This window comes from Bos taurus, chromosome 6 (genome assembly GCF_002263795.3).
Source record: "Bos taurus isolate L1 Dominette 01449 registration number 42190680 breed Hereford chromosome 6, ARS-UCD2.0, whole genome shotgun sequence".
In the NCBI taxonomy this organism is placed as follows: Eukaryota; Metazoa; Chordata; class Mammalia; order Artiodactyla; family Bovidae; genus Bos; species Bos taurus.
The window spans coordinates 102,549,376-102,621,169 of record NC_037333.1 but is presented as its reverse complement, the minus strand read 5'-3'; the positions used below and the strand labels follow the sequence as shown (position 1 = coordinate 102,621,169).

The 71,794-nt window shown below is 48.9% G+C and overlaps 1 protein-coding gene and 1 pseudogene across 1 annotated transcript; one reads left to right on the top strand and one right to left on the bottom strand.

The window, feature by feature from the left end:
• Positions 1-14,018: 14,018 nt before the first annotated feature.
• LOC781835 (epididymis-specific alpha-mannosidase) lies at positions 14,019-57,576 on the top strand. Its single transcript, XM_024993476.2, is given in 23 exon segments — positions 14,019-14,094; positions 14,406-14,596; positions 19,685-19,828; positions 19,945-20,091; positions 22,256-22,361; positions 25,928-26,100; positions 27,777-27,865; positions 31,204-31,363; positions 36,481-36,601; positions 36,604-36,683; positions 37,292-37,304; positions 40,395-40,599; positions 41,689-41,795; positions 43,172-43,305; positions 45,132-45,406; positions 48,170-48,361; positions 48,692-48,944; positions 50,070-50,180; positions 50,265-50,457; positions 51,979-52,116; positions 53,930-54,042; positions 55,795-55,915; positions 57,320-57,576. Coding segments are annotated over 23 exon segments (3,240 nt in total). The 3' UTR covers positions 57,418-57,576.
• A 6,828-nt stretch (positions 57,577-64,404) lies between these two features.
• LOC781752 (sugar phosphate exchanger 3-like) lies at positions 64,405-67,778 on the bottom strand (annotated as a pseudogene).
• Between the last annotated feature and the right edge of the window lie 4,016 nt (positions 67,779-71,794).

Below are 71,794 nucleotides of genomic sequence, written 5' to 3'. Positions count from 1 at the left end.
GTTTGTCACTCAGTCATGTCCGACTCTTTGCAACCCTATGGACAGTAGCCTGCCAGGCTCCTCTGTTCATGGAATTCTCCAAGAGTGGGTTGCCATTCCCTTCTCCAAATTACCTGTCTTACAGGGACATGATTCTTATAAGAGCAGGGTCCACCTGAATAATCTCATTCAGAATTTATTATCTTGCTAAGGACCCTCTTTCCAAACAAGGTTACATTCTGAGGATGAGGGGTTGTCACGTCAACTTAGGGAATCGGGGGAACATAGTTCAACCCATAATGCTCATCCTCATAATTACTCCCAGAAGGCTTTTGCTCCCCATCTTCTGAGCTCAGTGCACCTGCCTGATTTGGCACCAGAACTCTGGGTTGTAATCTGAAGAGGTAGGAGAGCTGGTGATGTAACTCAGTCCAAGACCAAAGGTCTAGGAATTGGTGGGTGATGGTGTAAGTTCTTATCTGAGTCCAAAAGCCCAAAAAGCAGGAACAAGGGTGTCTGAGGGCAGGAAAGTTTGGAGAGCTCCAGGGGACAGAGATTTCACCCTCCCCCACATTTGTTCTGAGCTTCCCTGATAGCTCAGTTGGTAAAGAATCCACCTGCAATGCAGAAAACCTCAGTTAAATTCCTGGGTCGGGAAATCTGTTGGAGAAGGGATAGGCTACCCACTCCAGTATTCTTGGGCTTCCCTTGTGGCTCAGCTGGTAAAGAATCTGCCAGCAGTGTGGGAGATCTGGGTTCGATCTCTGGGTTAGGAAGATCCCCTGGAGAAGGGAAAGGCTACCGACTCCAGTATTCTGGCCTGGAGAATTCCATGAACTGTATAGTCCATGGGGTTGCAAAGAGTCGGACACGACTGAATGACTTGACTTCATTTCATTTCATACTTGTTCTATTAGGCCCTCAACAGATTGCATGAAGCCCACCCATACTGGGAGGGCATCTACTGCACTGATGTCTCTGACTCTGATGATAATCTCATCGGAAACTCCAACCAGGAACGGGTGGATACACATAAATGTACAGGATCCCAGCAGAGGAAATTAGACCTTGAACTCTACAGCTGATTCCAAGGAATTGCTGCTTTGTCAAGTGTGATAACAGAACTGTATGTGTAAGAAACACACATGATGTAGTGAAGGGGTGATTCCACTGAAAACCCTCCAGGCAAGGAATATGAGCAATAGAAAGAAGGGACAGATGAAACTAGTGAAGCAAAATCTTGATAATTTTTAAATGTGAGTGATGCCGTGGTTGAGTATGAGCCAGTGTTTTCATAATGCACGTTCTGGGTCCCCCGTCCAGATTCTCAGATGGAGCGAGTCCTCGGGAACATTTGGAGTGACCACTTTCCTGTGGTGATGGCCGTTGTCATTCCCTCCTGCCATCTCTTCCTTTCCTCCTTTCTATGCCAACCCACTCTTTTCTAGGAGGGGCTGACCAACTTGAAAGCCCGTCTCATGGCCTGCTGGTTTTTATAATGGCCACCAGAGGGCTCAGTGGCCTAAGCCAGCTGCTGGAGTTAGCCTGAAATTTATAACAGGTGGAACTGCTTAAGTGTCCATGAGTCTTGGGGGCAGAAGCCATGTCAGCTGTTCCTTTGAAAGACATGTATTTAGGTCCAGTCAACAAAGCAGTTTTGGCTTCTCTGGTGGCTCAATGGCTAAGAATATGCCTGCAATGCAGGAGATGTGGGTTGAATCCTTGGGTCTGGAAGATCCCTGGGAGAACAAAATGGCAACCCGCTCCAGATTTCCCGCCTGGGAAATCTCATGGACAGAGGAGCCTTGTGGGCTACAGTTGGTGGGGTTGCAAAGAGTCAGACATGACTTAGTGGCTAAATGACATTAAAAAAAACCCCTAATCATAGGAATTTAGCTTCCTATCCTTTGGTCTTTGACCTTTGCGTCTTTGAGGCTGGGAAAGGAAGGACAGTGTAAATCCACAGTGATTACCATGGCTGCCTCCACAGCTGGTCACCTACTGTGACCCCACCTCCCACCCCGCCATCCCTGGTCCCTTACCTCACTGGATTCTGAGTCAGTGTCTGAGGCAGGCACACAGGAGAGGCAGAGCCTAGGTCAGGTGCCTGCACCATAGCAGCACTGGGAAAAAGGATGTCCAGCATCCTTCTGCTTCATTAGTATGGCAGTAAGACAGCTTGGATACATAAGGTGGAGAATTTCCCAAAGAAAGACAGTTAACTTATAGGAGGCAGAGGAGAATAGATAACTCGAAGAGGCATAGATAGTGCCCTGGGGTGGGGCAGCAAAAGGAACTTTCTCAATTGCTGACTCTGGATAGTGCTGGTCATTCCCTGGCTCCATGGAATCCTTGCAGCAATCCAGGCAGCAATGCAGGCAGGCGGGAATTATCTTCATTTCACAGATCAGGAAACTGAGGCGATGCATCTGCACAGTCTGAGCTGCAGGTTGGGGCACAGGCCAGGATGCACAGCAGATATTTTCTCCCTAGCATCAGAGTCAATCACAGTTCTCACCAGGTAACTTCAAAAGTCTTGCAGTGCTTATCTTTAAAGCCCCTGACTCTCTCTTTCCTGGACACTCTTTGGGGGTTACCTGTATCTGTGTCTCCTGAATTGGTTTCTGAAGACCAAAAATAAACGCTTTTCTTATTTGTAACCACCTGCATTAACTTTTTTAGTTGATATTAGAAGGGGAGAGGAAGGAGTAAAAGGAAGATGGAGATAGCAGGAGAGGGGAGACAGGCAGGAAGGACCCCATATTTTAGACCCAGGACTAGCTGTTGAGCAGTGTGAGACCCACTCCGGGACTGATGCTGTCAGACTGAAGTGGGCCTGCTATGTCTGGACACGGAGACCACCAGCCTGATCCCTGAGAATGGTGGGGCTGGGTGTTTAAAGAGTACACAGCTTCTGTTTGAAAGTGAAAATCGCTCAAGTCGTGTCTGACTCTTTGCGACTGCATGGACTATACAGTCCACGGAATTCTCCAGGCCAGTTCTGGAGTGGGTTGCCATGCCCTCCTGCAGAGGATCTTCCCAACCCAGGGATCAAACCCAGATCTTCTGCATTGGAAGCAGATTCTTTACCAACTGAGCCACCAGGGAAGCCCAAGAATTCTGGAGTAGGTAGCCTATCCCTTCTCCAGTGGATCTTCCTGACCCAGGAATTGAACTGGGGTCTCCTGAATTTCAGGTGGATTCTTTACCATATGAGCTACCAGGGAGCTTCTGTTTGAGAAGATAAAATTTCCAGAAATGGGTATAGGGGATGGTTATACAGCGTTTTGAACACACTAAATTCCATTGAACTTAAAAAAGTTAAAATGATGTTTCACGTCATATATATTTTACCCCAGTTGAAAAAAGACATCTCCGCATGCGTTATTCAGTTGAATCCTTCCAGGGGCCCAGGAGTGGGCAGCCATGACCACACTTTACACAGAGAACGCTAAAGCAGACACAGGTGAATTAGGTTGTCCTGAGTTCCACGGCAGGGACATCAAATTTAGGGATCCATCCTGGATATTCCTGCTACCGAACGGAGGGTGACCATCAGTCAGAGGCATACGCCAGTCACCTACCCTGATTGTCAAACTTGCTTTAATTGTTGCTAGAAAAGACTTGCACATCCTCCAAGTGTTTCTTAGACTAAACAGTAAGATGCTTGCCCAAGATGCTTTTCAGGAGCTCGGAGTCCGTTGTGTCTAATGCATACTCCAGCCAATTAAGACTTGTTAGGACCGTCAACCCCCTACCTGTGCTTGTCAAAGTGCCCGTTCAGTGATATTTTGACAACAGAAGGTCTCAAACTGTACCTTCAGAGTTTGCCAACCTTGCCAGTTTCTGAATATGAAGAACTCGTAACCTAGCTGCACCTGTGTAGAATGGTGAGTTCCCTCATTTTCTTTTTCTTTTTGTGGGGGGTGATCTTAGCTCCCCAACCAGGGACTGAGCCTACTCCCTCTGCAGTTAAAACACAGAGTCCTAACCACCGGACCACCAAGGAACTCCCACCATCATTTTCTTATTTCTGATCACCATTCTCTGTGCTCCCCACTCATCAGGCGAGATTAATCACCAGGTAAATAAATGAGATTTATTTATCTCATAAACACCTTAAGCCCCTGACTTCAGGAAGGTGGATTAGAGATGAACTTTCTTTTTCCCCCGGCTTCCTCATGAATACACCCTCTTTCTGCTCCAAACCTCAGTGTCTCAAAATTGGCTTCTCTGTGTTGGGCAAACTAACCTATTTCTGTAACGCTCCCAATCCTCTCCCTTCATCCTGGCCCTCCAGGGGCAGAGATATCAGCACTGAGCAGTCCTGTTACCACTCTGAAGCTGAGAGAAGCCAATCAACTGACAGCAGGTAGGAAAAAAGTGCTCAGTGCAGGACGCCAGGCAAGGAAAAGAGGCAACGAGTGCCCAGAAGACCCTCAGCCCCCGATGGCTTTCAGGGAAGAGATTCGAAGGTAACATTCGGGGGAGGATTGAAGCCTGCGTGATCAGCTTGTATATAATCCTCTGATTCAGCTGATGTTATTGGAATCTCAATCATCAGCCTTCTGGGGTCTACAGGCTAGAGGTCAGCAGTTTTCACCCAGTGGAGGGTGTCTAGTTTCCGTATAAACAACTCAAAGTACAAATCAAGTAATTACCTCCAGCCCTTGAGGGGGAACTAAAAGTCTGACATTGTTCTATGGCTGAACTGTTATTATTTCCTCTTCCTTTACTACTTCTCCTTGTTTCTGCATTTTGCCACTTCTCTGATTAAATTTATCCTTTGAAACTCAGAGAAGGCCTAGGAGGCCAACACTCTTCAAGAGGCAGGAGGCCGGGGACTCGGGGGGTGGGGTGTTAGCCCACGGGAAGACTCAGTAGTTTCAAGCCCACTTTCAAGCCCCCTATTTCTTGGACACGCCTTAGCCCTGAGAGGAACAGGGGTGACGGCCCCTCTGAATATGCCCTGCAAAAGGTGGGTGAAGTCAACTGTTCAAGATTAAAAGTGAGAAAGCCATTGACTATCACATTAAAGAATTCTGGAGCCCCAGTGTGAATAGTCTGTGTTATGAAAACTTTATCTCACTTAGATAGCTTTTCCTGGGGCCTGGAAAAGCATTTAAAAATTAGTAGACATATTATAAGAAGGATACTGATAAAATGCATCCCTGTACTCCTCCTTAAAAGAGTCCTTTTATACCAGATGTAGTCAGAAGAGTGAGTTTTTGAATGGGTCCTCTTTAGGTACATTCTTTAACCAAGCAGCCTTTTAAAATTACACTATTTACTTCAATTTCAACTTCTGTATTGATCTATTAGGATCAGCTCCGGTTTATATAACTGGAGCTCTGGGCTTCCCAGTTGGTTCAGTGGTAAAGAATCTGCCGGCCAATGCAGGAAACCCAAGAGATGCTGGTTCGATCCATGGGTTGGGAAGATCCCCTGGACCATGAGACCCTTCAGCTGAGTCTGAGATGAGCTATTCCAATGGAAACAATAGGAAACCTTGTGACTGAAGGCACGGGAAGGCCCTATGGTGGGAACAGGTCAAGGACAGCAGGAAGTAGAAGAGGATGAGGCCAGGAGGTGAGGCCTGTGGCTGCATTAAGGAGACTCAGAAGTTTGTATGAAGGTAACTACAAGATGGCCACCACATTCCCACTTCCTTGCTATGGCTTCATATTGAAAGGCCTCGCTCAAATTTTAACAGGAGAAATGAAAAATTTTCAGATGTTTGGAGTCAGGGAACCAGGTTCAATAATGGTGCTGCAGACCTGCCTGGTGGGAGAGGCTCACTCTCTCAGCTTCAGCACCTTCACGGGCACAGGGGGTGACAGCCCTCCTCCTAGGCGTGAGCATGCATGAGGGCACAGGAGCAGGTCCTGGCACGCAGGAGGACTCTGTGGCAGGCATCGTGATCAAATATAAAGAGAGTAGCATGCAAATATACACTATCGTATGTAAAATAGATAGCTAGTGGGAATTTGCTATAAGAAAAGGAGGCTCAAGAGGCAGGAGATGTATGTATGCCTATGGCTGATTCATGTTGATGTATGGCAGAAACCAACACAATATTGCAAAGCAATTGTCCTTCAATTAGATATAAATAATTTTTTAAAAAAAGAAAGAGATGTGAGGGTCTAATAAAAAAGGGTTCTGTCAGCAGCACCACCTTCTGAATGGAAGCGGTCAGAACTGAATCAGGTCTAGGAATCAGGACAGTAGTAACAGGAAATTAAATCAGGACAGTAGAAACTCAGATGAGGCAGGGACGCCAGATTAATAAGACCTAATTAATCTCAAAAACTTTTGCCCAACAAAATAAACCATAAGCAAAATGAAAAGACAGCCCACAGAATAAGAGAAAAATACTTACAAATTATGTGGCCAACAAGGAATTACCTCCAAAATGTACAAACAGCTCATGCAACTCAATATCAAAAAACAAAAATCAAAACAAAAACTGGGCAGAAGATCTAAATAGACATTTCTCCAAAGAAGACATACAAATGGCAGAGAGGGCTCATGAAAAGAAGTTCGGTGTCGCTAATATTAGAGAAATGCAAATCAAAACTACAATGAGCAGTCACTTTACAGTGGCCAAAATCATCATCAAAATATCTACACACAGTAAATGCTGGAGAGAGTGTAGAGAAACGGGTATCCTCCTCCACTGCTGATGGACTGCATTGTTGACGTATGTATTTGTCCAACTGACTCACTTTGCTGCACAGTAGAAACTAACAACATTGTAAATCAACTACACGCCAATAAAATCTTTTTAAAAGATCCACAAGAATCAATTACAGGACACTAAATGAACTAGCAATACCTACCACTTTGATGACTTTTTTGCTGGTTCTCTAATGCTTTCTTTTCTGATGGAAGTAAACTTTTCCTATTAAGCTAACTGTGACTTAAAGCAATTTGATAAGGGGGCAGCTTTGTAGGCAGAATTGAAAGATTCATCTTATTTTCCCTACTTCATTCCTCCAGAATTTGGAAACTCTTAGTAAATATTCTTATTTTCATTGCAATATAGGTATTTGCATAAGTTCAATAAAATCCTGTTCTCTTTATAACAGAACACAATTTGAAACACTGGTTGTTGTTCCAAGACTTGGGCTGGAATACCAAATTTGAGAGTTTATAGACTCAGATATGACCAGATAGCTTTAAGGAAGGAAGACTGACATTATGGTGTTATAAATCCCCTTGAAAAAAACAGACTGGTACTTTGGGAAAGTTCATTTCCTGGTGTATTCAGGAACCTCGGGACATTTAGGTGAGCTGAAGCAGAGAGGAATTAACACAAATCTATAGTTATTGCAGGTGAGTCTGATGATAAACTTTAACTTGGCCACTGGGCCTCAAGAGGCTTTTAAAAGTTCAATCTGAGACTCCTTATGAAAGAGTTTCAGCAAAGTGGATTTAAAAGAGCCTCTGTGATCTTTCACTATTCTTAGTGCACTTACATAAATAATAAGGACAAGTTTGTTGAATCTAGACTTATTTTGCCAACAAATTGGTCTTAATTTGGCTATCTTTGGTTAAAAGGGAATGATTTTAGAGAGAAAAATTGTATTTCAGTAATCAGTCTTTGTGGATATTATGTTCTAGTGTTGTCCATGGGTCTTTTAAGGTTTTGTTTTCCACCCCTAAATTCAACTGGATCCTGAATTCTAGTTAACCTCCATATTTGGTTACAACTCTCCAAACTAATATTTTGAATTTTTCTCCCACTTTCTGCCTTGGAATTATTGAGAAGTAAATCTTCCTGTTTGCAAAAGCTATGCAAGCTGAAGTTGGACAAACTGATGTAAACTTCATAGAAATCACCACAGCAGTTTGTGTGTGAACAGTCTTGTACCTGTTGCCACATGGCCAATCAGAAAGATCATCAGAGACATTCGAACTACAAATAAGGAAAACCTATTAAAAGGTTGCTGCCATGAGTGGTGAGCTATGCCAGGATTTGTGACCTCCAGAGGAAAGGATTTCGATCTGGGGCCAGAGAAGAGGCTTGATCACTCAGAGTTTTTGTGTAGCAAAGTTTTATTAAAGAATAAAAGACATAGTGAAAGCTTCTGACTTAGAGTTCACAAGGGAGCAGAATGATGTCTCCTTGCTAGTTTTTAGCAAGGAGTTATACATCTGTTTGCTAATCAGATAAAGAATCACCTCAAAACTGAGAGAGTTGCACCAGGCCCCTCTAACATAGCATGCATTTTGAGACGGCACTGGCACAAGGTGAGTTATCCCCAGCCATAAAACAATTGGCGTGAATCTTGAAGAAAGGCAGATTTCCAAGCAAATACGTAGTTTCATTAACATAGCTTAAGAGAAACACTTCCATAAGAAAAACTCATTGGTTAGCTCAAGGTTTGAGAAATGTTAAGTTCAGGCCAGGCGGAACCAGGTGTTGTCATGAGAACACAGAATGTAAAAGAAGCCTCCTTTAGTTTTGTATAGGGAAGAAAAAAAAAAAAAAAGCCTGCCAGTTGCAGTTTATTTCCTCCTGCCACTTGAGGACCCCTAGCCTTCCTACCTGTTACCCTCTCACTATCACTATGTCACTGCCTGCCTCATTCCATCTGAAGATGCTTTGAACTGGACATCTAGAAATCTTCTCTACTGACTGCCTTCAGAACTCAGAGAGTGAGACTACAAGTTGCTCCAATCATTAGTGTTTTCCACGGAAATACCTCTTATTAAATACCTGATTGCTTGCACTATGGTCCTAATTTGGGGAACCCGCCTGCATCACCACCTCTTGAAATGAGACACACCTGTTTGACTAAACTGAGCTATTCTCAAGGCTAAGAGACTCACTCAATGAGATGGAGAGATCTCCCTCAGCTTCTGGGCTGTGGACTTGGAGAATTTTCAAAGACAGAACTGAAGGTGTTCGGAACAAGCCTCCTCAAGGTGTGCCACTTTGGCCTGTGGATTATTTTGAGCCAAAGGCAATCAAGACTCTGCAGACTAGACACAGAGACTCTGCACACTAGACTGATGTACATGGTGTGCAAAACGGAGAGGGTGGGGCGAATGGAGAGAGCAGCGTGGAAACATACACACTGCCATATGTAAAATAGATATCCAGTGGGAATGTACTGTGTGACTCAGGGAACTCAAACCAGGGCTCTGTCAATATCTAGAGGAGTGGGATGGGGTGGGAGGGAGATTCAAGAGGGAGGGGACGTATGTATACCTATGGCTGATTCATGTTGATGTATGGCAAAAACCAACACAATATTTAAAGCAATTATCCTTCAATTAAAAATAAATAAATTTAAAAACAGAAAAGAAAACTACCCAGCAGACTCAAGAGATATTTCTGCCCCTCCCTTAACTACCTAGAAGAACCAAAATTTGGGAGTCTTTCTCAGAGTGAGAATCACTACCAGAGTGAACTTTTATCTAAGCGACCCATCTGTAGGGCATGCAACTCATCAAACTACCAAACACTTGCTCTTCTTCCAATTGTCCTGAAAACTTCCCTCCTCCCCTTTGAAGTCCCAGGCCTCTTTCCAATCTCCTAGCTCAGGATGGCATATATGCCTTACTTTATCTATTGCCATTGAACTTCTTATGTATGTGGGTTCCTGTGTGCTTAAAATTATTTTTCTCCTGTTAATCTGTTTTATGTCTTTGCTGTTCAGTTCAGTTCTGTCGCTCAGTCATGTTCGACTCTTTTCGACCCCATGAATCACAGCACGCCAGGCCTCCCTGTCCATCACCAACTCCTGGAGTTCACTCAAACTCATATCCATTGAGTCAGTGATGCCATCCAGCCATCTCATCCTCTGTCATCTCCTTCTCCTCCTGCCCCCAATCACTCCCAGCATCAGGGTCTTTTCCAATGGGTCAACTCTTCGCATGAGGTGGCCAAAGTACTGGAGTTTCAGCTCCAGCATCAGTCCTTCCAATGAACACCCAGGACTGATCTCCTTGGGAATGGATCTCCTTGCAGTGCAAGGGACTCTCAAGAGTCTTGTCCAACACCACAGTTCAAAAGCATCAATTCTTCGGTGCTCAGCTTTCTTCACAGTCCAACTCTCACATCCATACATGACCACTGGAAAAACCATAGCCTTGACTAGACAGACTTTTGTTGGCAAAGTAATGTCTCTGCTTTTGAATATGCTATCTAGGTTGGTCATATCTTTCCTTCCAAGGAGTAAGCGTCTTTTAATTTCATGGCTGCAGTCACCATCTGCAGTGATTTTGGAGCCCCAAAAAATAGTCTGACACTTTTTCCACTGTTTCCCCGTCTATTTGCCATGAAGTGATGGGACCAGATGCCATGATCTTCGTTTTTTGAATGTTGGGCTTTAAGCCAACTTTTTCACTCTCCTCTTTCACTTTCATCAAGAGGCTTTCGAGTTCCTCTTCACTTTCTGCCATAAGGGTGGTGTCATCTGCATATCTGAGGTTATTGATATTTCTCCTGACAATCTTGATTCCAGCTTGTGCTTCCTCCAGCCCAACGTTTCTCATGATGTACTCTGCATATAAATTAAATAAGCAGGGTGACAATATACAGCCTTGACAAACTCCTTTTCCTATTTGGAACCAGTCTGTTGTTCCATGTCCAGTTCTAACTGTTGCTTCCTGACCTGCATATAGGTTTCTCAAGAGGCAGATCAGGTGGTCTGGTATTCCCATCTCTTTCAGAATTTTCCACAGTTTATTGTGATGCACACAGTCAAAGGCTTTGGCATAGTCAATAAAGCAGAAATAGATGTTTTTCTGGAACTCTCTTGCTTTTTTGATGATCCAGCAGATGTTGGCAATTTGATCTCTGGTTCCTCTGCCTTTTCTAAAACCAGCTTGAACATCTGGAAGCTCACTGTTCACGTACTACTGAAGCTTGGCTTGGAGAATTTTGAGCATTACTTTACTAGCGTGTGAGATGAGTGCAATTGTGCGGTAGTTTGAGCATTCTTTGGCACTGCCTTTCTTTGGGATTAGAATGAAAACTGACTTTTTCCAGTCCTGTGGCCACTGCTGAGTTTTCCAAATTTGCTGGCATATTGAGTGCAGCACTTTCACAGCATCACCTTTCAGGATTTGAAATAGCTCAACTGGAATTCCATCACCTCCACTAGCTTTGTTTGTAGTGATGCTTTCTAAGCCACTTGACTTCACATTCCAGGATGTCTGGCTCTAGGTGACTGCGCAGAAGTGTGGCCGAGAGGAGCTACCCCTAGCCCAAGGTCAGGGGCAGTGACCGAGAGTGCCAGGCTGTGATGGCACAGGAGCGGCCAAGAGGCGCTACCCCATGCCCGAGGTCAGGGAAGCAGCTGAGAGGAGCAACCCCACGTCTAAGGAGCAGTGGCATCGTGGGCACAGGAGGGCCCAGAGGAGCTACTCCATGTTCAAGGTCAGGAGGGGCAGCCGTGAGTAGATACCCCTCGTTCAAGGTAAGGGGCAGTGGCTGCACTTTGCTGGAGCAGTTGTGAAGAGATACCCCACGTCCAAGGTAAGAGAAACCCAAGTAAGACCGTAGGTGTTGCGAGAGGGGGTCAGAGGGCAGACACACTGAAACCATAATCACAGAAAACTAGCCAATCTGATCACATGGACCACAGCCTTGTCTAACTCAATGAAACTAAGCCATGCCATGTGGGGCCACCCAGGACGGGCGGGTCATGGTGGAGATGTCTGACAGAATGTGGTCCACTGGAGAAGGGAATGGCAAACCACTTCAGTATTCTTGCCTTGAGAACCCCATGAACAGTATGAAAAGGCAAAGTGATAGGATACTGAAAGAGGAGCTCCATGGGTCGGTAGGTGCCCAATATGCTACTGGAGATAGGTGGAGAAATAACTCCAGAATGAATGAAGGGATGGAGCCAAAGCAAGAACAATACCCAGTCTTTGATGTTAGACCTGCCCAAAGAAACTTTGAAGGACTGATAAAGCTTTCTTGCCAACACACTCCTCCATCTCCTCCCCCAACCTCATGCCAAGCCCCCTGCCACTGCCTCCTCCTCCAACTCCTCTCTGTAACTCTACTCCAGAGAGGGGACAGGGACCAAGGGGCATGCCTAGGAGTACCTTCCAGGGCTTGGTCACAAGGTGATGGACAGAGGATGAAGTGCTAAGGAGAGAGCCTTGGGTCCCAGAAGCCAATTCTGTGCCAAGTAGTCACCATGGTCACCTTGTCAACACTCAGTTGCTGTATCACCTGCCTATTTATGATGTCCATTTCCTGGAGGAGAAACTGAGGCTGGGAGAGAGAAAGACAGAATAGCTGGCCAAGGTAGGACTCAAAGTCCAACTGTTCTGACCCCAGTCCAAGACCCTTCCTAACCTGAACCCAGCTGGAGGCAGGGATTGCAGCTCTCTCATGCCCAAAAGTTGGCGCTTCTTATAAACTGGGCCAGGACTTGGGAGGGCAACTAAAAAGAGGGAAAATAGAGGTACCCCAAGACATGATCCTAAAGGGCAGGGGGTCAACTGAACCCTTCCTAGTCCCAGTTACCTTACCCAATCCAACAATAGAAATCTCTCACTTGGGACACATATTCCTACAGTGAAGGGTGGATGGACTTGAATTCCCTGCCTGCCACACCCCTTAGCCCCAGGATGGAGCAGAGGAAAGATGGACAGGGAGAGGGGCCGACCTGAGCTTTGAAAGGAAGAGAAGGAGGAGCACAGAGACAGAAAGAGCCTGGAGACTCCCAGCCTCCCCATGGTTCTCCATCCACATCATAGTCCCAGACTAGTGGCCTACAGCCAACTCCCTAGTACCCTGTCGCCACCCCCACCCCTCCTCCAGGAAGGCCTCCTGGGTCCTCCAGGAGCCCCCAAACTACCACAGTATCTTCTCCTGTGGGCAGAGCCCACCGTGGCCAAGGCCCTTCTCCCCAGCAAGGACATCCTGAAAGCAGCACATTTCCTGTTGCCTCACCTCCCAGCATAGAGCCTGAGATAGAGTGGGGTTGAGGGGTTGTGTATTGGTGAAAACGTGAGAAAAGGACCCAGGGCAGCCTTGCAGCCTGCAGTGGGGCAGGCCTGCTGTGTATAAGCAGTTGTTCTCTGTGGCCAGGCATTGGGTGATCACTTTACATCCCCAACAGCTTAACATCCAAATCACCCTAAGGGCAGACCTACATATCCCCAACGGAGAAGGCAATGGCACCCCACTCCAGTACTCTTGCCTGGAAAATCCCATGGACGGAGGAGCCTGGTGGGCTGCAGTCCATGGGGTTGCGAAGAGTCGGACATGACTGAGTGACTTCGCTTTCACTTTTCACTTTCATGCATTGGGGAAGGGAATGGCAACCCACTCCAGTGTTCTTGCCTGGAGAATCCCAGGGACGGGGGAGCCTGGTGGGCTGCCGTCTATGGGGTAGAACAGAGTCGGACATGATTGAAGCAACTTAGTAGCAGCAGCAGTACATATCCCCAGTACAGAGGTCAGAAACCTGAGGCTCTGAGTTAGGCTGCAGGAGTTGTGTGTCACCCTGCTCCAGGCTTAAGCAATTTGCCAATGAATCAGGATGAAATGGAATTATAATGAGTGGCTGAGTTGAGCTTTATACACTGCACCCTGGGAATCACCCGTGTTGACCAGGGTAGAAGCGAACAGGAATGTTCATAATGATTACATCCATGTGTCCACACAAAAGATAAAGAGCTCCTGCTTTGTCCCAGGTGCTAATACAGTAGAGAACAGAATGAAGCCTCATGAAGCCTGTCTAGTGAGTGAGGAGAGTGTTACCGAAACACACAGATTAATGCAGAGTTATATTCATCAGTAATGCTATGGAGCATCAGGTAGGAGGTCTATGGAAGATCTCCCAGAGAGGGAAAACACGTACAGGAGAACTAACAACCTGCCCATCAGAAAGTGGAGGAAGATGCTTCCCAGTGGAGGCAACACCACCTGCAAAGAGCCTAAGGTCTCAAAGGGCTCGTAGGGAGGATTTGGTCATGCCGAGGTGGTGCTGGGAGGAAGTGAATCCTTGCAGGTGGAGGGGACACAAGAGGCCAGGAAAGAGCAGAGGAAAGGCGTTGTGGGGATGGTGGGCAGTGGGCCTTCCAGCAACTTCTGGAATGGAGCAGAAGAGGGTGTGGGAGATGAGGCCAGAGAGGCAGGTAGGACAAGTCCTAAGGGTCTGAGATGCAGGCTGAGGGCCAACCGCCTGGAGGGCAGACACTGGGAGCGATGGAGGGTTGGAAGCAAGAGGATGCTGGGTCCACGATGCTGTGGGGACCTTCCTGGTACACATGCAGCCCCAGGCAATCTGCCCATCAAGGCAAGCCTAAGCCCAGAGGCCAGTCCACTCGCCCTAGAAGACAGAGAGCACTGATTTGTTCTTACAAAAAACAAACGGAAATGGTGCCGGCGTGTCCATCCTACAAGCTCCCACGCACCATAACGTAGGGTCGGGCTGTCCTTTCTCTAGATCACCCAGAACGAGTCATACTTCACACTCTCGTGTGCAGCTATGACCTGGATCAAGAAGAGGTCACAGGCCACACGCCCACATGTGATGATGGGAACAAGTTGGCATTGCTGCGGGGAAAGCTGGCAGCACCCTGTGTTCTTCTCACGGTGCCTGGATCCAATGTGGTGCATCTCATGGGAGTGGCCAAAGCATGTGGCACTGGCCCTTTTGCTTGACAACAATTTGCTATTGGTCACAGAACCCAAGACCTCAGATAGCCTCTTCAGGCTGGACATGCAGAACATGTCCTAGAAAAGCTGCTCCTGTGCTGTAGCCTGGCCCTGTAGGGACATGCTAACCTCCTAGGGAAGGACAGTGAGCCCTTGAGGCTGTCACAGAAACGTCACCCGCTGCCACCCTCCTGGGGGTCTTGCAGCCTCCAGAACTGTGAGAAAATACATGTCTGCTGTTTAAGCCCCTTCTGTGTTACCTGTTGTGACAGCCAAAGTAGAATAAATGCCGGCCAGAAAGGACTTAACAGCAAGAGGCAGACTGATAGGCTGCAAAGATGTTCTGAAACTGGTCAGTGTTGGTCCACATGCGTGAAGAAGAGATGCCAGCTCTACATGGTGGACGGAGGGGGAAGGGGTTAAAGATGCAGAGATGTAGGAAGGGGCTGCAGTGAAGGTGGTGGGTGAGCTCAGTGTTCCCCAGGAGGCCCGGAGGATACTCAGTTTACAAAGCTCAGAGTTGGGGCTGCCCCTGTAGGCTGGGGAGGATGAGAGCCATGCCATTACAGAAGGGGCTCCCTGGTGGCACTGGAAGTGATATGATGAGGAAAGGAGAGGCCAGGTACCTGCATGTGGCAGGCAAGTTAATGCTGGCTGTGGGGAGGACACCTCAGCAGATCCCTACGTGGCTTCTTCATGTGGTTGCTGATTCCTCCAGAGTGAGTCTCAAAGAGAGGACATAGTGACACCAGGCAAGGCGTGCATTTTAGTGAGGAGATGTGATGGGGGACACATGACCATGGGGTCTCTGTCCCACTGTGAGCCCAGTTTCCGGAAGCTGCAGGCCTGAGTGAGGAATGGAGTGGCCAGGTGAAGGTTCAGGCGAGCCGGAGCCTGGAGACGGCACCTGTGACTCTGGGGCGCCATCCTCTAGGAGGCATGTACACCCCAAATCCATGGCCAGTGCACGGGGCCCCCAGTGGGTAGAATATGTGAGATGGAAACAGGAGGGCCTCATGTATCATCAGTCCCAGCGACCTACTTGGGAACTGGACTCTCACATGCATGACTCTGGACTCGGCATCCAAAGGTTTGGCATCCAAAGGAGGGATGTATCCACCAGGTGACCACCTACTGGTGGCCCTGGTCCCTTTGCACTGCTTGTGCCAAGAGACCAGCAGATGAGGGAGGGGAAGGGCCAGCAGTCTAGCGGGGATCACTGATGGAGACCACAGGAAGAGGTAGGTCAGGCGGGCTGAACACAGGGAGGCAGGGAAGGCTCAGATGGTAACAGATGTGTGTGTCTCTGGCCGTCTTTTCCTGATGGGGAAGGTGAACGGAGAGGTGAGTGCTGTGACTCGGGAAGGCATGCTAATCAAGGGTCAGGCCCCTCGGGAACGAGGCTCTGGGTATCCCCCACCAGGTCAGCCATCATTTCCAGCCCAGGTGCTCGCTGGAGGTGAGAGGCATGGATGGGTGGTAGATGGGTAGGTGGGGGTATGAGTATCAGATACAACCCTGAGCGAGCTACAACAAGAACAGCTAATGCACAGGCCTGGAGGAAAGGACAAGAACGGACACGTGTGTGACACGTGCAGTCAGGTGGGGCTGGAGCAGCGGGGCTGGCCTGCCTCTCCCTCTCGAAGGGCTCTCAGGGCTTCTCTACATCTCCTTCCCTCGTGGCCTGGTTTGGGCTTCCTCACTGCATGGCAGCCCCGCCTCCACACGTGAGTCCCCTGGGGACCAAGGCAACGTCTGCCTTGCCACTTCTGAAAGACTCCAAGTCACACAGGGCATCTTATCCACATTCTGTTGGTTACTAGTGAGTCACACGCCCACCAGCTACAAAGGGAGAAGAAACTAGACCCTGTTCTCAACAGGAGGAAAGTCAAGGTCAAATCATGTCAGATGTGAGCCAAGGAAGGGACATGGGACAGAGAGGATGAAGACTTGCTTGGAGACCATATTCTCCAGTTGTATTTGATGAATGGGTGGACAAGGTGGCCAGAAGGGAGAATGAGTCTTAGCTCTGGTCATGATAGAAAATGCCAATAAGATATTTGGATCTCAGGCAGAGGAGCCCACCCTGTGGATCCCCTGCTCCTCGGTCAAGGGGCACAGAGAGAATGCCAGGCAACACTCAGCTGCACCACGTGACCAGCCTTCCCCCAGGGAAGAGACCCTGAGGTTGTTATCTCTTGTGCATCCTGTCACTGATCCCCGGCTCCTCTATGGCCATCCCATTTTACAGATGAGGGGCTGAGGCCCAGAGAGATTAGGCATCTCGTCAAGGTCACTATTGATTACCCCGATCCTATTTAGAAAGTTTCAGGGATTCTTGCTCCTCTACTAGCTATGTGATCTCGGATAAGTCAGGTACTATTTGTAAAAGCCCATTTTCCTCCTTAAAATGGAGATTACACCCCTTATGGAGAAGGGAATGGCAACCCACTCCAGTACTCTTGCCTGGGGAATCCCATGGACAGAGGAGCCTGGCGGGCTACAGTCCACGGGTAGCAAAGAGTCGGACACGACTGAGTGACTAACACCATACTGTACACTGCAATCAAGTTTATCAAGGCAGGCTTCCAGGTGGTGGCACTCCCCGGATGGAGTGTTGAGTTTTGTAGGGCAGCTTCTGAGTCAATCAGCCAGTCAGAGGGCTGCAAGTAGAGATGGGCAGGGAAGCCCAGCAGGAAAAGCTTGGAGAGGCACAAAGGAGGGGCACAGGCACTGGAATGAGGAGTAGCATTCCTGGCAGGAGTGAAGTCTGGCAGGCTTCCCTGGGGAGGTGGCATTCAGTATTTGGCCTGAAAGTGAACAGAGATTGCCAGGAAACTGCCGATGGGAGTGAACGTCACAAGGGCAGTGTCTCCAGCCTGCACTGCTCAGGTGACGGCATCTATGTGGGCGTCTCTCCTGTTTTTCTTCCTCCCTCCTCTCCTGAGGGGTGGTAGCCCAATCAGCTCCAGATAAGCCAGGCCTGTAGGCAGAGTGAAGTCCTCCAGCCCCTGCCTGCAGGCCAGTGTGATGGAGTCACTCAGCTGGCTGCCCGTGCTCATGCCCAGTGCTGAGGCCCCAGGAGGCCCTGGTCCCATCACAAATCACTGTCTTCGTGGTGCCCCACCACCTCGTGTACATGGGTCCCCCACACCTCCAGGTGGGTGTCCTCAGTGATCCTTGCTCACCTCTTGGAGCTGCAGTTCCTTTTTTTCCCCCCACTGGAATCCAGTGTGGGTTTGTGTCCTGGGTCTGCACCACAGGGAGGGGCAGCCTGGGCTCTGGTTCTGCCTCCGTTATGGACGGTCTGTGTGGCAGAGCTTGTGCTGGTCGCTTCCTGTCTCTGTAGTTTAGTTTCCCCACATGTACTGGGGAAAATTACAGGCAGCAGAGATCAGATGAAGTGTGCACAGGCCTGAGGAAGGACATGGTCACAGGCTCAGTCTGGGGACCTGCTCTGTGCCCTGAGGTTCACTTCTATAGGGAGCAGGGGCCTCAGGGCCTTTGCACTGGCTGTTCCCTTTGCCCCAGAGTCTTTCCTCCCAGATGCCTGAGGGGTTCAGTCCCTCTCTATCTCCTGGTTGTTCCTGAAAAGGGCTTTCATGGTGAGGCCTTCCTGGCACCCTTGCGTACTCTCCTGTATGTGCTGTGCTCAGTCACTTCACTCGGGTCTGACTCTTTGTGATCCTGTGGACTATAGCCTGCCAGGCTCCTCTGTCCATGGGATTCTCCAGGCAAGAATACTGGGGTGGATTGCCATTTCCTTCTCCAGGGGATCTTCTTGACCCAGGGACCCTGCATCTCCTGCATTGCAGACAGATTCTTTACCGCTGAGCCAGCGGGGAAGCCCTTGCTGCTGCTGCTGCTGCTGCTAAGTCGCTTCAGTCGTGTCCGACTCTGTGCGAGCCCATAGACGGCAGCCCACTAGGCTCCTCTGTCCCTGGGATTCTCCAGGCAAGAATACTGGAGTGGGTTGCCATTTCCTTCTCCAATGCATGAAAGTGAAAAGTGAAAGTGAAGTCGCTCAGTCGGCTCGACTCTTAGTGACCCCATAGACTGGAGCCTACCAGGCTCCTCTGTCCATGGGAATTTCCAGGCAAGAGTACTGGAGTAGGGTGCCATTGCCTCCCCTGTATATATTCCCCCTACTCCCTTCCTTATATTTTACTTACCAGCTTGTAAATCTCTGGTTTCCAAACTAGAACATCAGCTGCCTCGGTAGGGGCTTCATCCACTGTGTCTACGAACATATTCTCAACCCGTCTGATGGATGGAGTAGAGGCTCCATGAGTGTTTGTTGAGTGAATGAATGAATGATGCCAGGAAGGAGAGAGGGGAAAGACTCTGATTTCTTTAGGTGACTTTAAATTGTTAGACATACCTCCTTGAGCTTTCTTATGGAAGAAGGAAGGAAATAAATAAACACACCACCCCACTCTGTGATGATGGATATAATTCCTTACATGAGATGTTAACAAGTGAGGAGCTCATTTTAAACAGAGGGGCAGCAAGAGCCTTGAGGCTGAGTCTGGTCCTGGGCCCACTGGGTAGCCTCTGTGGGGGCCACCGACCTGTGTGTGGAGCTGCTGACCTGTCACCCCCAGTTTACAGAAGGGGAAACTGAGGCCCAGAGAAGGTTGGTGCTGCTCAAGGTCACCAGAAATAGCCCCCATTCCTGCTGACTCCCTGCCCAGTGCTCTCTGCATTCCTTTACCAGCATCTCCAGGCTGCACAGTGAGCCAGGCTGACCTAGATGGGAAGCAGGCGCGGCTCCATCCTGGGGGTTCCCTGCCTGGGGCGAGGCAGGTAGATCCACAGGGACGACCCGGGGGTCCGCTCCTCTCAGCTCCATCTCTCAGCACCCACACCCCTCATTCCAGCCCAAGGAAGCCCTTCTGAGTCCCTGGACCTCTCCCCTGGGGCCCCTGGGTTTGACTGGTCTGTCCCCTCATGGCAGCCCTGGGGCCACCCAGCATGTCCTTCTGGGAGGCTGTCCCCGACCCCGGGCCTGGCCGGCACGTCCCTCTGTCACAGTGCCATGATCTGTTTCCACATGTGTCTCCCCAGGAGAGCACCTTCCTTCCCATCACGGAGTGTCTGCCCATGTCCTTCCCCCAGCGCACTGTGTATCGTGCCTCTGGCACAGAGTGGGCACAGAGGCTCCCTTGCTGGAACAGCAGTGAGAGCAGAGGGCAGGGCCCTGGGCAGATGGTGTGAGTGCCAGGGACCCCCTGACACTGTGGGTCCCTGGATTTTACTCCTTGGCCTCCGGGATTCCCGATGGAGCTGGTGTGATGGTGTCCCCACTCCCCTTCCCCCTGGTCTAGGGCAGCACGCAGGCTTATGTCACCACAGTCTACACCTCGGTGGTGGAGGACCTGACCCGTAATAAGCAGCACAGGTTCATCATTGTGGACCAGGAGTTCTTCCGGCTGTGGTGGGATGGCGTCGCGTCAGCCAAGCAGAAAGTCCAGGTAACGCTGCCCTCCAGGGTGGTCCTCACCGGGGAGCTGAGAGAGGAGTGGCCTGGGGGTCCCAGTGATGACCCTTCAGGAAGCTCCTGGGACAGTGCTCTCTGTGGCCGGGGCTGTGCTGTGTAAACCAGGAGGCCCTAAGCTCTCTGGGGCTGCTCTCAGAGTTTAGATGAGAGTTGTGGTCAGCCCCATGCCCCGGAGATAGGTTTGTGTTTAATCCCGCCTTTCTGGCTACTCATTGCAGCTGTGGCAACCCCTCTGGCACTCAGCTGGCGTGAATGGGGTCACCTCTGATGCTGGGCACTCCACGGGGGCCTGTGTCCACACTCTCTTCCTTCATTTACACATCTGTGTGGCCCCCCTGGGGACGGGAGCTGGTGACCCAGCCAGGGGGTGCCACAGTCCCTGTGGTTTCAAGGCTGGAGGCAGATTGGCTTCACTCATCACAGGGAGTGAGAGGCCCCACTCCACGGAGGGCAGCCTGGGACCAGGGCCTGCTCCCCCACCTCCCTGGGTGATCACAGGTGGCTGGTGGCTTCTGTCAGCCGCATCTACAGTGGGAGTGATCTCCCTCCTCAGAGAGGCTCTACTTGGAGTAACCACATGACGGAAGCGCCTGGGATGCCTCTCTGGAGCTTGGCCCCTCCAGGCTTCCCTTTCCCTCAGAACAGTCCCTGGTGGTGAGTCTCAGAGGCCCAGAGACCTGCTCAAGGTAGCAAAGCTCAGATGGCGAAGCAGGGTGTCCACAAGGTCCCCCCAGAGGGGATGTGAACCTGCAACCCTAGAGCTGAGAGGACCAGCCTCCTGTTTGATGGGCTCTGCAGCATTCCGGGTGCTGGCCTATGACTTTCTATACATTATTTCATTCACTCCTCCCAACAGCCTCACTACAGCGAAGGTTCAGGTTCAGAGAGGGCAGGTAACTGGCTCGTGGTCACACAGCTTATACCAGACAGGTGGGATTCTGGATCAGATATCCTGACTCGAAGCATAACTCTCCAAGGTCTTCAGTAGAAAGTTCCCATTTCTTTACATGGATGCCCCCAAACATCTGTCTCCTCCCCTAGAAAGAGGTGTGGCCTGGCTAAGGTAATTCAATGGGACAGCCCACAAAGAGAGAGTTTTTCTCTGCTTTGTTCTGGCGGAATCCTCATTACCTGGGTGATGCCCAGAATGTAGTAGGTGTTTTCTGAAACACTACATGTAGGTGTCATTCAGTATATTTTCAGTGAATGAGCTTCAAATACTGTACCTTCTGAAATCAAATCAAAACTACAGTCTGTCCAGTGGATGGCGCCTTACTGCCATAGCCTTTGCCCTTACATGTCCAGGGACATCCCCAGGGGTCAGCTCCGCTCAGCTTCATCTCCCATCTTCCGTCCTCCCTTTCTTTCATATATACTAAAATTTGTCATCCAATCATGTGACAAACCCAATTTGAAGGACAGTCTACAAAATAACTAGCCTGTAATCTTTGAAATTATTAATCACATGGAAGAATAAGAAAGGCTCATAAAGTGTTATGAATTAAAGGATAATGAAGAGAAATGACATTAAAACCAATTCATGATCCTAGATTGAATCTTGCACCAGAGGAAGGACATTAGTGGAACAAGTGGCAAAGTTTGACTAAAGTTCCTTAATTCCATAGTAGCATTTTTAACATTAAATTTCTTGATTTTGATAAGTATGCAAAAGTTACAATAATCTTATTCTTGCCAAACCTATACTGAAGTATTCTAAAGGCTAACTTGTGCTTTCAAATGGCTTTGAAGAAACAAAGTATGTGTAAGGATACGGGAGCGTATTCAAGGAAACAGGTAAAAATAAGACGAGATAATCTGGGGGAAGTACTTATGGGAGTGCCTGATATAATTCTAGCAAGTGTTGTTTAAGTTTGAAATTATTCCAAAAGCAAAATTTCAATATATATACTTATATATTATATATGTGTTTTATGAAGCTGCCGTCATGGGTCAGGTGCTGGTCTAGGTACTGGACACAGTGCTGACCAGGACAGACGGGTCCTGCTTTTGCAGAATAAATGAAGGTGAGGAGTTTGAAGGAAGGACGATGAGACTCTGTAGGCATGTCCCCAACAAACACAACCAGGCTCAGCTTGGGGGCTGTCACCTGGCTATTTCTCTCTGCCTCCAATGCCAAGGTCCATGAGCTTGTGGCCCAAAGACGCCTGGAGTTTGTCCTTGGAGGCCAGGTCATGCATGATGAGGCCGTGACCCACGTCGATGACCAGATCCTCCAGCTCACGGGTTTGATTACCCCTTCCCAGACCCAGGGTCCCTTGGGTCTCCTGTTAGGCTGCGACTGGGTATCTGAGCCCTGGTCCGGCCTCCAGGCTCACCTCTCAGCAGGAGACTGTGATCCACAAAAACTGTGATTGGCTGATGCCACACCCTTGCCTGCGCCCTTGAGTGCAGGGCTTGAGTGTGGATTTTAGACCAGATGGGCTGGCTAGATCCTGGCTCTCAACCCTCTGAACAGGGGGCAAGTGATGTAACCCCATTAAGTCTCAACTTCCTCCTCTATAAAAAAGTTTGATAATGAGGTACCTCAAAGCATTGTTATTGAGATTGAATTGGGATAATTCAAACAGAGCACATTGAGTGTAGTGTGTGGATCTCCAGTAAATGGTCAGTGAAGGTTAGATCCCATCTCTGTTATCACCCCACCCACCACATACTCCAGCACTGTTCATTCACACCATTACCACCACCATCACCATCTGCATCAGCTCCAACACCCCCACCACCTCCAATAACAGCACATACTCCACCATCACCACCACCATAATTACTAACACCACCATGATCTTGATCATTACATGTACACCATCACCACTATCACCATAATTACTAACACCACCACCTTGATCATTACATCTACCACCACCCTAATTACTAACACCACCACCACCATAATCACTAACACCATCACCACCTCGATCATTACATGTACACCATCACCACCACCACAATTACTACCATCACCACCACCACCATAATTACCAACACCACCACCTCAATCATTCTGTCTACACCATCAGCACTACCACCACCATCAACAACCACCACATCTCCATCAGCAGCAGCAGCAGCTCTGCCACTGTCATCACTGCCTACACCACCTCGAGGACCACCAGCAGCACCACTGGCATCACATCCACCATCAGCTCAAACACCTCAGCCACCTCATACACCTCTACTTCATTGCTACCACCACCATCTCATCAAACACCGCCTGGACAACTACCTAAACCACATCACCTCATGAACACCTCTACTACCACCAGCTTCTGCATCATCTTCACCGCCAACAAAACCTCTACCACCATCATCACCAACTCCACTACCATGATTACAACTGCCACTACAAACAGAAGGGCCACCTCCACCAGCACATCACCTGCCCATTCCAACAGCCTCTGACACCATGACCACCAGTACCACAAAAAACAAACACATCTCCAGTGTCAACTCTACCACCACCACCAAAACCACCACCATTAATGCTAACACCATCATGAGCAGTTCAAAAACTTCATCACCACCTCTACCATCCTCACCACCACCACCGTCATTATCTCTACCATGGCCATTACTACCGCAACCACTGCTTCACCCACCATCACCTCCACCACTATAATCACCACCATCCCCTCTATCCCCACTGTGTTCTCCATCCCCTTGCATAGTTTGCACCAAACACCCATTCCAAGCTATGTAACTAATGTTTTTTCACAAGAAATAGCTTCACCCATCCCTAAAGGCAGGGTGACATTACTTTGTCAACAAAGGTCTATCTAGTCAAGGCTATGGTTTTTCCAGTAGTCATGTATGGATGTGAGAGTTGGACTATAAAGAAAGCTGAGTGCAGAAAAATTGATGCTTTTGAACTGTGGTGTTAGAGAAGACTCTTGAGAGTCCCTTGGACTGCAAGGAGATCCATCAGTCCATCCTAAAGGAAATCAGTCTTGGGTGTTCATTGGAAGGACTAATGTTGAAGCAGAAACTCCAATATTTTGGCCACCTGATGCAAAGAGCTGACTCATTTGAAAAGACCCTGATGTTGGGAAAGATTGAGGGAAGGCAGAGAAGGGGATGACAGAGGATGAGATGGCTAGATGGCATCACTGACTCAATGGACATGAGGAGTTGGTGATGGACAGGGAGGCCTGGTGTGCTGTGGTTCATGGGGTCGCAAAGAGTCGGACACGACTGAGAGACTGAACTGAAAGGCAGGGTACTAAGGGAGCATCACTGTTCTAAGTTTCATTTTGTGGAACAGGCACGAAGGCTGAGGCCAATGGAAGGTCAAAGGGGCAGTGGATGAGCCAGCATTGATTACAGCTCTAGCCCATTGTCACCCCCCTAAGTGTGATCCCAGTTACACCAAGTGTCGAACATCAAGATGGCATTGGATTTTTTCTGAGAATTTTCTTTACACCGTCTCTCCTTTCACCCCTTTAATCTGTGGTTCCTTCCTTCTGAGTTTCTATGGACTTATTTCTAGGTGTAAATAGGAACATGATGGGAATGTTTAAGTTTTGTTAAATAAACTCCTAGTCTGCAAAGTGCAGTCTCAGCCCTCACCTCCTGGCCTCTACCTCATCCTTCTGCCTCCTGCTGCTCTTAAGCTGCTCCCACAACAGGGCCTCCTGTGCTTTCAATCACAAGCTTTCCTGTTGTTTCCACCTGAACAGCTCATCTCAGACTCAGCTGAGGGGTCTCATGGTCCAGGAACCTCCATTAAACTCACAGGACCTTATCATCTCCCCTCTCCACCTGGAAACTACAGGTTGTCTCTGCTAGTGACTGGTGTCTGATCCTTCTCTGGGTCCCCAGAGCTCAGCCCAGAATCTGGTCAGACAAGTGCTGTTGAGCTTGGAAGGAGGGGATAGGTGCTGACCCCCTCCCCTCCTCGGGGGTGACCACGGTGGGGACAGCCCTCACCTCTGGTCTCAGCCCACCATGCCCACTGTCCGGAATGCCCCAGAGATGACCCTAGAGGCCTGGCCTAGACCATGGCAACCAGAATCCCAGCACAATTGTGTTCCCATCACCCTGGGGTAGGAAAGGACATGAACCTCCGGGCAATGGTTCCTCCCCAGGGGATTTCATGAAGCATCATTTCCAAGACCAGCCAAGCTCCCCGGAGGATGGACATTGATTTCCTCTCACAATAAACTTCATGTTCTAAGTACAAGACGTACACTTAGTCCCTTCAGTCCTTGAGGCAGTCCTGGAGATGGGGAGTCTTACAAGACTCCACCCGTAGGGGTAAAGGTTGAGGCTCAAATCCTACTAAAACTTACCCAAGTCACGCTGCCACCAGGTAAGAACCATGGATCTGACCCGAGCCTGGCCCAGTCAGTGAGGGGCTTGTTAGCTCAGCCCCTCTCCCTGGAGGCTGGACCAAGTGCTTTTCCATCTCTTTTCTCTGATGGCCTCAGAACAGCCTGGCTCAATATCACTACAGTTCAGTTCAGTCGCTTAGTCGTGTCCAACTCTTCGCGAACCCATGGACTGCAGCACACCAGGCCTCCCTGTCCATCACCAACTCCGGGAGCTTGCTAAACCCATGTCCATCAAATCGGTGATGCTGATGTGGCTCGATGTAGTAGCTTGTAAGTCAGAATTCAGTAAGTTAGTGGTCGGATGGTTCTGAGATGGAGTCCTCTGTATTAGTGTCTACAGCAGCAAGACCCTGCTTGGCCTGGTAGATGGCACTCCAGTCCTAGAGAAGGGCAGGGGGACTTGAGGGAGTTAGGGGGTGAGGGACCACCCTTCAGTCACTGAGGAGGCTGATCTCTTTGCAGAAGGACATGGGTTTCTCTATGAAACTTTTGGGATCCAGCCGCAGTTCTCCTGGCAGGTGTACTCATTTGGCGCATCCACCACAACTCCCACCCTGTTTGCCCTGGCAGGCTTCAGTGGCCACATCATCTCCCGCATAGACTATGACCTGAAGGTGACCATGCAGCAGAAACAGGTGAGCAGCAAGCCACATCCACTGCTCCCAACTCGCCTCTGCTTCTTCCCCCTCTATTCCTTCCGGCATCTCAGAGCCCCTGCTATTCTCCCGAGCATTTGGGATGCTGGCGGCTACACAGGCCATGGGATGTCCCAGGCCCATCTTTGCCCTGCTGTGCCCTCCAGCATGAGTGGTTCTCTCCTCCCGCAGGTCTAGCTCCTGGCTGAGCTGAAGGCCCAGCTCGGATGCCTGTGGCTCTGAGTCCCCTTCCCCCTTCAGCTGGGCTGGCGCTGCCTTCTTCTTTGAGTCTCCAAAGGGACTGGCACAGACCTGCACTCAGTAAACCATGCTCGATGCAGAGAGGAGGCAGTGGGGGGTTCAGGATACCTGGGACATAATAACTCTTCTGATGGGTGGGCAGCGAGCATGAGTGAATGTAACACTCAACAACCACCCAGACACTGCCTTTGTCATCTACGAAGTGCCAGTCCTGGTGGGAGCCACTGCCCTCTGGGTTTCCTTTAAAACAACAGCCCTGTGATATAGTTTCTGTATTTCCCAGGGCTGTCTGAAGAAAGTATCAAAAACTGGGAACTTCCAACAACAGAAATGTGTTGTTAACAGGCCTGGAGGTCAGAAGGCTGAGGTCAACCCTGGACAGGGCATTGCATCTTCTGAGAGTATTCGGATGGGTTGGCTCTGGGCCTCTCTCTACTTCTGGTGGCCTCAGGCATCCTTAGCCTACAGACTGCTGACTTCTCCCTATGTTTGCCCATCATCCTCCTTTGCTCATGTTTGGGTCCAGCTCCTCCTTTTATGAGGACTCTAGTCACATGGGATCAGGGTCTATCTACCCTTGTTACTCAGTTACAAGGTATAGAGAACCAACATTTGAGGCACTGGGGTTAAGATTTAAGCATATATTTTCTAGGACGCTATTCACACAGTTACAGATAGGAGTCATATAATTTAGTCCATTTCATAAATGGGAAAATTAGGCCAAAATATAAGGATTCGGTGCAGGATCACTCAGGTAATAAAGATTTGGAGAGCAGTGGTAGCATGGCCAGCAGGAGTTATCAAAGAGGATTTGGGCTCTCAGTGGGCAAGAGAAATAAACTTTATAATGACCCACTGAGTGCTGCAGTTAGCACTGCACACACTTCCCATAGCAGCTCGATTCTCTTGCAGGTAAGTCTATGAGCTGGGTGTGATTGCCAGAGATTCATGTTCAGAGACCAAATCACAGAGGAGTTGGTGAACTGTGTATAAATCGGAGATAGTACTCACAGAAGAAAGATTTTATCCTTGCTTTGTAGCTCTGAGCTCTTTCTAGGCATCTGACCTTGAAAAATGAACTGCACCCTCAGTGAGAGGTGATGAGCCCTCCGAGTCTAGGAGCATTCAAGCAGAGTTAGTGAGAAAATGGCTGACAGGTTCTGACAGCATGTCTGGCCCTGAGGAGGGGTGGGATGAACGTGCAGGCAGGCGCCTTCTGAAGGGCAAATTCCTCCACCCCCTGTGGCTTTGGGAGGTCAGGAGGAATCTTGAGGAGGAGGCAGCAGAGGGAGACGTTGGCCGTGGGCCACTGAGAGGAGGGGGTGCAGGCAGCCATGAGACTCAGGCGGGCTCTGGGGAGGGGAGCCGGGCATCCTGTTGCCCCTGGGCCCTCACTGTTCCCTCTGGGTTTGCAGGAGATGCAGTTCGTGTGGAGAGGATCCAAGTCCCTGATGGCGCAGCAGGAAACATTCACGCATGACCTGGATGAGAACGGCTACTGCTTGTGAGCTCTTGCCTTGGGCCAGACCCTGTTCCCAGCCCTCTCCCTGAAGCACATCAGCCCCAACTCTCACGGCCAGCCCGAGGGGACTCACCGAGCACCCATCTTACAGAAAGAACAACTGAGGTCTAGATATCCAGCCAAGGTCCTGTGGTAGCAGCCATGTGGCAGTAACACTGGGCTCAGGAAGCTACTCCAAGACCTCCAAGTCATGGGAACAGCCCTCCTGTGGGCTGTCTGGTTGGAAGACCTGGGTTCAGTCACCTTCTGTCCCTTTGAGCCTGTGAGGCCATAGACAGGAGTGAGCCCCTCTTTGAAGAGGGGAGATTGTCAGCAGGATGAAGGGGCAGCTGGGAATAGAGGGTGGGTAGGGGCTCACTACCAGGTTAGTGATGTCAGGGCGCATTCTGTGCCTGGCATTGTTTCTTGGTGCTTTCCGTCAACTATTGTCATTTAATTATAACAATCTTTAGTATACCTTCCGTCAGTTCAGTGGCCCAGTCGTCTCCAACTCTTTGTAACCCCACGAATCGCAGCACACCAGGCCTCCCTGTCCATCACCAACTCCCAGAGTTCACTCAGACTCACGTCCATTGAGTCAGTGATGCCATCCAGCCATCTCATCCTCTGTCGTCCCCTTCTCCTCCTGCCCCCAATCCCTCCCAGCATCAGGGTCTTTTCCAGTGAGTCAACTCTTCGCATCAGGTGGCCAAAGTATTGGAGTTTCAGCTTCAGCATCAGTCCTTCCAATGAACACCCAGGACTTATCTCTTTTAGGATGGACTGGTTGGATCTCCTTGCAGTCCAAGGGACTCTTAAGAGTCTTCCCCAACACCACAGTTCAAAAGCATCAATTCTTTGGTGCTCAGCTTTCTTCACAGTCCAACTCTCACATCCATACATGACCACTGGAAAAACCATAGCCTTGACTAGACAGATCTTTGTTGAAAAAGTAATATCTCTGCTTTTCAATATGCTATCTAGGTTGGTCATAACTTTCCTTTCAAGGAGTAAGCGTCTTTTAATTTCATGGCTGCAATCACCATCTGCAGTGATTTTGGAGCCCAAAAAAGTGAAGTCAAGCCACTGTTTCCCCAGCTATTTGCCATGAAGTGATAGGACCAGATGCCATGATCTTAGTTTTCTGGATGTTGGGCTTTAAGCCAACTTTTTCACTCTCCTCTTTCACTTTCATCAAGAGGCTTTTTAGTTCCTCTTCACTTTCTGCCATAAAAGTGGTGTCATCTGCATATCTGAGGTTATTGATATTTCTCCTGGCAATCTTGATTCCAGCTTGTGCTTCTTCCAGCCCAGCATTTCTCATGATGTACTCTGCATATAAGTTAAATAAGCAGGGTGACAATATACAGCCTTGATGTACTCCTTTCCCAATTTGGAACCAGTCTGTTGTTCCATGTCCAGTTCTAACTGTTGCTTCCTGACCTGCATACAGATTTCTCAAGAGGCAGGTCAGGTGGTCTGGTATTCCCATCTTTTTCAGAATTTTCCACAGTTTATCGTGATCCACACAGTCAAAGGCTTTGGCATAGTCAATAAAGCAGAAATAGATGTTTTTCTGGAACTCTCTTGCTTTTTCCATGATCCAGCAGATGTTGGCAATTTAATCTCTGGTTCCTCTGCCTTTTCTAAAACCAGCTTGAACATCTGGAAGTTCATGGTTCACGTATTGCTGAAGCCTGGCTTGGAGAATTTTGAGCATTACTTTACTAGCGTGTGAGATGAGTGCAATTGTGCGGTAGTTTGAGCATTCTTTGGCATTGCCCTTCTTTGGGATTGGAATGAAAACTGACTTTTTCCAGTCCTGTGGCCACTGCTGAGTTTTCCATATTTGCTGGCATATTGAGTGCAGCACTTTCACAGCATCATCTTTCAGGATTTGGAATAGCTCAACTGGAATTCCATCACCTCCACTAGCTTTGTTCGTAGTGATGCTTTCTAAGGCCCACTTGACTTCACATTCCAGGAAGTCTGGCTCTAGGTCAGTGATCACATCATCGTGATTATTTGTATCGTGAAGATCTTTTTTGTACAGTTCTTCTGTGTATTCTTGCCACCTCTTCTTAATATCTTCTGCTTCTGTTAGGTCCATACCTTTATTGTGCCCATCTTTGCATGAAATGTCCCCTTGGTATCTCTAATTTTCTTGAAGAGATCTCTAGTCTTTCCCATTCTGTTGTTTTCCTCTATTTCTTTTCATTTATCGCTGAGGAAGGCTTTCTTATCTCTTCTTGCTATTCTTTGGAACTCTGCATTCAGATGCTTACATCTTTCCTTTTCTCCTTTGCTTTTCACTTCTCTTCTTTTCACAGCTATTTATAAGGCCTCCTCAGACAGCCATTTTGCTTTTTTGCATTTCTTTTCCATGGGGATGGTCTTGATCCCTGTCTCCTGTACGATGTCACGAACCTCAGTCCATAGTTCATCAGGCACTCTGTCTATCAGATCTAGTCCCTTAAATCTATTTGTCACTTCCACTGTATAATCATAAGGGATTTGATTTAGGTCATACCTGAATGGTCTAGTAGTTTTCTCCACTTTCTTCAATTTAAGTCAATTTTTCTTCAATTCAATTCAATTTTAGTATACCTTAGTGATTAGCAAACTGAGATTCACAGAGATTCAGAGTGGTCATTCCTGGAGCCTGGTTGAGATGTCACCTCTATGCTTCCTGGCATGAATGGCAAAGACCCTTGCTGTGGGCTATCCAGACCCCAGAAGTTCACTTTTGGTGGGTCCCAAACCACATTAGTGCCTGTGGATTCCAGCATGCTGGCCTGTCTTTATACAGAATATTGAGATTCTGCTCATCAAGAAGTTTTTCAGAGTCATTTTTACTTTAAAAATATTGTTAAAATACCATAATTTAGGTATCAAGATTTTTATACCCCCGAAGTCTGGTGCCCACGGTGCCTGTGTTCCTTGCTTACCCTTGGCCCCAGCCTCTTTGCGTCCTTGGGAGTGGATCTGATGAGCATGGAGCTGACATAAGGAAGGAGGAATCAAGACGGTCCTCACTTAATCCGTATGGTGGAAGTGGGGCCCAGAGGTTGTGTGCTTCACTTGGCAGCAGAAGGAATACAGGAGCTGTAAGGAGATGTGCTTGAGGTCCCCCACAGGGCTGAAATGTGGCCCCTCTGTCCACAAAGCTCTCATCTGCCCACCACTGACCTGCCTGTCAGACTGATGGATGATGGAGGCCATCAGAGGGGTCTGCTGGCCCAGATGCACTCTGGCCTCATAGAGCACTTCCAGTCCACCTGGACCCCAGGCTGCCTTCCTTTCCAGGGTGCAGCCCCCTAACACTCTTCCCTGTCTCTCAGCGAAGGGTTTTTCTTCCAAGATCAATGCATGGATGAGATGTTCACCCCCAGTGACATGCCTGTCAGTAAGGACAACATTCAGATGTATACCAAGAAACTGTTGAACAACACATGGGAACAGTTCATCTGGTTCCAGATAGGACATGTTCTCTGGCCGTGGGTAAGGGGGCACATCCCAGGCCCTGATTCCTCAACTACACCCAGAGATTGCCATGATGGGTCTGGCCTCTGTACCTGCTACTACCCTTTACCTGTTTGCAGCTCTAACCAGGCTGGTCTTCATCCAGTCAGTTTTACTGCCTTGGGAGTTCAGAATGTGGTATTTGCCAAAGGAAAATAGAAACACCTGCCTAAAGTAACTTGGGTCCGGGTCACAAAAGTTTATAAAAATCTACCTCTAACCTCCTACTGGAGAAGGCAATGGCACCCCACTCCAGTACTCTTGCCTGGAAAATCCCATGGATGGAGGAGCCTGGTGGGCTGCAATCCATGGGGTTGCTAAGAGTCGGGCACGACTGAGCAACTTCACTTTCACTTTTCCCTTTCACGCATTGGAAAAGGAAACAGCAACCCACTCCACTGTTCTTGCCTGGAAAATCCCAGGGACGGGGGAGCCTGGTGGGCTGCCATCTCTGGGGTCCCACAGAGTCGGACACGACTGAAGCGACTCAGCAGCAGCAGCAGCAACCTCCTACTTCTTACTTGTTATGATGACTGTCAAAGTGGGGTGCTGGAGGATTTATAAATCTAGGCTTGCTTCATCAACATATTATTACTCTGGCATTTCTTTCTGGAGATGGTTCTGAACACACTCGGAGGCCCCGTAAGATCCAGTCATGACTTTTCCCCTCTGATCAAAGACCTTCACCCTGGGGCCGCTTCAGCCCCGTCCAGGGATCTGCCCACCTGTGTCGGGGAAGTTAAGCTGTTTATTGTGCTATACACTCTCATGAGTTTTTGTGGTGAGCTCATCACAGAATTCATGAGAGAGAAAAGATAAGAATAGATTTTATGAAATATCTCTTTAGCCAGCCTGAGAGCAATAAATTCTGAAGGTTTCATCCCTCTGGCCACTCACGGGACTAATTTCGCCTGGACTCACCTGTCAAAACCTAAAGAGAACTTTCTTTGATCTTACCTTGTTGTGCCCACTAGAGTCTTCCCAGGTGGCTCAGTGGTAAAGAATGTGCCTCCCAACACCATGAGACTTAGGAGATGTGAATTCGATCCCTGGGTCAGGAAGAGCCCCTGGAGGAGGAAATGGCAGTCCACTCCTGTCTTCTTGCCTGGAAAATCCCATAAACAGAGGATCCTGGTGGGCTGCAGTCCAAGGAGTAGCAAAAGAGTCGGACACGACCAATTGACTGAGCACGCACACACCCACGAGAGTAAGATAATCTCCTCTGCAAGATTTCTGTGAGCCAGGAATTGCAGATTTTAATAAAGATGCATTCAGAGGCGGCTGGACATTCGAGTCCAACATTTGAGATACACATGAAATGCCTCTGAACAACTTTATCCATTACATGATTTCATCTCAGTCAAAGGAAGACTTTCACTCCTGTGAGCCTTGCCTCTTACATATATTCTCACTATAATTCTATTATATGTACTTTCCCCAAAGCCAAATTTCAAGAAGGAAAACACAGAATACTGTGACTGTTGGGGGGGTACTTTTTTTTAGAACTGTAGCTCTCTCCTTCTTTATTGTGTATGACATTATATTAGCCGCATGAATACAACATAATGACCCCATAAACAAATATATGAATATATATGCATATATTAATATTTGCATATATGAATATATTGCAAAACGATCACCACAATAGATCTAGTTAATATCTGTCACCACAGAGAGTTACAAAAATTTTTTTTGTGATGTGAGCTTTTAAGATCTACTCTTTTAGCAACTTTCAAATACATGATAGAGTATCATTAGCCACAGTTACCATGATGTACTCTGCATCTCCAAGACTTCTGTATTTTGTCGAAGGAAATTTATACCTTTTGACTTCCATCAGTCATTTAAGCAACCACCAATCTGTTCTCTCCAGGCATAAGCTTATTTTTATATTACGTCCATTAAAAAAATTCACCTGTGAGATCATATGGCATTCATGTTTCCCTATCTGACTTCACTTAGCATAATGACTTCGAGTCCCATCCATGTTGCTGCAAATGGCAAGATTTCCTGTTTTTTATTGATGATGTTATTGGTGAATAACTATATATATTTATATATATATACACATTTATAAATATTTATATAACATTTTTTTTATCTGTTCATCCACTGATGGATGCATAGGCTGACTCCATATATTGTTTTAAATAATGCAACAATGAACCTGGGGGTGCAGACGTCTTTTCAAGTTAATGTTTTTGTTTTCTTTGGATAAACACACAGAAGTGGGATTGCTGGATCATATGTGGCTCTATCTTTAATTTCTTGAGGAATCTCCATATTGTTTTCTATAGTTGCTATAACAATTTTCATTCAAACTAACTGTGCATGAAAGTTTTCTTTTCTCCTCATCTTGAGCAACACTTCTGGTTTCTTGTCTCTTGGACAACAATCATTCTAATAGATTTGAGGTGGTACCTCTCTGTGATTTTGATATATTCAGTATCTTTTCCTGTGTCTGTTGGCATCTCTATATGTTCCTTGGACAAATGTCTGTTCAGGTCCTTTGCCCATTTTTTACCTAAATTGCTTGTATTTTACTATTCAGTTGTATGTATTATTTACATATTTTCAATATCAACCTTTTTCATATTTATGATTTGCAAGTATTTTTTCCCATTTAGTAGGTTGTCTTATTTTGTTGAAGATACTTTGCTGTGCAGAAGCTTTTGTTTGATGTAGTCCAAATTGTTTATTATTCCTTGGGTTGCTTTAGCATTTGGTATCAAATCCAAAAATACAATTAAAATAGATGATAAGGAGTTTATTGCTTATGTTTTCTTTTACTTTATAGTTTCAGGTCTTATCATCAAGTCTTCAACTAATTTGAGTTAATATGTGAGTACAGTGTCAGATGGTAGTCCAAATTCATTCCTTGAATGAGGATATCCAGTTTTCTAACACTATTTATTGTAGAAAATGTCCTTTTCCTATTTTATGTTATTGGCTCCTTTGATGTAAAATAATTACCTTATATGTGTGGCTTATTTCTGAGCTTTCTATCCTCCCCCATTGATCTATGTATCTCTTTTTATGTCAATATTGGTCTATTTTGATTAGTATAGCCTTGTAGCATATGAAGCTCTCCACCTGGGTGCCTTTTCCCAATAAAGTCTCTTGCTTTGTCAGCACATGTGTCTCCTCAGACAATTCCTTTCTGAGTGTTTCTTTGGAAGAAATGATGCTAAAGCTGAAACTCCAGTACTTTGGCCACCTCATGCGAAGAGTTGACTCATTGGAAAAGACTCTGATGCTGGGAGGGATTGAGGGCAGGAGGAGAAGGGGACGACAGAGGATGAGATGGCTGGATGGCATCACTGACTCGATGGACGTGAGTCTGGGTGAACTCCGGGAGTTGGTGATGGACAGGGAGGCCTGGCGTGCTGTGATTCATGGGATCGCAAAGAGTCGGACATGATTGAGCGACTGAACTGAACTGAACTGTAGCATATGATGAAATCAGAGTCATGATGCTTCCTGTACAGTTCTTCTTCCTCAAGGGTGATTTGACTACTCAGGGTCTTCTGTGGTTCCAAAAATTTTAGGATTGGTTGTTCTATTTCTAGGGAAAATGTCATTGGAATTGTAATAGGCTTTGCATTGAATCTGTAGATAGATTTGGGAAATGTGGACATTTCATCAATTCTTTCACTCATGAGCACAGAATATTTTCCCATTTATTTGTGTCTTCTTCAATTTCTATAATCACTGCCTTACAGGTTTCAGTGTGCGGGTCTGCCCCCTACTTGGTTAAAAGTATTCTTAGGTATTTCACCTTTTTGATACAACTATCACTGGATTGTTTCCTTCATTTCTCTTTATGACAGTTTGTTGTAAGTATAGAGAAATGCTCATCAACATATGATTGTGTATATTGACTTTTTATCTTACAACTATAGTGAATTTATTAATTCTAACAATTTATATCTCTAGGGATTTTTATATATAACATCATTACAGCTGCCAGTAGTGACAGTTTTTAGTTGCTTTTATTCTAATTCCTGTGCCTTCTCTTTTCTTTCCTAATTGCTGCAGCTATGATTTGTAACACCATAATAAAGGTGGTACATGCGATCATCTGTGTCTTTTCTGATCTTACACGAAAAGCTTTCAGTTTTTCATCACTGAATGTGTTGCCAGGGGTCGGTTTGTCATACATGATCTTCATCAGGTTGAGGTATATTCCCTCCATACCCACTATGATGAGATTTTTGGTCATAAATGAATGCTGAATTCTGTCACATGCTTTTTCTGCATTAAGATGATCATATGATTTTTATCTGCATTTTCTTAATGGGGTGTTGCACACTAATTTATTTGTGGCTGTTGAAACACCCTTGCATTCCTGGAATAAATCCTGCTTGATCATGGTGTAATACTGTTTTCATGTATTGTAAAACTTGTTTTGTGAATATATTGTTGAGCATTTTTATATCTATATTCACCAGGGACATTGGGCTATAATCTTCTTTTCTTGAGGCTTCCTTGTCTGGTTTGATGTAAGGGTAATGTTGATCTTAAAAAATCATACTTATTTAAAGTGTTCTATCCTCTTCTAATTTTTGGAAGAGACTAAAAAAGATTGGTATTAATTCCTCTTCAGTATTTGGTAGAAATCTCCTTGAAATCTGATCTTTTATTTCTTGGGAGGCATTTGAAAACTAGTTTAATTTCGTCACTAGTATTCTATCTGTTCACACTTCCTGTGTGTGTGTATTAGTCACTCCGTAGTGTCCAACTCTATGTGACCCTATGGACTGTAGCCCGCCAGGCTCCTCTGCCCATAGAATTCTCCAGGCAAGAATACTGGAGAGAAGAAGATATGAAAGTTTGTGGTTGCAGAGAGAGGATTGAGAAGGTTGGAGAAACGGGGAAATGTGGTGAAAAGGTATAATCCTGGAGCTAGAGGATAAACAAGCATGGGGGATGTAATATAAAAAAGGAGAGAGAAAGAGAGAGGGGCACAGAGAAACATCCAGAGCACAGGGCTTGGGAGCTGGTTTGGGAGCTTGTGGCCCACCAGGGAGAATGGGAGAGAGTTGAAGAGGAACTCACCCTGTTTAGTTTGGGCTCTGCTTCCAGAAGTGCAGGGTGTTGTTTCTGGCCCACAGGGCTTCAATGCTTCAGTGCAATTTGCCAACATGGACCGTCTGATGAACTACATCAACAGCCTCACACCCAAGACCGGTGTCTTCTTGGAGTACGCCACACTGACTACTTCCAAGCCATACACTCTACACATATATCATGGCATATCCGAAACCACCACAACTTTCTGCCCTATTCCTCAGGTGTGTGGCTCTGGAGACTGAGGAGGTGATTTGGTGCCAGGTAGGTACGAGATTCCCCCAACTCCGTGTCTGTTCAGCCCTGTGCTGGGAACCTACTAGAGGCACTAGGGCAGAGATGGTCCCTGCCCCACCTACCTGACTCATAGAGACACACAGCCTGCTTCCCACCACATCGAGCCATTCACCATTGTCCACACACAGCGGGTTCCTGCCTCTATGCCTTTAACTACAGTGCTGCCTGAAGGAGTGCCCTATTGGCACCTTCTCTTCCTGCTAATCCTAATTGTCTTGCAGCATCACCTCCTCCAGGAAGCCTTTCCTGACTTTAAAGCTAGATCACTTGGCCCTTCCTTGCCCCAGGGCCCCAGTTTTCTTCTATTACCACCCAGTCATTATGGGGGACCTTGTCTCCCTCCAGCCTGTGTCCCAGAGGCCAGGACTGTTCTGGCTGCAGGCAGCACAGTCTAAGTCATTTCAAGGTTGTGGGGTGAGCCTTCTGCCTGGGTACATGCATGACATGGCACTGTCCCATGTCAGTAAAACAGGGGGAACATTAATCTTGCTTAGTCCATCACGTGTCAAAACAAAGTGGAACAATAAGAGGTTTTAGCCTGATAAGTTGTCCAGAAGAAGCGCTCAGCAGATGTAGCTTCTGGCATCTACTCTGTCTTTTTTTGTTGGGTCAAAACCTAGACGTGATCCAGGCAGTGCCTGCTGAGGAAGCCAGTTCAGGGCCTTAGGTGCCCCAAAGGAAGCCCAACATTAACACCCCTCCCAGGACGAGCCACACTCACACCACTTGCTGACCCACCACCCCCCTGCTGACCCAGCTCCTCTGTCTGTAATTCAGGCAGGAATTATCATCACACTGAGCTGGGGAGGCAGAAATACCCTCCACACCCCGGTTCAGGACCTGCTCAGGGCATCAGTGGGGAATGGGGCTGTCCAAATTGTTGAACCATCTAATACCTTCACTACATAAAATATGAGAGCCCTTGAAGGATCCTTGTTGTCTTGCTCCCCATTTGCCCAGAAGGAGAAGCCGAGGTCTGGGGAATGAGAGAGGAAAGGACTCAGGTCAGTTTTAGCCAGGACATCCCAGGGACAAATCAGGTCCTGGCTCCAGCCAGCTTTGCCCAGCCCCAGGTCCATGCGGGGATCACTCAGCTGGAGAGGTCCTTGTGAAAGGCAGAGAGGAGATGTGAGGCAATCCACACAGGACAGGCTAGGTAAGCTCACAAGGGCATCCTCTAGCTGAACATTCACCATGGGGCCAGGGTCCCTGGAGCTAGGTCTGTCCCGGGCCTGTCCCCTGCCCGCCCTCACCATTCGGCAACACAGTGCCTCAGGAGGGCTGGCCCCACATGGTGACTTGGATGCTCACCTGGGTTTAGATCACAGCTCCTCGCCTCACGGGCTGAGTTGCTTTCGGTAAGTGACGTCACCCCTCTAAGCCTCCACTTTGTTATCAGTGAAGTGGGTTCCAGGAGGCCTGGAGGGACACCCACTTGGCAGTTCAACTGTAAATACTTCTCTTCTCATTTCCTTCCCTTGCAAAGAGACACCAGGATGGGCCCCCACTAACAGGGTTGGTTCTGGTCTGGGTGCTGCCCTGACTCCCACAGACCTGGGTTGGTCATGCCTCTCGAGCCTTGGCCTCTTATCTGAGTGGTGAGAAGGGGAAACTGCTTAGCTCTCAGGACACTTCCTGGGAACCTCAGATTAGGGGAGGACTGGCTTCTGGCATGGCTTCCCTGGTAGCTCAGCTGGTAAAGAATTCACACACAGCAACGTGTGACTTGAACACACACACACACACACCTGCGATGCAGGAGACCCTGGTTCGATTCCTGGGTTGGGCAGATCCCCTGGAGAAAGGATAGGCTACCCACTCCAGTATTCCTGGGCTTCCCTGGTGGCTCAGACAGTAAAGAATGAGCCTGTAGTGCAGGAGACCTGGGTTGGATCCCTGGGTTGGGAAGATCCCCTGGAGAAGGAAAGGCTACATTCTGGCCTGGAGAATTCCATGGACATAGGAGCCTGGACGGCTGGTGTAGATGGGAGGAGCTACATGGAAGTGGGCGGGGCTCCACCCCAGGTGGAAGTGGATGCTCTATGTGGGTCTGGTTACACTTGAGGTGGGAGGGGATACAAGGATGTAGGAGGGGTTATGTTGAGGTTGGAGGGGGACGTCTGTGGGGAAGTGGCTTCATCCAGGTGGAGGGGATGCAGAGAAGTCCAGTGGGTGTGGATGTGGGTGGGGGTGGCTATGTAAACTCCTGGAGATGTGTTAGTTGCTCAGTCCTGTTTGTGACTCTATCGACTGTAGCCCGCCAGGCTCCTCTGTCCATGGAATTCTCCTGGCAAGAATCTTGCAGTGGGTTGCCATTTCCTTCTACGCCTACTGGAGGAAACACCATTTAATCAGACTGGACATCACAGAGGAGGTTTGGGTCCTGATCTGAGGGCTGTGGGATCTTGTCAGCTTTGGTCAGTTGGTGTTGAGCTTAGAGCTGAGGCTGTGGAGAGGCTGTGCCTGACCTGTACACACTCATCACGGGGGAGGAGCTGTGGATGACCCTTGCATCTGTGACCCTTCCCCCGGCCAGGTGGCTACCCTTCCTGGTCTGAGCCAGGTCCTTTGAGGGACGAACAGGGAATAGGGGCACAGCCCAGCCTGGGAGGCTTCCCTTGTAGCTCAGATGGTAAAGAACCTGCCTGCAATGCAGGAGACCTGGGTTCGATTCCTGGGTCAGGAAGATCTCCTGGAGAAGGAAATGGCAATCCACTCCAGTATTCTTGCCTGGAGAATTCCATGGACAGAGGAGCCTGGTAGGCCACAGTCCATGGGGTTGCAAGAGTTGGACACAGCTTAGCAACTAAATCACCAAACCACCCCCAGCCTGGGGAGGAGGCAGGAAGCAGAAATAGTGGGGGACACTGAACCACCTTCTGAGACAGCCTGTCGCCAAGGAGCTTAGCCTCCGTCCTCCCACCCGCAACTTGTCCTCTCAGTCAGGGTCAGGACAGTGTCTACTGGCCTCTCTCAGCTGCCACCACCTCTCCTGCCCCTCCCTGCAGGCTGCCAGAGGGACCCCACTGAAATGCAGGCCTGTCCAGGCTCCTATTCACCCTAAAAGTGACACACACAGGGGCTGCCAGCACTCTAGGCCCCTCCCCTCTGGGTCTTGTCCTCTTGGCCCTCATCCCACTCCCTCCTCCCCTGAAGTCCTCCAAGACCTTTGCTCACAGGCTTTCCCAGGGTCCCAGGCTCACACTGAGGAAGGCAGGACAACCCACTTCAGTATCCTTGCCTGGAGAATCCCATGGACAGAGGAGCCTGGCGGGCTGCAGTCCATAGGGTCGCATAGGGTTGGACACAACTGAAATGGCTTAGCACCCTCAGGCTCACACTGGGATTCATGTCTCCAACATTCCTGTCACCTCAGGGTCCAGGCCTCTCCAGACCTGGCCCAGACCAGCCAGACCTTCCCATCTACCCAGCCCTTTCAGGGGTCTTGTGCTTTTGCTGGCCTAGTTGGGGTAGGAGCCTTGAGATCAATGCCTATCCTGGGTCATCTCCCGGGTTATCCAGGCAGACCTTTCACTGGCCAAATCTTCCTCAGCCCTTCCCAGACTAGGGCTCAGGGGCCTCCATGGGCAGGACCTCACACCCACTCCTGGCCTTTTTCTCCTGGATATGTTTCATTCCGGGACTGGGTTCTATGCCTCCCGAAGTGGGCTCAAGGGGCTGGCGCGGCGAGCCAGTGCTCTGCTCTATGCCGGGGAGTCCATGTTCACACGCTTCATGTTGGCTCCACACCGGTTCCTGGACCAGGCCTGGGGCCTGCAGCAGCTCCAGAAGCTCCGCTGGGCGGTGTCCGAGGTAACACCACACCTCTCAGTGGCAGGAACAGGATGGGACCCTCCTGGGTGTGTGCTTCCCCCTCCCTAGGCCGCCAGATCCTCCCGGTCCCCGGTCACTACAGGTCCACTTGACAGATGAGAACACTGAGGTCACCTTGGGTCCCAGGACCTGTGCATGATGAAGCTGCATCAAGGCTAGGTCCCCAGACTCCCACCTGTGGCTTCAGTGAGCTTTAGAACCAGGTTCACCCAGAGGGTAAAGGGCAAAGTGGAGCAGTATTGGTGCCCAACCGTCCTGTGCAGGTTCAAATCTCAGTTGAGCTGTGTGGCCTCAGGCAAGTGACTTTCCCTCTCTGAGCCCAATTCACTCCCTGGACAATGAGAACTACGTGTCTACCTAGCAAGGCAGCCAATTGAATGGGATAATATACTGAACACACAGCCCTGTGGGCTTTGTGGCTGCTACAAAGGAAGTTGTTCACTAATTTCTATCTCATTTGTCCCCCACTGTACAGATGGGGAAACTGAGATCTAAGAAGTTCTATAACTTGTGTCCTCACCCAGTCAGAAATGGGCCTCACTGACCATGACTTTCATTGTTACCCAAAGGGAATTAACGGCTGGCAGGACCAGTCATTGTGTGTAGCCGGGTGAAGCAGATTGACTTATGCCTCCACTGGAGTGGCCAGAAATATCACTTCACCCCATGACGACTCAGTTTCACTTCAGTGAAAAAGAGGTAATCCCACCCCTACTCAGTGCAGACAAGTTCAAGGTCATGTATGGAGCATGTCTGAGCAGGTTAGCAGCACTTATGGGATGACTAGGCCTGGGAGGTGAAGCTGGGGGTGGTAGTGGGCGGGGGTCACTTCCAGAAGTCTGTTTTTTGTCCCGGGTCAGGGATTCAGATCAAGGTAAACAAAGTTGGGCAAGTCCATCAGTCTATCTGACCTGTTTCCTCTTCTGTAAAGCGGGAGGAACCCCCACCTTCTCCATTAGCACCCGCTGAAAAGGAAGGAGAGCCAGTGCCCAGTGGGTGCCAGGAGAGCAGGTGTTGAGCAGGGGCAGGTCCTGACCCCACTCCTTCCAGCTCTGGGGGGGGCCCAGGTCCAGCGCCATTACACCATCATAGGGACTCACACCCCCCAAAGTGAGAGACATGTTTGTGGAGCACCTGGGCGCCGGGATGCAGGGGGTATGCAAGCTGATGGCCTCCATCATCCAGGACAGGTCCCTGGTCCTCTCTGGTAAGCATGCCCCCAGTGGTGGATCCTGAGGCCTGGCGGGGATCCCATACCTTTCTAAGAAGAGAACCTTGCGGTCTGTGGAGACTCCTGTTCCCCTGGGCTTCAAACGCCGAGTCCCAATCCCAGATGTGGTTCTTACTTTCATCAGGAAGTTGGCAAGGGGCAGTCACTTCTCTGAGCCTCTGTTTCTTCTCTGTGAACAAAGAAGGGGTGATGTGACAACTAGAGGGAGAAATAAATGCTAACATGGTCCCTCCCAAGCTCAGCTTGGGGCCACATTATGTCAGGCCCACCATTTGACCAGCTTGTGTGACTATGACAGTTTCACACAGGTAAAGTGACTGATCAGCCATTTGCCTGAAACTGATGGGCTTCATCCCTGCAAATCCTGAGCAAAGACAAGTTGGTCTCCCTGGGCAGGTGCCAGGCCTGCCGCACCTTCTGCAGGGGTCCACACTCACAAGTTGGTCTCCCTGGGCAGGTGCCAGGCCTGCCGCGCCTTCTGCAGGGGTCCACACTCAGCCTGCTCTGTCACCATGCCCTTCCCCCTCTGGCCTTGCTGCTCGCCTCACCTGCTCCGTCCTCCCCTCTGTATCTGTGTACAATCCCATCCTACTTCATACCTGGGACAGGTCCTGGGGACCAAGGCTGCAGCAGACGGGCCCCTGCCCACAGAGACTGGGACTGGGAGGGGAAGACAGTCTCAGAAAGAGAGCTAGAACTGGGGTCTGATTCAGTGCTGGTGGGACCTTCCATTGCCATGAGCTCAGAAGGGCAGTTCCCTGGGCAAGCGGTAGGTGGGGACCCCAGAAAGGCATCTTGCCATAGGAGCTGCCCGGGCAGAGGCCAGGGGCTGGAAAGTGTGGGTGTTCAGGGATCAGGGAGTCATCGGAAAGGACAGAACCTACAAGACATGGTGTGGGGGGGGGGCGGTGGCGTATGGAATGGAAGGGGTATCCAGGTCAGTATCACAGCGGCCTCCAGCGCTGAACTAGGTGATTGAACTTGACCCTCCAAACTCCAGAGAATTCTCTACCCCTCCTTTGCCAAGTGCTTTGGAGCCAGGCCTTAGGAGATGCGTCATCTTGTGCAGGTGATCCTACCTCCCATGGCCTCACCGTCCTCACCAGTAAAGTGGGCTGACAGGGAGAGATGGGTGAGGATTTCATGGACCCTCAGCTTCTGGAGGGCCACCCCCCCACCCCTGAGCTTGGGAATCAGAACCATAGTATGAACAGTGTAGAGGGAGCCGCATGTCTAATCCCAATTTTCAGCCTGTCCCACTCACCTAGGATCTGCAGGGCCGGGCTCACCAGCCTGTTTCCCTTGTTCCGAGGGGCATCCAGATGTATGGAGTGTCAGGTGTCTGTGTGCAGGACCAGAGCCTGGGGGGCATTTTGCCATGGTCTACCATCCCCTGGCCTGGACAGTCACCACCATCGTCACCCCGACTGCGGACTTCCCCGAGGTCAACCTCACAGATGAGACAGGCAACCCCGTACCTGCCCAGGTATGGGTAGGAGTCCTGCCTCAGCTGCACTTGTGGTTACTGCCTCTGATCCAGGCAGGGACCCCTAGAAGTGGAAAACTTTGACATGATCATGAAATAACTCTGCTATCACCATAATGGGGCACTTGCCCATCAGGGTCAGTGAGATCCACCCAGGGGACTGACCCTGGGCTTTGGGCATCTGACATGACCAGAAGTGCCTTCTGTCACCTCCTTGGAATGTCTCAGGGTGATCTAAGCTGCATGGGAAGCTTCGCCTCCTGCCTCTCCTTTGGGAATATATATATTCTCATATAAATTTCTGGGCTTCCCCAGTGGCTCAGCAGTAAAGAATCTGCCTGCAATGCAGGAGCCTCAGAAGATGCAGGTTCGATCCCTGGGTTGGGAAGATCCCCTGGAGGAGGGCATGGCAACATATTCCAGCATTCTTGCCTGGAGAATCCTATGGACAGTGGAGCCTGGCTGGCTACAGTCCATAGGGTTGCAAAGAGATGGACATGACTGAAATGAACTAGCACACATGCTCGTAAATTTCCACCTTGTGTGGAAGGGCATAAAGGATCTTAAAGGTGGATCATTATGGATGTGCCATGTTAGGGGCTGAGCCCAAGCTGCCTCTTTCTGCAACACCCACATCCAGTGTGAGTGTGTGGTTCCTCCTCATCTCCGTCCACAACCAGGACCTAAAAGTGGTTTCAGAGGGTGCCCTACATATCCCCAGCTGATCCTTCCTTGCAGAGATGGTACAGGTACTGCCATCACTTGGCCATTCAGTAAACACTTCCAAACGCCTATCTGGGATGTGGCCTCAAGCTGAGTACTGGACATTGGAGTCACTTGGGGTTCAGGGAGCAGACACAGAAATGGACAGTTAAGATATGGAGTGATGACCAGGAACCAGCACTTAGTTGAGACACAGGAGGAAGACTGTCTCACATTGATGGAGGAGGGAAGGATATTGTTTGACAAGACCCAACACACAACATCCCCTCTCCCCACCTAAAGGCAATACCCACTAAGAATAAACGCATTTAATATTATTGAACACTTACTGCATGTCAGGGTTATGCTAGGTGCTGGAGAAACTTTAACAAGCAAGCAGGCAACAATCCCTGCCCTCAGGGGGCTAGTATTCTAGCAGGGGGATCCAAGTAGGAAACAAAATTAGAAAGTAGAGAATGTGACAGATGATAACTGTTGTGGAGGTGAGCCTTCAGGACAGTTTGAGGGGTATGCGTGGGGATATCGTGTCTGCTTTAGTTCAGAGAACAACCAGACTAGAGGTGGTGAGAAGCAACATGAGCTTGTTAATTGCCCCCCTCCACAAAACCCTCAACAGCCCAGGGATGGGACCCAATCTCTAGAGAGTGACGGGGCTCCCTACATGGATCCAGAGTCCTCATCCCATCCCTAAATCAGATAACTTAGAGATGGAGAAAATCCTGAAAACCTCCCTCCTCCGGGAAATTGGAAGATGAAAAGACAAGAGAGCTCCCTCCAAAGAGGAGGCCCTCCAGGTCAAGGGAACAGTGTGAGCAAAAGTTCAGAGGCAGGAAACAGCAGGGAGAGTTGGGAAGGAGGGACGTTGGTTTTTCAGCCCCAAAGGAGAAAGGAAGGAGGAGGGAGTATGGGCTGGGCTGGGACCCTGTTGAGCAGAGAGGATGCAGGAGGGGAGCCCAGCTCAGCCCAGTGATGGATGACCCTGCTGCCCCCGTGGGGAGCGAGCACTCCATTCGGGAGGTGTGTAAGCCCAGGGTTGCTAAGGAGACTCAGATGTCTTCCCCCCGTAACATCCATCATGTGATCCTGTCCCTCTGGCCTTGAAGGTCCAGAACTCAAAGGAGACGCCATCTGCCTATGACCTGCTTGTGCTGACCACGATCCCAGGATTCAGTTACCGGCATTACGTCATCAGGCCCATGAGGAGGGCCCAGAAGGACACTCAGGAGACTGGGGCCTCTGTGGACAGCACCAAGCAGTTTGGCCGCAGACCCAGGACAAATCGTAGGCAAGCGGGCAGGCGCCCGGTGCACATGGAGAATGACTGCTACACCGTGTACCTGGACAAGGACACCAACCTGATGCACAGCATCTGGGAGAGGTGAGGTGCAGCCATTGCTGCCTCTGAGCCCAGGAGGGTCCTGGGACCTGGGCAGGTAATGCCTCACCTGGGTCTCCATTTCCTCAGTTGTATGTCAGGGATGTGATGATGGTGAAGCCTCTGGCTGTGTAACCAGCTCTATTTCTAGGTGTGTGAGTCTTGTTTTTGTTGTTCAATTGCTTAGTCATGTCCAGCTCTTTATGACCCCACGGACTACAACACACCAGGCTTCCCTTCACTGTCTCCCGGAGTTTGCTCAAATTCATGTCCATTGAGTCAATGATATCATCCAACCATCTCTTCCTCTGCCATCCCCTTCTCCTCCTGCCTTCAGTCTTTGCCAACATCAGGGTCTTTTATAATGAGTCAGCTCTTCGCATCAGGTGGCTGAAGAATTGGAGTTTCAACTTCAGCATCAGTCCTTCCAATGAATATTCAGGGCTGATTTCCTTTAGGATTGACTGGTTTGATCTCTGATAAACCTAGACAGCGTATTAAAAAGCAGAGACATCACTTGGCCAACAAAGGTCTGTAGAGTCAAAGCTATGTTTTTTTTCCAGTAACCATGTATGGATGTAAGAGTTGGACTATAAAGAAGGCTGAGTGCTGAAGAATTGATGCTTTCAAACTGTGGCGCTGGAGAAGTGTGTGACTGGGCCAGGTCAAGAAAATCTTTTGTGAACTTGTTTATTCCAAATATGTTGTTCCACAGGAAAAAAAAAAGGGGGGGGGTGTTGAAAAGTTCACCATGGAAAAAGTGTAGCTGTTGTAAAAATTTTTTTTAATTGAGAGACACAAAAAATCCATCCATCCACCAACCCTCCCATCCATCCATCCACTCACCACACATTCATCGTTGCACCCACCCCTCCACATCTCCATCCATCCTTCCATCTATCTATCCATTCACTCATGTAGTCACTTATCAGGGGAAAGTTGGCTCCCAGAGTCTGGAGCCACCCTTGTCCATCCTCAGCTCCCATCCCAGGCAGTTTCATTGCTCCTCAGCTGCCTCTTCCAACACACCCACTTCCCTTTCCTCCTGTGACCTCCTCACAGGAAGAAGACTCAGGGGAACAGGAAGCTTAGGAGGAGCACCGGCTAGAAACCGATGTGAAGGAAAGAGAGGAAAGGGGGCAGACTGCAGGGGAGGGAGACGGGGTGTTGACGTGAGAAAGGCGAGCATCACCTGGAGCTCAGCCCTGTCAGTTGTCAGCAGCTCTGTAAGCTCAGACCAGGACTGCCCCTCAGTGGGGCTCATGGGAAGTTCTGTCCTTCAGTCAGTCCACAGGGACATCTGGGAGAGCATGAGGCAGGTAGGGAAGGCCAACTGCAGCCAGCATGGGAGGTCAGCAGAGGGTGTGGGGGGCAGCAGAAATGGGGTACAACCCCAGCACATGTGAGCTTCCCTGGTCAGGCAGGGAAAGGTGAAGCCTGCAGGCTGGCTTTGGGCTCCATCATCACTCAAGCCCCACGCCCCTTCTGGGATGCCCCTGAAGGGCTGGCTCCAGCTCGCCATCCCCTTCTGCCCACCCGCGGGTGCCCCACACCCAAGCCCCACCCCCGCCCAGCCCTTCCCAGGAGTGTCCTGCTGTCCGTCTGCCTGGTGTCTGTGTGTCTTCAGGTGCTTTGGACTCAGGTGAGGGAAGCTGTACTTCTCACCCGGCTCCCTCACCTCCCAGTAGGGGCACAGCCAGCACCTGCCACACAGAGAGGGAACCCTGTTGGAATAGAGAGAGAGAGGGCGGCTCAGGGGAGGCTTGGCAGGGACGAGACACCCAGAGCCAGGCCTGAGGCCTTGCAGTCTGCAGGGAATCCGTGGGTCAGACGAGTGGACAGTGGTTCCTTAGAAGGACCTGCCTGTGCAGAGGCCTGAGGGGGGCAGCCACCATGTGCGCAGACCACCCCAGGGCCAGTTTGCTGGAGGAGGGCCTTTGTTCTTCCATATATGACAAGCGTGTTGATATATTTCACATACCATACAAGTCACCACATTACACCCTACATGTATATGCTATTTTGTGTGCCCACAGAATTGCGCCATAAGGGTGGTGTCATCTGCATGTCTGAGGTTATTGATATTTCTCCCGGCAATCTTGATTCCAGCTTGTGCTTCCTCCAGCCCAGCGTTTCTCATGATGTACTCTGCATAGAAGTTAAATAAGCAGGGTGACAATATACAGCCTTGATGTACTCCTTTTCCTATTTGGAACCAGTCTGTTGTTCCATGTCCATGTTCTAACTATTGCTTCCTGATCTGCATACAGGTTTCTCAAGAGGCAGGTCAGGTGGTCTGGTATTCCCATCTCTTTCAGAATTTTCCACAGTTTATTGTGATCCACACAGTCAAAGGCTTTGGCATAGTCAATAAAGCAGAAATAAATAAATATTTAACTCAATAAAGCAGTGAGAGTAGAGCCTCTGAAACTGTGTTACACCCTCTGCTTATGCTTTCGGGAGGGGGTTTTGCAGCCTCTCTCCCCTCCTCCTGTGGGATTCTTTCCTGGATAGGGAGAAAATCTGTACCTCCTGGGCTCTTGGTGAGTCCACGGAGCTTTTGTCCAAGCTGAGCGCATGAGCTTCATTGAGGGTCCTCATGACAGTCACATAGGCTCTGAGGAAGTTATTTTTGTTCACTCCTGGTTCCATGTTGGTGTCTTAATATTAAATAGAGGCCTTCTGAGCCTGGATCCCATCACAAGGAGAATTCCTGGAAGAAACTGTCCACAACAATCATACTCTTTTTCTTTTCCACCTCTGCAGACAGAGTAACCGAACCATCCAGGTGACCCAGGAGTTCATGGAATATCACGATAACAGTGACGAGGGTCAGATATCCATTTCCAATAACTACGTGTTTGCTCCTAATGGTACATCGAAGCCAGTGTGGGCGGCTGTGGAAATGGAGATCCTGGAGGGGCAGCTCTTGACCGAGATTCAACGATGCTTCTACAGGTGAGGTCAGCCCTCTGCTTGTGCACAGCACACAGTAGGTGGTCACGGGCAGGTGGGGGACTTTACCACTGAGCCACCTGGGAAACCGACAATGATATGCACATGAGAGCCGTTCCTGTGTTTTCTTTAATGTAGAGAAGTAAGCCCAGAACTTGCCAGGTGCTCAGTGCCTCTGGTGAAGCGGGCTCCTCCTGTTCTTTTGCCTGAGAAGCCCCTCTGCCTGCCCTGCCTGGCAGGAAACAGGCAGGGAGGGAAAGAGAGGAATGAAAGAAGGGACTGGCTTCCGGAAGTCTCCCCCAGCTTGACGTATCTCTTCTGCTCCTCCTCCAGGACGGTGAATGACAGGGACCCCACGTACACCATCTATTCCCAGCTGGCCCGCGGGCCCCCGGGAGCTGACGGGGAGCTGCTGTGTCATCGCATAGAGCAGGAGTACAGGGTGGGCCCCTTGGAGCTGAATCACGAGGCCATCTGGAGGACCAGCACCCATCTCAACACTGCCCAGGTCCTCTACTCTGACAACAATGGGTACCAGATGCAGCGCAGAGCCTACAAGCAGTACATGGTGAACACTATCACTCGGGTACATCCTGTGGTGCCCCTGGGAACAGTGGCCACAGAGCAGACCTGAGAGGCTGCCTCTCAAAAGAGGCTGGAGACACCCCTTAGGTCCAGCGGCAGAGGCCTCCAGAGCATCTCCCAGAACCTCTGTTACCCACGTGTGCCATTAGGGGCTGAGACCCAGGCTTGTTCAGACCTGAGGTCAGAGCTCTGGTGCCCCCACATATAAGGAAAGTCCCTGAGGTCCACTGTGGGCACCGCGTGCCCTCCTCTGTCAGATGACTGACCTGCTGGCATTGCTCTGAGGATGAAGCAGATGGTGCCTGTCCAGGCCTGAGCGAGCGTGACCCTCCTTTGCTGCTCTTAGTCGAGCCACTGCTTGGTTGCCAGGGAAACCGCACAGGTTGATTTCTGAAATCAGTTCAGCTCTGAGATGCTTTGCCCCCAGCAGCATGACCTGGGGCAAGTCCCCTGGCTTCCCTGGGCCTCGGTGCTCTCATGGGAAAGGGGGTAACCTCCACCCAGTGCTGTGTGATCAGCAGAGATGATCCAGGAGCAGTGCCAGGCTGGGCACCTCCTGAGCCTCAATCCATGTGAGTTCTTTCTCCTTCCAGTGGGGAATGTGCCCCTCCCTGCTCTGTTGAGTTTCTGGTCCCTCTCATCCCTGTTGGCTGGTTCTCACCCGCTGTGGCCTGGGCTCCAGAGAGTCCAAGGCCCTCAGCCCAGGACATCTTGCTCCAACAGAGCAAAGGGTGTGGACTGTGTGACTGCTTTCCAGCCCAGGCTTGAGCCCTTTACTATCGGGCAACCATTAGCCTATCTCAGACTGGACGGACACACAAGCCTTCATTCCTTTCCTGCCACAGTTTTTCAGGAATGGTTTTGGAGCCCCTTTTACAGGTGGGGAAACTGAGGCTTGGGCAGCCTGAGTCCCCCAGCTCGTAAGGTCAGGAAGCAGTGGAGCTGGATTTGAATCCCAGGGCGTCCACCTCACAAGTCAGAGCCCCTCCCCACCACTACCAGTGCCGCCCTGAGCTGCCGCTGTGCCTGTGGGGGAGGCTGGTGGGGGCCCGGCGGAGATGCCTGATCAGGTGGCCCCCTTGGCCCATGACCATGACCACCACTCCAGCAATATTTCTGTCCACAGAATTACTACCCCATGACTCAGTCGGCCTTCATCCAGGACAGACAGAGCAGGCTGGTGCTGCTGTCGGAGCAGGTGCACGGCGTCTCCAGCCAAGGGAGCGGGCAGATGGAGGTAGGAGGAGGCCCCTCTGGTCACCACGGGCCCGCCAGGGGCCAGGCGGGGCCTATCAGATGACTCTTCCCTGCAGGTCTGCAGGACTTCTTCCATCGGCAGCTGTTGATCAAACAGCAATGGGCCCTGTCTGTCAACGTCACGCTGAACGACACCTCGGTTGTCCACTCGGTGCTCTGGCTCCTGCTGGGACCCTCGACCCTCACCAGGGACCTCGGCCAGAGGAGCGGGGTGGCGCTGCAGCACAGACCCGTAGTGCTGATTCGAGAGCTGAGCGGTAAGAGGGCCACCTTTCAGTGCAGCTGTCATCCCTGCCCCGGGGTGAGCTGACCTGCACAGGGGGAGATGAGCTCAGGCAGAAACCAATTCAGCGGGAGAGGGATTGATGCTGAGTAGAGGGCCTGGTGCCCTGTAGGTCTGGTGGAGATGGGATCCTGAACCAGGGGGAGTTCAGAGATCAACTTCAAGGGCTATCAGTTGATGTTCTCTTGTTTGGAAGAAAAGAATCCCAAGGGGAAACAAGGCCCAGAGATGCTTGTGGAACAGAAGGAGGAGATGGAGAAGAGGCCAGGCCAGGAGGGAGACACAGCAGCTCAAGGCCTCTCGGGAGCAGGTGTTCATGTCCATCTCTCCCAGGACTGCCAAGAGCTGCCTTCCCGGCCACCTCCAGGTCCAGGGGCAGATTCCCAGGAGAGGGGATGTGATGGACCAGCAGGGTCAGTTCTGCTCCTGGGTCAGTCAGTGGTTCCTTCCTAGCACCTGGGAGCCCTTCCTGCAGAACAGATGTAGCCATGGTGAGCAAGTTCCATGGCTGTGGTCAGCTCCATCCATGGGTCCCACCCTGGGCTCCTCTGGTGGTACATGAGAGAAACTGGAGATCCGCCTGAGCCACAAGGAGACTTTATTCAGAGGCCAATGCACCCCAGAGAAGGGCTGGGGTGTAATTGTGCCTTGGGCGCTGGACGCTTCATGAGGCCTTCTTTCTGTCATCTTTCTGTCATGAGGCCTTCTCTCCTTCTTTCTGTCACCTGAGCTTTGCTCTGTCTGCAGACCTTCTTTCTCCTCTTATCTGAGACGTAGCTGTAAACAGCTCTAGGACTGTGTGTCTCCCCACCCAAAAGGAACTAGACTCAGACTCAGGTCTCAAGAGCCAAGATCCCAGGAAAAGAATCTGATTGGTCTGATCAAATCACATGACCCGAGCCTGACCAATCACTGTCAGTTCAGTTCAGTTCAGCACTCAGTTGTGTCCGACTTTTTGCGACCCCATGGACTGCAGCACTCCAGGCCTCCCTGTCCATCACCAACTCCTGGAGTTTACCCAAACTCATGTTCATTGAGTCGGTGATGCCATCCAACCATCTCATCCTCTGTTGTCCCCTTCTCCTTCCACCTTCAATCTTTCCCAGCATCAGGATCTTTTCAAATGAGTCAGTTCTTCGCATGAGGTGGCCAAAGTATTTGAGTTTCAGCTTCAGCATCTGTCCTTCCAATGAATATTCAGGATTGATTTCCTTTAGGATGGACTGGTTGGATCTTCTTGCTGTCTAAGGGACTCTCAAGAGTCTTCTCCAACACCACAATTCAAAAGCGTCAATCACTGTAGCCCAAGGTATTGTGAGGAGATGGCATTTTCACCAGCAGATGCTTCAGGCTGCCTGTGGTGTGGGCCACAGGTTGGAGGGGTGTGAGATTGGATGAAATGTGTGTGGAAAGCTCCACTTAATGTGGAGGGCTCTGAATGCCAGGAGGAGAAGCTTGGCCCAAACTCCCTCCTTGTTGTCCATCTGCCTTGCAGAGACTACCCGGGTTCACCCAGACTTCCAGCAGCAAGAGGCTGTGATGCTGCCTCCAAGTCTCCACCTGCAGATCCTCAGCATCCCAGGCTGGACGTACAACTTGAACCACACAAAGCACCTGCAGAATCTTCAGAAAGGTGAGGCAGGTGTTCAGGCATCCAGACTCACTCTTGCCTCTTTGTTGTCAACCAGGTCCCCAAACCCATCACCAGGCAAAGGCGCTCTCCCCAGAGTCATCCAGGCTCTGTGAGGTCATCTGGTTTCCTTATCTGCCAAATGAGATGGAGGCCCACTGAGAGGCAGGTCACTCAGCAAGCCAGGGACAGGTGGGGCTCAGGTGCCATCTAGACTGCAATGAGTGTGTACAGAGGGGAGCCCCCAGCAGGGCATCCAGGAGGACCTCCCCATGGAGGAAACAACTGCCAGGAAGCAGCTCATCATATTGCCAAAGCCCCTGGTACACCTTATGTGTCCCTTTACACTCAGAGCATCTCAAACATGGGGCTGACTGTGCCTCAGCCGCCCCCATGTTCCCAGAGATCCTCCAAGGGCTGGCACACTCCAGTGTGAGGTCTGCAGGATGAGGATCAAGAGGGAAAGGAAGAGGCAGAGGCCAAATACCACCTTTGTGGGTAATAAAGTGGGTGTTGGCGTCTGTGGCTCGATCCTGTAAGCCACATGGCTTCTTCACACTGACCTCTCATACCTTTCTCCACATGTCACAGAAGAGGAGGTGGGGATCTTCTCTTGCAGCAGCAGTCATGCTTACCTGTGTTGGAGACAAAGTCCACTGAGAACCCACCTCCTGGAGGCAACCTGTACCAAAGGTGAGGAGAGATGAGCCTGGGCTAAGCAAGCAAGTCCTTCTTCCTAGAGAAAAGTAAGTGACCGAGCGAGGGGAGCAGCAGCAGATGGCTAGAGGGCCTCCTGCTCTCCCAGACTCTTACAACCCCATGTTGTCATCACCGCCATCATCGCCATGGTCCTCATTATCACCAGCATCACCATCATCACCGTCTCCACCATCACCATCACCATCACCGTTGTCATGTTCTGGACCCAGAGGTCTCCGCCTGTTTCTGTTGCTCCTGTCCTTAACCACAGCATTAGGAAGGGGGAAGAGAGTCCATGAACTCTTCTGCTGCAATAACAAAGAGCCCAAACTCTCAGGGCCCTAACAGCGTAAGGTAGTTTCACCCCTATGCCATGTGTCCAGTGGGGGCCAGCAGGAGGGCCCTACTCCTTTGTTTACCAGGGACCAGCGAAGAGTTGACTCATTGGAAAAGACTTTGATGCTGGGAGGGATTGGGGGCAGGAGGAGAAGGGGACGACAGAGGATGAGATGGCTGGATGGCATCACTGACTCGATGGACGTGAGTCTCAGTGAACTCCGGGACTTGGTGATGGACAGGGAGGCCTGGCGTGCTGCGATTCATGGGGTCGCAAAGAGTCAGACACGACTGAGTGACTGATCTGATCTGATCTGAGCAGATGGAGACTGTTTTCTAACACAGGCTTCCTCAATTAGAGGAACAGGATAAAGCATCTGTGGGACATGACACATCACTTTGTGCTGGCCTCAGAGTCAAGAAGCCACACCACTGTTCACTGGGGCAGAGGCAGAAAGACTATACCAGAGAACTGGCAGGTTGGAGGGCAGGCCAGTGAGGACCACAACGGTGAATGAGGCCAAGACTTTCTAGGCATCAGCATTGGCCCCTGTGTGCATGGTGGGGAGCGTTAACATTGGCTGGACCTGATTGGAATCCTCACTCCTTCTTTTGTTGCAGACCAAGTACCTACCCCTCTCTGAGCCTTGGTTTTCTTGTCTGTGAAGTAGGGGTTGTGTTGGCTGCTTCCAAGGGAGGTTGAAGATGCGAAAGGGAGGTGTGTGTAAAGTACCAGGCACAGACCAGGGTTCCTCACCACCACCTTCCTTCTGTCCCTAAGGCCATCAAGGACAGGCCAAAGTGGACTTCTGCCGAGTCCTGCTGTGGCTCCACCACCTGTATGAGAAGGGACAGCACCCTGTCCTGTCTCAGCCTGTGATGGTGAATCTGCAGGTATCCTGCCCCACCCCACGTCCCACTCCTGGATTGCTGAGTCAGGATACACAAGCAGATGCTCACATGTGTGACCCCAAGTCAAACCCCAAGTGTGACCATCCTGACTCAGATGCCACCTTGGCTAAAATATGCCTTATGGTTGTCTTGAAAAATAAAAAATAAAAAACACGAGATTTGATCTCTGGGGTGCATGAGGGCACCCCACCCCCTCTGACTCGTGTTCTTCTAGACTTTTCGATTCTTATCACATGCCTGTATTTTGTTCGTTTCTTGTTTTATTCTTGTGGTAAATCTTTTTACACAACACAGATGTTATTTGTGGGATCAGAAAACAAAACAGATTCTCACATGGATTATCGAGTAGGTGATCAGAGTCACTCAGTCCAGGGTTTGAGTCTGGGCATTTCTGCCTGGTATCCTGCTCCCCACCCCCCAACCCCAGGCTCTGGGCCTCCATGTCCTCACCTGTAAATGGAGAGGTAAGGGTCTTTCCTCACAAGGATGCTGATGCTCTCAGCTGATAAGGTGCATACGGCGCCTGACTCCCTGATGGATGTCAGTGCCCCCAGATTCCTGCCTGTGTCCTCCCTCCCCTCCTCAGCCCTGGATCACCCTCTGACCCACACTACAAGTGAGGCTGCTGACCTCCAGCCCAACCACATCCTCCCCCCCAAACCCCTGTGATGTATGGAGACCCCTCCTTTATCCCCAGTCTGCCCTCTTCATGGGGGATCTGAGCTCTTTACCCATCTCCTGCTTATGGAGAATTTCTCTAAATCTCTCTCTTATTGCTTTGGCTTCAGGGATACTTGCAATCTGAGAGAATCCCAACAACCCAACCTAGAGCCCTCCCTGTGGTGTCTTCCCGATGCCCTCCTTTCACAGCCATGAATATAAGGGTGGGGAGTGGTCTCTTTCCTCACTGATTCCCAGCCCGCTGTCATCAGAGACACTGTCAGCTTCATCTTCCCGCCCAGCTTCAGCAGTGCACTGGCTTCATTACTTCCTCCTTGTCACCTCTTGCTCACAAGCTGACACCAGTCTCGGGAGCAGACATAAACGCAGAAGGGGGCATGGTGGCAGCACAGAGCGCCTCGCCCTCCACGCCTCCTCCTTCCACCCTCTCTGGGAAGCTCCTGCAGAAGAGCCCCCAGCTTACCAATCAGCACTGTCCTTCCTCCTCAGGGATGGAGCTACCCCCTGCCTCCCCTCTCTGCACAATCTGAGCATTATGGGGAAAGGGGGTGGATAACATGACTGACGCCATCTTGGAGCAAGGCAGGGCTCCACCTGAGCATCACGGGGAGGAGGGGACTCACAGCTGGGAGCAGCTCCATGTGCCTGCCCCCTCCTGGTGTGCTCCTCCAGCTCAGCACCTGGGGAGACCAGCTTCCTCCTGATGACCATCCTGTCTGTCCTGTCCATACCTGGGTGCTCAGCTGGTAAATAATCTGCCTGCAATGCAGGACCTGGGTTCGATCCCTGGGTTGGGAAGATCCCCTGGAGAAGGGAAAGGCTGCCCACTCCAGTATTCTGGCCTGGAGAATTCCATGGACTGTATAGTCCATGGGGTCGCAAAGAGTCGGACAGGACTGAGCAACTTTCACTTTCATCCTGTCCATGGGGATTTGCTCTGACAATGAAATGTAGGAGGATGCTGTCCCCTGGGCCGTGGTTTTGTTGCTGCCTCTGTTTTGTCCTCTTATCTGGGGCTGGGTGCTCACCCCTCCCTGTGCTCCTGTCCTGCAGTCTGTGCTGTGGAGTCTGGGCTCCGTGGTGTCCATGGAGGAGTGCTCACTCACAGGGACCTGGGACGTGGGCACACTGCAGCGCTGGAGCTGGAAGATACAGGATGGTCACCAACACAGAGGTTTGTGTGCCCCTGGTTCAGGCTTTGCCCGGGATTTCCAGCCTGATCCTTAGCCAGGGTCAGGAGCTCAACAGACCTAGCTCAGATCCCAGCTCTGCCCGCTAAGGCGCATGTGACCTTGGACAGGCTGCCCTCCTTCTCCAGGTCTCAGCCTCCCTGAATCTACTGCAGCAAGTTAAGGAAGGCTTCAGGTCAGCCTACTTGCCAGGGTTCAACAGAGGCTGCACGTGTGTGTGTGTGTGTGTGTGTGTGTGTGTGTGTGTGTGTGTTTCCAAGGCCACACACCCACTCCATAGATTGGATGAGCTCCAGACTTGCAAGCATACACCAGGAGGCTCTGATGTCTAACACGCTGTGCATTGCACTGCACACTCCATACTTAGCTCTTGGAAATCATTGACTGTTTCTGGCCTCCCGGTCTTTGCCTGTGACGATCACACCATCTGACATGTCCTTGTCCCTTTCATCCCAGACTGTTCCTAATCAAGCTCCCCCAGGTCCAAGGCTAGTAGGTATCTCCCCTGCTCTCCCTTCCTCCTCATTCTTCTCTGACCCATTTATTTCCTCTTTGTCTACTACACAAAGAATAGTCTGGGTACATGAGTAGATATCTGGTTGACGTGTGATACACTGATAGATGGAAGCACAGTTGGTTAGAAAAAAGGAGATGTAAGGAAGGAAGGGAAGTAGATGGATGCTGGACAGGTAGATGTTTGGATGATGGGTGGATGGAAAGATGCAAGGAAGAAAGGAAGATGGATGATTGATGGATAGGCAGAAGGCAGGATGAAAACAGGATAGAAGATAAATTGATAAATAGATGGAGGTTAGATGGATGGGCAGAAGGGTGGATGGATGGAAAGATGGCTAGAAGGTGGATGGATGAATGGAAGAATAGAAGGAAGGAAGATGGCTGCATGATGGATGGATGAATAGAAGGAGGTTTGATGGATGGACAAGAATGGATGGATGGATGATTGGATGGATAGAAAAATGAATGGGTAGAAAAATGGACAGATGAATAGGTTCCATCCCAAGAGTGAAGCCAGACCCCAGTGTGTGACTTCAGGGGAGCCCAGTGAGATAAAAGGCAGGGCCCCTTCATGGCCTCAGTGAAAAAGCTCTTAGGCATTGAGGCCACATCCCAGGGGATACAAGGCCAAGTAGGGCCAGGACCACCTGTACATGCCTTCACTGTGGCTGAGCCATCAGGGGATGCCATAAATGAAAGAGGCCCATGGGCAGTGGCATCCGGTCAGGAAGGGGGCACCTGAAGACCACTACCATAGAGGGAGCCACAAGAATGCAGACAGGAGGAGTGTTCTGAGGGGGTTGCAGGGATGTGGTGACCTGGGGAAGTAGGCAGCTCCAAAGGGGAGTGACAGACCACCTCTGCTCCCCCAGGTGGCGCCCACCGTCCCTTGCCACCCCACAGAGGCCCCGACATCGCCATCCACCCAAAGGAGATCCGGATGTTCTTCATTCACTTTCAAGAGCAGTGAGCCCTTGGCAGATTCTGTGGGCCCAAGACACGGAAAAGCAGCCTGGAGAGATGAGGGGAACAGCTGCCCGTCTGGTGGGCTAAGGGCAGGAAATGGATGGAATTGGGGTGTTCTGATTTCTTAAATAAAAATTGCATAAGGACCTGTTTCTTGCCCTGCCTGCTAGAACCAGTCCTCTCTCTCCTCTCCTCCCATGGATGGTGCTTCTCACAAGCTCATACTTCCTCCTTCATTTGCAAAAGTCAAAGATAGAAGATTCTCTTAAAGACAGAGGGGATACCCACATTGATACCAAAATGCATCTGCCTGCAGGTCCTGCCAGATCTCACCAGGCTCCAGGCTTAACAGTGGCCCTTCTGTGTGCTGGGCGCCTTCACAGGCTCGTCTCAGACTGGTGACAGCCCTGCAGAAGGGAGACTGTACACACCATTCAGGGCAGGGAGCTGCAGCCCTGAACCTGGTATTTGAAGCCAAACTGTGAGTCTAACTCCAGACTCCCCCTGTGCCCCAGGGGCACACCTGCCGAGCAGGAGGGCCTCCCAGCTTAAGGCACTGAGTGATGAAAGGAAAAACCCACAGCAGGTGAAACAGGGGACATCCAATATAAGGATTATTAACAACAAGAAAAGGGTAACTTCTACTCCGAGGTGTGCCTGAAGGATTGAAAGGATTGAAGGATTGATTCACAGTGATCAAAAGTGGACACAACCCAAGTGTGCATCCGCACTTGGGTACCTGGATGTACAAAGCATGCGTATCCTCAGAATGGACTATTACTCTGCCATAGAAAAGGATGTAGAACATCCCAAAGATTATACTTAGCCAAGGAAGGCAGCACTTCCCTGGTGGTCAGTGGTAGAGAATCTACCTGCCAATGCAGCAGATGCAGGTTGGATCCCTGGGCCAGGAAGATCCCCTGCAGAAGGGAATGGCAACCCACTCCGGTATTTTTGCCTGGAGAATCTCATGGATAGTGTTGCAAAGAGTCGGACACGACATCGCAACTAAACAACTACAAACAAAGGTAGATACAGATGCCACATACTGTACTTCCCTATTTACATAAAACGTCTAGAATAGACAAATCCACACAGGTTGAAGATAGATTTGCACTTGCTGGGGCTGTGGGAGGAGAGAATGGGTGTGACTGCTCACTGTCCCATCACCACTCCGTGCACCCCAGCCTGAGACACACGTCTGCTGTACAGGCGGGGAATGGGTGCTGAAGCATGGGGATTTAGAAGAGAAGGAGAGGGCTGAGGTTGGCTGCGTGGAAACAGCCTCAAGGGGCTGGAGCGTGTTATTGTCACAATTAGGGTTGTTCATGGAAAAAACCTAAGCCTGCCCTAGTAGATAAGTGCCATTGTTAAGTGCTACATAAAGGGAGGAGGGGGCCCACCATAGCAGCCTCTTTCTCCCCACTCTCACAGATACTCTCAGCCAACAGGGCACCACCTCAGTGGACTCTCAGAGTGTAAACACCAGCCGCTGCCTAGGCAGGCTCTGGGCACAGGCACCAGTGGGTTGTCTACATGCAGAAGCAGGGTTGAAACCATAGCTGAGCCCCAGGGGCCCCAGTTCTTAAGAAACGGTTGAAATCTCTCCCTGTGGCTAGGGATGTACACCACCGCTGCTGGCTTTGTAAACTCAGGGTCTGCGAGATATCTGAGCAGACATGGGCGCTGCTGTGGCTGGGATGGATCCAGTCTTGGTATCCGTGGGCTTTTGGGTGCGTGTACATGGAGGCAAGGCTGGGCTGCCTCCGTAGCCCCCATGGCCGGTCCAGGTGCACAACTGTGGACCTGGGACCCGACTTCTGTGCATATGCACTGGTGGTTTTGTGAAAAGATTGCTTGAGGGACACCGGGGCTGACTGCCGACATTCCCATGGCTGAGGCAGGGCCAAGTGCAGTGCCAAGAACAGTACATTTTGCAATACTGCACACTGGGTGACAGGTGACACCACAAAGTGTGTTCCCCAGTGGACAGCTCTGAATATGCAGTGGCTCCTCTCCTGAGTCGTGTCCAACTCTGCAACCCCATGGACTGCAGCACACCAGGCTTCCCTGTCCATCACCATCTCCCAGAGCTTGCTCAAACTCATGTCCCTTGTGTTGATGATGCCATCCAACCATCCCATCCTCTGTCGTCCCCTTCTCCTCCTGCCCTCAATCTTTCCCAGCATCAGGGTCTTTTCCAATGAGTCAGCTCTTTGCATCAGATGGCCCATGGTTTGGAGCTTCAGCATCAGTCCTTCCAATGAATACTCAAGGTTGATTTCCTTTAGGGTTGACTAGTTTGATCTCCTTGCAGTCCAAGGGACTCTCGAGAATCTTTTCCAGCACCACAGTTAGAAAGCATCAGTTCTTTGGTGCTCAGCCTTCTTTATGGTCCAACTCTCACATCCAGGAGCATTCCAATTCTGCCTACCTCATGCCACAACCCAGAAATGGATCTGGGAACCTCTACTCCATCAGCTAGGAAGCAGATCCTGCCCTTGACAGGACTGTGACAACCACAGAGCAAAGAGGAGCCCCCACTCAACATCCAGTGCAGACTCTGGTCATCACAGCACCAGTCACACCTTCTATCTAGGGGATAGCGGCTAGGACACACTGAGGAAAGAGGCACAGGCATCCACACTAGAAACAGCCCTTGCACCAAAAACATTAAACCCACACGGGCTACACAGGGGCACTGCTGCATAAAAATAGCCTTTCAAGACCGCAGGAGACAATCGTTTCTCTTACATTCACAGAGTAAGAGAAACACAAGTAAAATGAAGAAGCAGAAGGACTCTTTCCAGTTAAAAGATCAAGAGAACCCCCTCACCAAAAGAATAAATAATAAAACAGACTGCTTCTGTCTGATAGACACCAAGTTCAAAAAGGAGATAATGAAAATACTGAAGGAATTCAGACAGGCTATCAGTAGAAATGAAGATTACTATAAAAATGAATTAAAAACTTTAAAGAGGAGCCAAGAAAACTTAGAAAACTCATTTGCCAAGATGAAAACTGTGCTAAAGGCAATGATTAGCAGATTCAATAATGCCGAAAAGCAAATAAGTGATCTAGAAGATAACAATGGAAATCACCCAATCAGAACAGTATACAGAAAGTAAAGAAAAAAAAAAAAAAAGAAAGCAATATAAGAGATCTATGGGATACTACAAAGCATGCCATCTACACATAATAGGGATTCCAGAGAGAGAGAAGGAAAAGTGGGTCAAAAATATATTTGAAGAAATTATGGCTGAAAGCTTCCCAAACCTAAAGAAGAAAACAGATATCCAGGCACAGGAATCATGTGTGTGTACCCAGTTTCTCAGTGGTGTCTGACTCTTTGTGACCCCATGGACTGTGGCCCACCAGGCTCCTCTGTCCATGGAATTTTCTAGGCAAGAATACTGGAACGGGTTGCCATTTCCTACTCCGGGGGATCTTCCCAACCCAGGGATTGAACATGTGTGTCCTGCACTGCAGGCAGGTTCTTTACCACTGTGCCACCTGTGAAGCCTCCAGACTACATTTGATCCTAACCAAAAGGCCAGGAAATCATATACCTGTCAACACATGTGCACCCAATACTGCTGCTGCTGCTGCTAAATCACTTCAGTTGTGTCCAACTCTGTGCAACCCCAAAGACAGCGGCCCAACAGGCTCCCCCATCCCTGGGATTCTCCAGGCAAGAACCCTGGAGTGGGTTGCCATTGCCTTCTCCAATGCAGGAAAGTGAAAAGTGAAAGGGAAGTCGCTCAGTCATGTCTGACTCTTCGTGACCCCATGGACTGCAGCCTACCAGGCTCCTCCATCCATGGGATTTTCCAGGCAAGAGTACTGGAGTGGGTTGCCATTGCACCCAATACAGGAGCACCCAAATGCATAAAACAAATACTAACAGACATAAAGGGAGAAATTGATGGCAATACAATAATAGTAGGAGACTTTTATACCCCACCCACATCAATGGACAGATCTTCTAGACAGAAAATCAGTAAGGCAACAGAGATCCTAAATGATACAACAGAACAGTTAGACCTAAATATTTTCCAGACATTACATTTAAAAATCCCCAGAATACACTTTCATTTGAAGTGCACATGCTCTAGGATTAACCATGATATCCAATAAGATAATTGTATTTTTATTTAGTTTAGCCCTGTCTTGATACTATAAAAAGAATTTGAAAAACTTACAAAAATACACAAGTGGGAAAAAGCTAAATAGATATGCAAATCTGAGTGAAGGGGAAATAAGGATAGGAAAATAAAGTTAACTGAAAGGTTAGTACATAAAAAAAATCCAACTCATAAATTATGCAGTTTTGAAAGTCGAACCACAGGTATGTCTCTAAAAACTTTCTGGTAGCTGAAAAGGAGGAAAAACATTATTGGCTATAGGATCCACAGAGGGGATGAGTTTAAAATAAATCAGCTGCCCAAGAGATACTGTATTTTCTAGTAAAAACAACTTAGAGAAATTTCTTTATGGATCAACATAAGGGAGACCACAGGAGATTATGTCCTTCACAACATTATCTATTAATACAATTAATATAATAGTGAGTGTCATCTCAGATAACTATTCCGTGTAACTTAAATGTATTCAGTAAAAGTTATTCTATGACAGTCAAATGGCCCAGTTAAAGTTTGTAAGATATATTTGGTCTTATTTGGAAGGAGAGTAAAAGTAGAACACTTAGGGGGAAAAAAATGAACTATTTACCCACTGTTTAGACTTAGTAGAGAATTCAAGTTGATATTCTTAAGATCAAATCTAACAACTTGAAGAGATTCGGTGTTACTAAAGACAGATCCATATGCCTTGATCATCAATTAAATGGTAGAAGATAGGTTTACCCCCATGAAGAAAGTTAAGAGTCCAACTAAGTCCATAGCTGATCACCTGACCATCCTACCTTTATAAGAGGTAGACTGAGGATTTACAAGGAAAAACAATGATCTAACATAAGAAATCTTGTAATTGACTAATTGGCTTTCCTGATGGCTCAGTATCTGCCTGCTAATGCTGGAGAAGTGGTTTCAATCCCTGGGTCAGGAAGATCCCCTGGAGAAGGAAATGGCAACCCCCTCCAGTATTCTTGCTTGGGAAATCTCATGGACAGAGGAGCCTAGTCCATGGTGTTGAAAAAGAATAGAACATGACTTAGCAACTAAACAACAAATATTCTGTTGCTCTTCTCCATTTATTTCCAGTTTGTACTCTTTCAGAAGCCTTTTGATTAGAGGCGGAACTGAAACCATACGTTTCCAAAGTATGAGGTGTTTCCTTTCTTCTTTCTTTATTCTGACATTGATCACGCTCCTGTTACAGGTCAAGCACTTACAGTGGGAACAGTGATGAAGAAGCCATTATTACTGCACTGAAAGCCCAGAAGGACAGACAAATGTAAACGGCAGTTCCAATAGAGTTTACCATGCTATAGGAGTAAACCAAAAGAACACTTAGCTTTCCTTGAAAATGAAATTCAGGGAATACTTCACAGAAGAAGAGATGACTAAGATGAATTTTGAAACTCACAGATGAGAGTTTGCTGAGTAAGGAGGAGGAGGAATTGTGCTTCAAATACAGAGAACAGCCCATGAAAAAGCAGAAGTGAGATACGGTGCTTCAAGTACAGAACAGAACAGAGCTTATTAAAAGGCACCAACTTATACACAACATATGGACACAAAAATAGAAATATACAGGTTTCTCTCTTAATACGATTTCTCAAACATCCCATTAGAATCCTAATCTCCTTTTCTTTCTTTTTTTTTGTTATAAAAGTCAGTTTATTTTCCCTTTCTGTGTTTCATAGTTTTCCTTTTGGTCAGTATTGAGCAGTTAACTGATTGGAAATCTGCTTGATTCAATAACATTAACAAGTTTATAAACATACATTTGAGAGTATTAAAGCAAAAGGTTGAAAATTTTTTCCTAACTCCATGTAAATTAGGCAGCCATAAAAATTGCACATTTTTCACCTGCTCACTTCCATATTTAAAATATATATAGAGGATGACCTTAAAATATTGATAATTAGTATACAATTCACAGCTTTCAAGACATGTATTCTACAGACTTCTAAAAAATAGATACCTAGATGCCTCTCAGGCCCTAGTAATCCACTGTAATTCAACATCACATACTTAATGCATAGAAGGCCAAAAGGTTTCTTTTTCTCTGATTTTAGTCTTCTGCTGAGGTAACGCAAGGAACCCAGTTATGACAGAGATCGAGCCTCTGACTTCCTAGTGGATCCTAAAAAGTTCCCAGAGAACAAGCCTGGCGTTGAGTACTTCCGTTATAAATTACATACTGGAATGTTTACAACTGAGGTACCTCATGGTCCTTGACAGGAAGACAAAAGACTTCCAGGAGTTGAAGGTAATTCTGAATGAAGATGGAGAAGAGTTAAGGATCACTGGAAGATATTTCTGCTTCCGGAGCTGAACGACTTCAGAGCAGACACAGAGTAACCGAACCACTCAGCACGTAATGTGATTTTTCCCACCAGAGCTTAACTAAGGGATTCTCTGTCCAAGACAGGCTTACACTGGACCCAGCTGGAGCACTGGACCAGGATTTGATGCTTCATAGATGAGCTACTGTCTGTAAACTCATGACTGAAGCAAAATGCAACGATCCTTTCTATTCATGGAGTGTGTCGTTGCTACAAACCAGGCACAGGTGCCTCATGGCCACTCAGCTTTCCAGGCTGGAGAACAAGGGCCCAAGGCCAATAAAGCATTTACAGTTAAAGGGGTGAACCTCCACAGGCCAACAGAGTTGCAGGCAGATTCACAGGGCCTTCATTTGGTACAGTCATGAAACAATGGTGATAAATAAAAATCATTAACAACAACCCAGTCTTCACTCTGGTCAGCATCTCCAGGGGCTGACTCTGCTGAAAGAGGCTCAACAATCTGAGGTTATGTTGGAGTTCTTAAGACAAACCCAAAATAGGGCGAATTAAAAGAAATAGTAGTCCTGATGTGTCTCTTGATTATTCTTGTTCTTTTGTGGGTACTGGTCACTCACTTAAAATGTGAGCTTGTTGTCTTTGCATAACAGAGCATGTTTCCATCACTATTAATGGTGAAATAAACAGGCTTGTGCAACTTGTCATAATAATGAAAAAGTAGAAAACCCACATCCACCCTAGGTTGTCCTGGATCAAAGATACTGGCCCATGGCAGTTCCAATGCCCCTGGTTCCATCAACCATCCCAGTGACGGTTGCCAAAGCCTCATTGCTCCCTTGGATCAGCTCCTGACGACCAAGGTTCACAGAAATAGCTGAGCTAATCATATTAGAAGTTCCACCAATAAAAAAATCCTATGACAGCCATCAGAAGTGCATTGATGGACTTATCATTTGGAGAATGACTGTATCCAACAAGGGACTTGATGGACAGAAGCAGACTGAGAGCTAACACTGATGCCTTTTCCTGTAACATGTCGGAGATGAAGCCTTGCAGCATTCCACCTATAATTCCTCTGATATCGTACCAAATGGACAGCTGGTCAGCTTCGGCCTCCTTCCATTTGAAGTTGATACTCAGATAAAAGGGCAATCAGAAGAAGAAGGAGTACTTCACTAACTCCAAGGGCTTCTCTGGTAGCTAAGCTGGTAAAGAATCTGCCTGCAATGCAGGAAACCACGGTTCAATTCCTGGGTCAGGAAGATCCCCTGGAGAAGGGATAGGCTACCCACTCTAGTATTCTTGGGCTTCTCTGGTGGCTCAGCTGGTAAAGAATCTGCCTGCAATGTGGGAGACCTGAGTTTAAGCCCTCGGTTTGGGAAGATCCCCTGGAGAACGGCTACCCACTCCAGTATTCTGGCCTGCAGAATTAGTCCATGGGGTCCCAGAGAGTCGGACACAACTGAGCGACTTTTACTTTCAAGCACCGATAGGCCAGTGAATATGCTATAATTCCGGGAAGGCCACAAGCCTGGTAGAAGTTTATTGCCTTGACTTGGGTCACAGTATTGCCTTCTTGGATTGAATAATTAGGCTCAGCTTCTTCTTCATTTTCAGCACCATTAATTCATGGCCTGTGTGAGTCTTCTTCAAAATTTTCTTCTGTCTCGATATCTGAGGGACCGATTTCTTCTGGTGATACCAAGAGTCCAAAGAAGATGATGGTCCCACCAGCAAACTGCACAGCTAGCATCACCAGGAAGACATACTCATAACCATACTGCAGAACGGAAGAAGCTAGACATGCTCCCAAAATATTGCCCACTGAGGCACCGGCACTCCAGAGACCAAAAACAACTCCAGCTTTCCCAAACTAGTTGCCGGTAACAAAAACCACGCGGGGCCAGCCGGTGGATGGCAGCAGGCCATTCAACAATCCCCGGGCTGCAGCACAGCCCCTTGTAGAAATGCAGCTGTTCCATGAGAGTGCCAAAGATGAACACCACTAATGCGGAAAAGCACATGCCACAAGATAGAACCCATCGCAAATTTAGCCGATCGGCGAGATACCGCTGATGAGAAGGCCCACAGCACAGGAGAAGAGGAAAATGGTGTCCAGCGTTCCGAGTACTTTCTCTGCACTGGGAAACATGTGGCTGCTGCTCCAGATCTCCACAGGCAGTTCAACGGACTTGTTAAAAGCACCTGGGGTCCACTGCTTAGAGATACTGACTTTGACCTTGCTAATGTTTTTCTCCATGCGTGGAGCAATGGAGTAACTGAAGAAGGTGAGCAGGGATGTGACCACGTGGTGATGGCTGAACTGGGAGAGCACAGTTCCTCTCTGAAAAATACTTGGCCAGGCCGTGTGCCTCCTGACCTTCCTTCTCACCGTGACTTTAAAGTCTGGACAATGGATGGTTTATATCATTTCTTCTTTGGCCGCTTATGCACCAGAGATCTGGAGTAGTAATCGCGCTCTGGCCAGCTGCTCTGCTTGCTCCACTGGGTCAGCCTTGCCTGCAACCCCTCAGCTCCTGCCCGCCACCTCACCTGGGCCGCCATGCCAGGGTTTCCCCTAATTTCCTTTATTCTTAGTCATCATATAGCATGTGCTAGGCACCAGGCAGAATTCTAAGATGGCCCCAGCGAACTTTACCTTCAGATACCCCATGGACTGTGGTCTGCCAGGCTTCTCTGTCCATGGGGATTCTCCAGGCAAGAATACTAAAGTGGGTTGCCGTGCCCTCCTCCAGGGGGTCTTCCCAACCCAAGGATTGAACCCAGGTATCCTGCATTGCAGACGGATTCTTGACTATCTGGGCCACCAGAGAAGCCCAAGAGTACTGAAGTGGGTAGCCTATCCCTTCTCCAGGGGATCTTCTGGACCCAGGAATCAAACCAGGGTCTCCTGCATTGCAGGCAGATTCTTTACCAGCTGAGCTACCAGGGAAGCCCAGAAATAAACAAATTTCTGTCTTTAAACAATTTCTCAAGCGTCCCATCAGAATCCTAACCTCCTTTGTTCTCAGTCACTATGTAGCATGAATTCTGAGATGGCCCTGGCAACCTCACCCTTGGGTCCTCACAGCCTTGTGCAGTCCTCTCCGCTTGACTGAGCCAGGTCCAGTGGCCCACTTTCAACATACAGCCTACAGCAAAAGGGAGGGGTAGGGACATGCCTGGTGGTCCAGCGGCTAAGGCTCTGAGCTCCCCATGCAGGGGGCCTGGGTTCAGTCCCTGATTGTGGAACTAGATCTCACAAGCCACAACAAAAATTTGTATTTAAGAACCATGCAAGTAGAACACTGGCCTAAGATTTGGTAAAGAGCAAAGCTTTATTCCACTGTAATAGCTTACAGTGGGGAAAAAACCGAACAGCTCTGGGTCCTCCGTAATCAGGTTTTTTCCAAATAAGTCATCTGATTGTGGTGACTGGGGGCCTCTGCCCACGACAGTTCCCAGTCTGGCCTCTCCATCATCTTCCTAGTGACTTAGCAGGGCAGTTGCCATGCAGGTAACCCAACCCTCCCTCTGTAGGGCTCCACCCAGAGCTACAATGTTACATGTATAACATGTGTGACGTGTGTTACACGTGTACATGTAACACAGAGTTACACGTGTTGCAGTGGGGATACATGTGTGTCACTACCTTTCTCTTTGTGCCACTGGGGGAAAAAGTGCTATAAGCTTCAAGAGTGGTCACTGCATGTTGTACAAACATCTTTGAAAAAGTGAAAGCCACTCAGTTGTGTCTGACTCTTTGCAACCCCATGGACTGTAGCCTGCCAGGCTCTGTCCATGGAATTCTTCAGGCCAGAACACTGGAGTGTGTTGCCACGCCCTCCTCCAGGGCATCATCCCAAACCAGGGATCGAACCCAGGTCTCCAGAATTGCAGGCAGATTCTTTACCATCTGAGCCACCAGGCATTGGTCCGCAAACATCTGTGGATATATGTGAAATAAAGTTAATATAATGCTTCTGCTTAAAAATACCAAAGAGAAGATTGACGATCCCACATGCCACAAGTAAGACCCAGGACAGTCAAATGAATAAATATACAAAAATAAACATTTTTTTTAAAGAAAAGAACTAAAACAAAAATGTGATGGGTATATCACTTCTGAGATGAGCTTATAAGAGACTGTGTCTTCCATCTCACTCACTCTTTCTTGCTTGTGCTCTGAATGGAAACCAACTGCCAATGTATGAACTGCCTCTAGAGAGGCCCGCATGGCAAGGAACTGAGGGTGATCTCCAGCCAACAGCCAGCGAGGAGCTGAGGCCTTCACACAATGACCTGTGATGGACTGAAAACTACCAACCCCAACATGAATGAGCCTGAAACAGACCCTCCCCTGGTGGAGACTGGAGATGACCGAACATGTTTACTGCAGCCATGAGAACCCCCAAAGAGAGGGCCCAGCTAAGTCAAGGCGAGGTTCATGACCCATAGAAATTGTTAGAAAATAGCTACTTTGTTGTAAATCACTACATTTTGGGGTGATGTGTCACTCAGCAATAGATAACTAATACACTCAGAGGTTTAAAATTTCTGCTTCCTAAACCCATCCCTTCCAATAATTAAAAATTACATCTGTCCTTAATTATTTACTGTGGCAACAACAAAATAAATATACTGTATATGATGGGAGAGGTCAGGGAAGAAAGTAGAAGAGAAGTTTAAGGAAAAATGGGGGACTACATTGAGGTGGAGGCCTTCCCAGGTTACCCTAGTGGTAAAGAATTCGCCTGCAATGCAGAGACATAAAGAGATGTGGGTTTGACCCCTGGGTTGGGAAGATCCCCTGGAGGAGGGCATGGCAACCCACTCCAGTACTCTTGCTTGAAAAACGCCATGAACAGAGGAACCTGGTAGGCTACAGTCCATGGGGTCACAAAGAGTCAGACACAACCTAACTGACTTAGTGGGTGTGTGCACATGCACACACGCACACCCGCACACACACACCCACACCCGCACACACACACCCGCACACACACATATTGAAGTGGAAGTCAGTAATCTCACCTCCAAGGGAGTCAACATAAGATATAAAATAACCCAAAGAAGCCAAAGAGGGAAGAAGAAAAACAGAGAGTTTTGAACCAAAGGAATGTAGGCATATTAGGAACAAACTCTCCCCAACTTGTTAGGGGCTTAATGTTTATTGAAGGAAAGGCTGAATGAGCAATCCTTGCCAGATGTCAGCCACAATTTCACAAGGCATAAACTTGGATTTTACAGACTAGGGACTAGGAAATTATGATGCAGAGGCAAGTTGATGGCTCAAGGGATCTCAGTGCTTCTTTAGTGGAGCAGAGCATTGGAGCAAGTTCCTTAGAATTTAGTGCCTCGGTTCTGCCAATCCACAAGATCTTTCAGTGCAGCAGACAATATCATTTATTTCTTGAACTTTGGGAGACCATACAGAGCATGTAGTATGTCTACAGTCTGTCTAGTTGTGATTCTTTTCTATTTCTTGAAGAAGTGAAGTGAAGTTGGTCAGTCGTGTCTGACTCTTTGTGACCCCTTGGACTGTAGCTTACCAGGCTCCTCCATCTCTGGAATTTTCTAGACAAGAGTACTGGAGTGGGTTTCCATTTACTTCTATTTCTTATTAGTTGTCTTATCAGTAATGTCGGTAAGGTTTCTTAAATAAATTAAAATAAATACAGAGGTTCAGAGAAGTGACGAGTTCAATAGAGCCAAATCAGATTCAAATCAAGAATTCAATTTGGTCCTGTACACTCTCTGTATTTGGGGCTTCCCAGGTGGACAGAAATGTGGGTTCTTTTTGGTTAGTGAAAAGAAAAATCTTAATTCCTTAATTTGAAAATTTCTGTCCAAGGTTAACCCATCCTCCTGTGCTCTGAATTCCAGGTTCTTCTGGCTTCTCTGGGATGATAACAAAAAGCAATACTGCCACCTGCTGGGTATTATAGAAATTACAGAGCTGGACTACCCAGCCATTCTTGAACTTCAGAATTTGAAACGTTCTTGAAAATTCTTGTTCTTAAAGAAATGTCAATAAATCCCAGGTGCATTTAATGATAATTCTTATCTTTCAGGTCATAAAGCTATTAAATTACAACTCTTAGACTTGAACTCTGGAAAGCCTGCAGTTTAAGAATTCCTCTTTGGGTAATTTACATCTTTACTCTGTGGTGCCTGCTAAATCGATCAGTCATGTCTGTCTCTTTGCGACCTAATGGACTGTAATCCACCAGGCTACTCTGTCCCTGGGATTCTCCAGACAAGAATACTGGCTGCTGCTGCTGCTGCTAAGTTGCTTTAGTCGTGTCCGACTCTGTGCGACCCCATAGATGGCAGCCTACCAGGCTCCTCCATCCCTGGGATTCTCCAAAGAACACTGGAGTGGGTTGCCATTTCCTTCTCCAGTGCATGAAAGTGAAAAGTGAAAGGGAAGTCGTTCAGTCGTGTCTGACTCTTCGCGACCCCATGGACTGCAGCCTACCAGGCTCCTCCATCCATGGGATTTTCTAGGCAAGAGTGCTGAATGGGTAGCCATTTCCTTCTCCAGGGGACCTTCCCAACCCAGGGATCAAACCTGGGTCTCCTGAACTGGTAGGCAGGTTCTTTACCACTAGCGCCACCTGGGAAGCCCTTGGTGCCATTAAATTACCAACATTAAATCAAGCAATTATAGCCTAGTTGAAATGGAGGTTAAAAAGATACATATGATTCTCCATTCAGACTGGTTGGAAGAATACATGTAGTTAAATTAGAAGGCATCTTCCCACAGGGGAAAATTTTTTATTGCTGTTCTGGGTAATGGATGAATTTAGAGTGGATAATCAATCTAACTTGATAAATAGCAAATGATACTTGCATAAAGTTGTTCATTCATTGCTTCATTTCAAATAGTGAAAGGAAAGAATAAGAAAGATATAATAAGTTGAAACTGTAAAACATAAAAAAATATGCTAAGTGAAAAAATTAAAAATCACTGTAATTGCAACTATGCATGCAAGTGATGGCCAGGAGGTTAAGCTATATCTTCACTGATGGAACTCTTCATATTTAAATCATGTTAGGGTGAACTTCTAGGTCATGGTAAATATTTACGTCTTCTCTATGGTTGCCCTGCTCTGTATCAGATTCTGAACTGCATGCACCTAGCTTTGGCCAAGGTCCAGAACATCCTGTCTCACTCTCTTGTGTAGGACCTTCCTTTTGCTTCTGACCTTATGTGGACCAGATTTCAACTTGTCATAATCCCTCAGACTTGTTGGGTGCCCCCTTACCCCTCTCCTTAATATGTGAGAAGTCAGGAAGCTACAATCCACTCCTAGGGAAAAAAATAAATAACGTTATCCCTTCAAGTACACATACAATTTCTAAAGAACAGTAAAAACAGTTATTTACTTTGCCTTTCAAGACATTTATCAACCCATGTGGAATCTAACTCCCATGGGCATAAGGGGGTCTCTTCTTTCTGGTCTCCCTTCTCTGTCTTCCACTTTCCTCTCTCCTTCTATCTCCTCCATTATTTAGTCCTTTTTCATTCCTTGGGGTCATTTGACTTCTTCAAGATGCCCCCTTGCTGCTGCTACTGCTGCTGCTAAGTCGCTTCAGTCGTGTCTGACTCTGTGCGACCCCATAGACGGCAGCCCACCAGGCTCCTCTGTCCATGGGATTCTCCAGGCAAGAACACTGGAGTGAGTTGCCATTTCCTCCTCCAATGCATGAAAGTGAAAAGTCAAAGTGAAGTCGCTCAGTCGTGTCCGACTCCTAGCAACCCCATGGACTGCAGCCTACCAGGCTCCTCCATCCATGGGATTTTCCAGGCAAGAGTAAGATGCCCCCTTAGTGAAGCTAGAACAGAGTAAAGTGGACAGAGTAATTCACATCCTTAAAGTCCTGAATAAGGCAGGATAAAGGACAATGTACTCTTAGGTGCATCCTCAGAGTGAAACTTCTA